The sequence below is a fragment of the Microtus oregoni genome, unplaced genomic scaffold (assembly GCF_018167655.1).
Source record: "Microtus oregoni isolate MIOR12 unplaced genomic scaffold, Mior012 000112F_ref0000385, whole genome shotgun sequence".
Taxonomy (NCBI): Eukaryota; Metazoa; Chordata; class Mammalia; order Rodentia; family Cricetidae; genus Microtus; species Microtus oregoni.
In genome coordinates this window covers 725567-797655 of record NW_024544738.1, presented here as the reverse complement: position 1 = coordinate 797655, position 72089 = coordinate 725567, and the positions used below count along the sequence as shown (strand labels likewise).

At 41.1% G+C, this 72089-nt stretch overlaps 1 protein-coding gene across 1 annotated transcript; it reads left to right on the top strand.

The window, feature by feature from the left end:
* Positions 1-15830: 15830 nt before the first annotated feature.
* Positions 15831-46979, top strand: LOC121443727 (nuclear body protein SP140-like protein). Its single transcript, XM_041645523.1, has 12 exons — positions 15831-15903; positions 17074-17139; positions 19782-19859; positions 21513-21617; positions 23548-23690; positions 25521-25572; positions 41434-41483; positions 43196-43305; positions 44009-44114; positions 44390-44467; positions 44657-44800; positions 46680-46979. The coding sequence occupies exons 1-12, from the start codon at positions 15831-15833 to the stop codon at positions 46776-46778; spliced, it is 1104 nt and encodes a 367-aa protein (XP_041501457.1). The 3' UTR covers positions 46779-46979.
* Positions 46980-72089: the final 25110 nt, after the last annotated feature.

The window sequence follows — 72089 nt, the reverse complement described above, 5'->3', positions numbered from 1 at the left end:
GTGGGGTTCCAAGTTCTTAGTCTGGTGTCTGCGGACCCACACTGTGTCACCAATCTGGTAGTCGTGGGGCACCACCGTTCTGTCCAACTGCTCCCGATAAGCCGCAGCCAGGGGCTTCCAGACCTCTCGTTGTACGATCTGGAGCGCCTGCAAATGAGCTTCCAGAGGGGGACTACTAGCAAAGTCTGAGATGTTGGAGTCAAAGAAATTAATGAAGGGCGGGGGCGCCCCATACAGTATTTCAAAAAGAGTGAGTCCATGGGGTCCTGGAGTGTTTCTGGCCCTATATAGAGCCAGAGGAAGTAGGAGTACCCAGTCCCTAGAGCCTGGAGCAGCTGTTGGCAGTCGTCCCATGTGGGCTGATGGGTAATCAAGATAGACTCAATCAGAGCAGTGTGAGCGGCCATTGGGGATGGACTAGCAGAGGCTGGTGCTGCTTGTTCTGGTTCTTCTTTCCTTCCAGTTGAGTCAGCCTCATTTGGGGGCTGCGGGGCTGGCTCCTGATATGGGGGAGGGTCCTCCGTGAGGAGGTCCATCAGTAGGTCATCACCTGGGGGCAAGACTTTTGGAGGAGCAGGTTTAGGGGTCTTGGTAAGGATTGGGTACAGGGAGGAGCGGGGCAGGGGTCCCGCTGGGGTGGGAAGGAGTGGAGGGGGTAAAGTAGGTGCAGAGGGGGTAAGGACAGGGGGTCTCGGGGTGACGAAAGGCCCAACCCAGGGGGGTGGGTCATAAGCCATCGCCTCCCAAGTCATGATATAAGCGACCTGGTCAGGATGCCCATGAGGGCCAGGATCCATCACTTTAGCCTTCACCTGTAAAATAACATTGATGTCAAAAGTACCATCCCTTGGCCAGCCCACATTGAACGTGGGCCATTCCGAGGAACAGAAAGTTACCCAGCGTCTCTTCCGAACGTCCACTGACTGGTTATTTGCAATGTCTTGGACGTCTCGCCAGTGCTGTAAAGTCAGACTTAGAGGGGTGGTTACCGACTGGCCCATTCTCTCAACCGCGGTGACAGTAACAATAAGACTGATAAACTAAATACAACTTAGACAGACACAGAAACGCGCAGCGCGGCTTCAGCGTAAAACCGAAAGCAAGAATTCAGACGGAGACTCTGAGGACCCGGGCTCCTCGTCTCCCAGAAGAATCACGTATCCCTCAGACAGTGGGGGAGTCCCCAACAGTCCCAGTTCCGCGCGACTCACAGACTGCAGATGGGCCACGAATCGGGCCCCAGACACCACTGGGACGTCTCCCAGGGCTGCGGTCGGGAGTACGAGCTCGTCAGCTCCTCCACGGGTCCGCCAGATACCGATCTGGTTAGCTAACCACTACAGTCGCAGGCGCAAACATAAAAAAAAACAGAAGACAGGAAACAGGAAACAATTGTGCTGGCCAGCTTACCTCCCGGTGGTGAGTCGGTGGTCCCTGGGCAGGGGTCTCCAAATCTCGGTGGGACCTCCAAATGAAAGACCCCAATGCTGGGCAGTCTTTCAGGCTGAGGAATCCCTCCCAGGGAACAGCGAGACCACTCTTCGGATGCAAATAGCAAGAGGCTTTATTTAATACACAGGTACCTGGGGCGGCTTAGTCTCTCGGAAGACAAGCGCGCCTTTAGGCTGGAGAAGTAGGCTTTTTATAGGTTTGGGGAGCAGAAAGCATGACTACAGAAGCGAGATGCATAGTTACAATGTTCTGATTGGATAATTCAAATAAGGCCAGGTTCAACCCAAGGACAATTGCGGGGATTTTCAAGTAATCAGATAAAAATTGGCTAACTATCTAGGGTGTAAATGGTTCCCCTTGCTCAGTTTCCCCTTTTCTAGTTGGTTCCTTACTCAGTTTCCCCCTTTTCTAGTTGGTTCCTCATAACAGGGGCTAGGTAGCCGACCGCAGATATCCTGCCTGGCCCTCCACCCTTGTCTTGTGGTTGAGCTTCCCTGTCCTAGTTTAACTTAAGAATTTTAAGTTCAAGCCTTGCAAAAATTGCGTTACCGCTGCTTAGCTGCTTATATTGAGTGGGGGGTCTTTCAAAACATCTTTGCTTTTCTTCATATCTATATTTGTCCTTATCATGCCTTTCATTGAATATATGCATCTGTATATGTCTATATAAATAATGCTTAAGTTTTCCACAATGAACAATGAGTTTTTCCTGCATTTGAAGTTTCCAGAAAGAAGATGGGGCACCATAACTACTCTGCCTGATGATATGACGTCATGACACTGATAGCACTACTACAAGACCTGTTTTGAGTACCAGCTGCACAAGTCAGGTTGTTGTTGGGAGAGGCTGCTAGTTTGTTTCATGACCATCCTCATTTGAAATAACCACACAGAAACCATATATATTTTTTTTTCTTTTGCAATACGTTTTGGCCAATAGCTTAAGGATATTTCTAGCTAGCTCTTATATCTAAAACTAACCCATCTTCATTAATCTGTGCATCATCACAAGGTCATGACCTACCAGCAAAGTTCCAACTGGCAGCTCACATCATTCTCCTCTAGTGGCTATGTGAGGTTTCCCTGACTCCACCTACTCTCTCTTTATCTCCTTTCCAGCCTGGCTGTATTCTGTTAATCCATATGTTGAAAACAGTTTCTTTATTAACCATTGGTATACAGAGGGGAATCACAAGTACCTGACTTTTTAGAAATAATAATGCAAAAGAAACAAAGCTCTTGACTAATTTCATATGCCTTGGCAAACAATATTCTAGAAACATCAAGTGTCCCACTTAAGGGACCTCTTACTAATCAGTACAAAAGACAGTATAATTAATTATATTTTTTTTGTTTTCTAATTTTATTCTAATTTTTAGACATTTCCAATTAAACATAGAATGTTACTTTGTTTCAGGAAAGATGCATTAGCTGAGATGTTGTTGCTTTATTACACCCTTTCTAAATTAATAATAATTACTTTGTAATACTTGAAATCTGCTCTTAGAACTGCCATGGCAACAGCCATAATATTATCAGAACCTCTTGTAGTATATAAATTACTCATTCATCCATATATTAAACTATGGGAAGTTTCCTCATGCTACACATTATAGAAGGCACAATGATAAAAGAAATACAGTGTTTGTTCTCAATCAATGTATATAGAGATCAATATTTATATATTCCTTTCAAAGATATCTGAGGAGACCCTGAGGTGTACAAAATATTCTGGTACATGTGAAAAAAAATGTTATAACCAGAGTATTTTTATATACTTACGGATGTGTACATAAATTGATCTCCAGGAAACCAAACATGATAAAAAGTCTGCCCTCACAGAACTGCAATTTTTTTTCCATGCTAGTCAGAGACAAGCCTACCAGAGAAAACAGTCTGCCTCAATTTTGATATAAAAGTTAAACCAGAGTCATTCAGTTCTACACATAGTTTCTGTAGTTGTTATAGAGAAGAGAAAATAGGCAATCTTTGGTGTATCTATTATCTTCTCAAAAATTCTTTGTTTAAAATATTTCCCATGTAGGAAATGTGTGCGTGTGCACAGCAATTGCACAGATTTAATAAGCTTGAGTGAGTTGCCATTTAACATAAAAGAAAGTAAACTTGCCAATCCTTGTACTTTATTTTTGTTACCTACCTTGAGAAATATATGTGTTGTAAGTTTTGCTATCACAGCTTCTTTTAGCTATCCAGATTCTTTGCAAGAGTTTGCTCAACAGCAATTACACCCATACACAATCGCACTGTCAAATACAGACTCAAAATCACATTGTGAATCCACAATATGCATTCATTAACATGAACATATATGTATAAAGATACATAGTGTGTGTGTATGTGTGTATGTATGTGTGTGTGTGTGTGCGCATGTGTAAGGAAGAGGCAATTGTTTTTATTTGGATAGGATATTATACCTAATATCATGACACAACTAAAACCAACTAGCAACATTCATGATTTCATAATTGCATAATTCTTTGAGTGTTCATATTTTCCTGAATTTGAATTCAGAAAAATGAATCTCTTGGGTTATGTTACCCAAAATGTCCTAGAAGGAAGCATTCCCTTTGATTGTTCTCTCTGAACTCGATTTTCATTATATGAATATGGTTGCTTTTCATATCTCTTATATGAACATGCTGAGTTAGAAAAGGAGATCAAACATCTTACAATTTAGGGGAATAATATAAGATGATTAAGGATAATCTGGTCCAAGTTTTGTTGCCTTATAAATACATATACTATGGGGTTCCTTTTTCAATTTTATTTTTTATTGTTTGAGAATTTCATACCTAAGTTACTACATATCACCATCACAACTCCCTCTCCCCGTCCTATATACTTTCAAGTCCTTTCACACACATCCCCCTTCCAAATGTGTGACTACTTCTTCTATAATTTTATAATTACTAACTTATAAAATTTAAGATTATACATACAAAAACATACATAGTCCAATTAGTGTTGGCCCATGTATACATGGGCTAAGTCTAACCACCTATGATGTGGGAGTCCCCTCTGTGCACTGTGATTAATGAATAAAGAAACTACCATGGCATGTTGATAGGGTAGAACTTAGGTAGGCAGGGAAGATGAAACTGAATGCTGGGAGAAGAAAGGCGGAAGGGGAGCAAGAGAGATGCCATGGATCTGTTGCCAAAGAAAGACTTGCTGCCAAAACTTAGCCAGTAAACCACTGCCACGTGGCAATGCACAGATTACTATAAATGGGTTAAACTAAGATGTAAGAGTTAGCCAATACGAAGTCAGAGCTAAAGGGCAAAGCAGTGCTTTAATTAACATAGTTTTTATATGATTATTTCAGTTCTGGCAGCTGGGATAAACAAGAATCCCTCTTCTTGGAACACCCCTAAGTTTGGGCAACCTATCATAGGGCTTATCCCTCAAGAAAACTGATTCTCCCTCCCCAGCAACTATGAATTACCTTTAGTTTTTACCGATCCACACTGACATCTCTACAGACCTTGTACAAGCAACCATACTACTGAGCACTGCACATCATCCCTGTTGTCCACTGCCTTGCTGCAATGGCTTGGTCTTCTGGCCTTCCTCATAATGTCTTAACCTCAGGTATAGAGGTCTTGTTACAGATATCCTGCTTGTTGCTGAGCATCCCATGCTCACTTACTCTCCTCACCTGGACCAATTATACGTCTTTATGATAGCCCCTGTCTGCAGCATCAAAGAAACTTCTTTGGTGTGTGGTGACAGCAGTTTTCATCTATGCCATTCTTCTGCTTAGCAAAAAACTAAGAAATACTGACATCGCCCCAAATTACTTACTTTTAGCAAAAAAAAAAATGGTAGGATGATGAAATTCATAAAACACTATCATGAGTTTTTATCAGTTATATACACAAGCAATCATTATTTGTTGGACTATGAAAATGCATAAAATATGTACCTTGATTCTATAAGGTGGCATGTGGTTGATTGTAATGTGACAACGGTAACAATAAGGTCACCGTGAAGTCATATATATATATATATATATATATATATATATATATATATATATGAGCACTCTGTAGGCAACAGCAGAAAAGAGTTAACCACAAAAGTGAGGCTGTAGAACTTTATTTGGTGATGTTTCTGAGTAATTTTGAATGCTTTATGGTGGCCTCTGCCCAATTAGTAATTGTATATCCCAGTTTGAAGGTGGATGGAGAAATTTAAAAAGGAATTTCTTCATTTTTCCATTGAATTTCAATTTCAAACAATACTTAAAAAGTTATTCATTTTAAAAAACTTTTTAAAAAAATTAATTTTTCCAACTAGGGTGTTTGAAGTATCAAAAATTAGAAAAAGTATACTGTTAAAAATAAGACTAAATTACACAAACATCTCTACCTAATCAAAGAAAAAGAAATGCCTGATTATATTTTGCTACAAATGCCCTCCACCTCCACTTCCTCATCAAGTTGCTAGAGAGGTTGTGGTGAACAAGAAACATCTGATTATTTGTGGCACAAATGCTGTATCATAACAGGAGCAGAATTACATGAATGTTTAACCCTATACCTAATTAAAACCATGAATATTTTAAATAAACATTATTTTTAAAATGATGGAGAATTTATTACTTGGTTTCGACAGCATGATACTTTCAAGTGACATCACATAAGTTATTTGTAATTCCAGTCTGTTTCTACTAGAGATTGAATAAAAAACAGTTATTATTGCAAAGAGAACATCTTTGTAGTCCAAATATACAGATCATTTTAAAAGAATTTTAGACAACCACTTAAAAATCCATACTTCAGAAATATACTAATATGCAATTTTAAAATAATCTTATTTGTATTGGCTAAAGGTAAATAATTATGCTTCCTTGTGGCATATATTAGACAGTAAAGCCTTGGTGTGAAGGATAAGAGTATGTAGCTAAAGTCAGAGAAGTTTCTTTTGTGGAAAGTCAGAGTCCTTCTTCTACTTCATAGAATTCCCAAGTACATTTGTCAAGAGGAACCAAAGTTAAAATGTTCTTTTCAGCACTTTTTCTTTCGAGATGTCAGTTATGTAAGCGTATATCATTGCATCTCATTCGGTCCACATGAAGTTTTTCCTTTACAGAGGCCATGTTGCTGTGGAGAGCCTAAATACTATATAGCATTTGACTGCAACTGGTTGTCATATGCATAGTGGCTGTCATATGTGGAGTTACCTTGACCCCACATAATAACATATAAATGTTGATCTAACTCTTATCAGAACATGTACTGTGATGATGATACTTATGATGTAGATAAATGGGAGATTGGCAAGCAAGATATGAAATTGGGGAAATTCATAGAAGGGAGAACTGTGTGACATTTAAACTCTTACAGCTTCCCATTTTCTCAGGGGCTACAATGCCTACTTTTCTGTTCATAATCAAGAGAAAATGTTTGTGAAACACTTGCAGCATTATTAACCATCAATAAACAGGGGGTATGTTATCATTTTATTATTGTTGTTTCTCTCATGTTAAGCTCCATATTCAAGAACACTTTTTCAACAACTAAGACGTTTTAAGAAATTTATGTTTGAGGCCTGAGACAGTGACCTCTGCTGGAACAGGCCTGAGCCAGGGACCTTCACCAAAGCAGGTATGAGGGAGTAACTTCCAAAGGAACGGGCCTGATTCAGGGCCCTCCATGGGTCTGGGCCTGAGCCAGCAACCTCTGCTAGAGCAGGCTCTAGCCAACAACCTCCCCTGCAGCAGGTAAAAGATAGCAATCACTGAGGGAGCAGGCCTGAGCCAGTGTCCTTTGTGGGACCCGGCCTGAGCCAGCAACATCCCTGGGAGCAAGCACAAGCCAGTGACCTCCATGGGAGCAAGTCCAAATAACCACCAGGATTGCAGAGCAACCCCCAGGACCACCAAGGGACCTTCAGAAACGCCGAGTGACCTCTAGAGTGACTGAAACCATGTCCCCAACTGCACTATGAGGGGCAACCATCTGAGCCTTGGATCTACTGGCACCTATCAGACTTCTCAATGGAAACAATGAAAGCCAGAAGGTCCTGGTCAAGTGTTAAACAGACATTAAGAGACTGTGGATGCCAGGCCAGACTACTGTATCCTGAATAACTTTAAATCACCATAGATGGACAAAACAAGATATTCCATGACAAAACCAGATTTAACCAATAACTAGTCACAAACCCAGCCCTACACAAAGTACTAAAAGGAAAACTCCAAACCAAGGAAGTTAGCTACATCCACAAAAACACAGATGGTTTCACCGCAGCAAATCCCAAAGAAGGGAAAAACACCCACAATAAGAATACCAACAATGAAAACTAAAATAACAGCTGTTTGGGAAAAAAATCCTAAGATGAGATGCTCTGCTGTCACAAGGAAATCCAATTAGGTCAGATTAAATCAAATTAAAATTCCCAGGTTTTATTAAGAGCAGCACTCTCGGGTGGCCCCGAATATGTCAAGGGAGACAGAAAACCGGAGAGTACATGCAAATTCGGGACCATGTTTTCCCTCTTTGGGAGCCCACTTAAATATCCTGGCATGCTGGGATTTGGAGTCCAGACCAATGCAACTCCCAGGCCAGTGGTCTTGGGTGGATGCCAGGGGCTGGGGTTACATGCCCAACTTAACATTCCAGACTCTTTGGATATAGGGGTGACAGGAAGTTGAGGTGATAATTATGATCAACATTTTAGGCTCTCTTTGGAAAAAGGGTATACACTCAAGTCTGGCTACTTCCTGGGGGCATGGGTTGACATGGGAGAGGGGAGAGCTGAAAGTTGGCAGGTTCATGCTCAGCAGGAAGTGTGGCTGGAAAGTCATCCTGTTCACTGTCATCCCAGAGACACCAGGCATCTGTTTCTTCAGGGAGGTAAGAAGGCAGGTGTTTAGGAGAAAAAAAATATTGTTATTACTGGGCCTATGAAGTGGGGCTAGGCATGGGATGAGACAGAATAGCAGATGAAACCAGATTTTAGTTGGCAGGTGTCCTTGATCCAGAAGAGTCAGCAGGTGTCCTTGATCCAGAGAGCTGGACCAATGGTGATGTCCCAGGAGCTGGTACAGGAGCTTTTGTTGTCCTGGGAGCACTTTGTAGGCTAGTCTTAGCTCAGGCAGCTGGAGTAATCTGCAAGATATGCTTAGAGAACTGGAACAGGTTTCATATCTTGGTGTCATAGCAAAAGGCTTCTGCTTTAGATTAGAAGGCAATTAAAGGAAATCGGGAACCCAACCTCTAAAGATTGAAACTTGTTAATCCTGGACTATGAAGCCTGTTAAAGAACAGGACCTTGAGTTGTCAAATACCTTTACAGATCTGGGAGGAATAAATGAGCAAAAATGAAACAGCTTTTAGCTAGCAGGCAGTCCCAAATCCTCTCCCTGTCCTTGGAGAACATCAGTCTTAGAAGCAGTGCTTGCCATTAGCTGCTGAGTACGGGAGGCCCAAAGATTTTTTTCTGTGAAGGGGAAGATTTAGTCTCCCTGTCTTGGCAGGATGAGCAGATCATTTCCCCGGGTGAAGCATCCAGAAAGCTGGAGAGGCAAAAGGCCTCTTTTGCTTCTGTATGGGTGGCTTTGCTAAACCCAGAGGCAAGGCAGAAGGTTTCTGTCTTCTTAGAGGACACAAGGTGCTGCCAAAGCTGGCATGTCTCTGTGTTAGAAGCTCTATTATTGTGAAAATGCTATAATCTCAGATCTATAAAGGCACTTGACAACCAGGTACCATTACCTGGTATTTTAAACTGGGCATATAAGGTAAATTTTTAGAGATGTTGTAATTTGGAAGCACACAAGTACACAAAACTTAAATTCACATCACGAAAACACAGTTACACACGTATATAAACCCATTGTGGCCACATTATTTTAACAGACAAATAGCATAGCCTTAGAAACCTGTGTCAGCTGACCAGGCATTGCAAGAAGGAACAGAAACATAATGGCGAAACATTTTAAGAGTTTTGTGGTTCCTCTGTAGACGGCAGAAACCAGGGAAACAGCTATGGAGAATCCCGGTGCAGTTAAGTCTGGCGTTGAAAGGGCAAGCAGCAGGGAAGGAACAGGCAGCAGCTGAACCAGAGTGGACTGACCAGGGACCAGAGATCTGTCTGCCCCAGCCCTCCTTGTTCTTTGTGTGGCCACCACCACGGACAAAGCCGAGTCCCGCCCTGTGGCAGGGCCTAGGCGAGGCCCATCAGAGCCACACAGGAGCCTGAGTGTGCTTACACAGGAGGGGGGGCAAAAGTGGGGGCGGGACAAGACAGCCAATCACGAATGAACACGCAGAGAGACGAAAGACGAAAGTGGGGGCAAGATGAGGGAGCCCTCTGCGAATGAGCAGAAAAAGAAAGGCAGAAATGGGAGTGGGACCAACTGCATGGTTGTGAAAGACCCTCTGGACACCCCCCCCCAGAACCCGAAGCTGGCCTGCTCCCATGAGAACATCCTGTTCGCTTAAGACCCTCAGGACCCTCTCAGGACCTGCAGCTAGCCGGCTCTCATGAGAACATCCCGTTTGCTTAGGGAAACAGGATGCCTATAGTCAGCACATGTGCCCAACTTAGAATATCAGCAATTCACAAAAGAAACAATTCCCCCTATGAAAGATCCCATCTTAGCTGCTGTAACGTCATTTCACAAGGCTTTTGACGAACAAATGTAAGTGCAGAGTGAGGTCAGGGTCCCTGGCTGTAAAGCAGGATATCTGTTCCCATACATCTGTGCTGGGAAAGGAAAAACCAGAAGAGGAACAGGATATCTGTTCCCATACATCTGTGCTGGGAAAGGAAAAACCACCTGTGCCCCTTGCCCCATTCCAACTGACCACTAACAATGCATTTGCTTCTGTAATCTGCTTCTGCTGCCCTCTTTCCTATAAAAAGACCTTCCCCCAGTCTGCAGGCGCGCTTGTCTCCCAAGAGACTAAGTCGCCCCAGGTACCTGTGTACTGAATAAAGCCTCTTGCTATTTGCATCCAAAGAGTGACTCGCTGTTCCTTGGGAGGGTCTCCTCAGCCTGAAAGACTGCCCACCACTGGGGTCTTTCACTAACAACACATTTCTCAGGACGCACCCCATTGGTAAGCAAAGAATGAATTTTCTGGAAGTGAGATGTAGCCCTTACATAGTCATAAATATTCAGAAGTAGTATTGAAGTTAGGCAATGAGGAGAGACGAAAGAATTTGTTTGTCATTTGTCTTTTTTTGACAGGGTTTCACTGTATAGCTCTGGCTGGTCTAGAGCCTGCTGTATAGACAGATCATGTTGGCCTTGAACTCATAGAGATCTGCTTGCCTCTGCCTCCTGAATGTTAATATTAGGGGAAATCCTCACTCAGTTGCTGGGCCCTTGAGGAGTAATTTCAAATTAGAAAAGTCTTAAAATGCCCCAAGCAGTGAATTCAAAGACTCAGGAGGAAGTGACAAGTGCTCTGGAGAAAACCTACATTCATTCAGTTTATATCCTCTTGATATTTGATCACATGGTCATTAACCAGGGCTCAATGTTCTTTGCAGTTCATATTTAAGATAAAATTTATAGTGAAAGGCTCAAATCCTAAGTACACTCTTTGATGAATCCTGCTAACTGCATTATTTTTACAATAAAAGTCTTATGGCAGGGCTGGAGAGATGGCTCAGTGGTTATGAGCACTGGCTGCTCTTCCAAAGCACCTAGATTCAGTTCCAAGCACCCACATGGCAGCTCTCAATTGTCTGTAACTCCAGTTCCAGGGGATCTGACATGTTTGCACCAATGCACATAAAATAAAGTTAAATAAATTATTTTTTAATAGTCTTATGGAGACACAGAGCATAAACAGGAGCCTGCGAAGGTTCTCTGTGTCCTTTCCGCCCACTACCCATCAAGGCAGCCACTTTTTGTTCAAAGATAACTTAATTTAGGTTGATTTGTAAGTACTTTATAAGTAGGATTTTCCCAGCATGCTCTTTGCTGTGAAGTTTCCCTCCCTCCATAGAATGACTTTGCTATTAACTCACAGTGAGGTACGCAGTGCCAGTTGGCTCTTTTTATTGCTAATGAGTATATACATTGTCTGAATAGCTCAAATTTGTTTGTGTGTTCTCTCCGACGTTTCCTGCTTGGGATACTATGATGAGGCTGTTAGGAGCATCCTTGCAGAAGCCTCTCTGAGGCCATGTGCTTTCATATTCTTACAGGGTAGATGTCTTCTTGTCCCTCTGCCAAGATCCACAAGGACTGTGATCCGAAGCAGGCTATGTAGATGCTGCACACATAGGTCTATGTGGGGACAAAGAGCATGGCATGCCCAAAGTCCCTGTCTTATAAGGCAACGGTGGCAAATGTGACCTTTTCCCTGTGGCATCTAACAAAGTTGATAAAGTATAATTTCTGATTGTCTCTGACATCTCTAAAGTTAAACTCTCTGTTTCTGTAAGGGAAATGTATGTGGAATGTTTGGCCTTCACACAGGTCCTAAAAAAAACATGTCCCTAAAAAGACACGTTTATAATAGTTGGGCTCCTCTAAACAAGAAATTCTGAAATTACTGAGTGCGAACGAGAACAGATCATGAGGCACACAACAAAACTCATTTTAAAAGTTTAGAGAGAGAGAGAGAGAGAGAGAGAGAGAGAGAGAGAGAGAGAGGTGCACAGGCCTGAGGAAGTTGGTGCAGGAGAGAGCATGGGGCTGGCATGCCGGGCAGTTAAAGACTGCCTAGCATATGCGCACATGGACTTACGTAGTTGAGGCATGCATAAATCACTTGACCATGCTACACATAGGTCACGTAGGGCTTGAGGGCCTTGGGTGGCTATGTAAGTTGCTTGAGCTCTTGATGGCACATGCACGGCCCAGAACCTGGAAATACCATCACTTGAGGTGGCTAAGCATTTGTCAAAGTGCTACGCGATGGAAATGATGACATTTCACCTTTTTGTTCATTATAAAAATTTGGGAGGGGTTAGGAGTGTGGAAATGGGGTGTCGGATCTTCGAGGCTACTTCCTGCTGGCTGGTGGGTGTCAGAGAGTTGGGGTGCTTGGCCACGTCTTGGGGTAGTTGGTTACTTCCATGTTTTCCAGGCCTTGTGTAACTGTCTGGCTGGCAGCTTGAACCTGACAAGATGCTGGCCAGGTAGAATATTGTGTTTAGAAAAATTTTGATCCTGGTGACTAACGGAGGAGGGTCCCAAGATGGAGGATAGAGTGGGGTTCCCCAGGGTTCCCAAGATGGAGGAGAGAGTTTCCCAGGAGTCCCGTAACCGAGGAAGAGTTAAATGATTCTTATCCTAGGTGATCAGGGAAGAGTTAAATGATACCCTGGGCCAGTCTGGTCTGTTCAAGTGGGTCCTACTCAATGGGTCCTTTTGTATAAAAAGGTACCAGGTATAGGTGGCCTGAAGCAATGTGCCTTCCTGTATGTGTGAGGGGTGGGGCAGTAGTTCCTCTAAGGTTTCCATGCAGGAATGAGACGGGGGAATAGTTAGTATTAGGTTGAGGTAGGAGATTTGAGATAACAAGGGGTGGGCAGCATTGGAAAGTGAGTGCAGCATCTTCCACTAGAGCCACCTGGAGGGAAAGAGCTTGGGAAGCAGGTAAAGTTTGTAAGCCTTGGTAAGTTAAGAGATGGGACAGATTGTAGTGGTAGAAAATAGTGATGGGTGACCCAAAGGTTAGTTTTTTTGACTTATGATTAAGGAGCTCAGCAGCTGCTAAAGCACATTTGCAGGGTGCTCAGCCCCCAGTGGTAAGGTCTAGCTTCTTTGACAGGTACGCTATAGGCACAAAAGAAGGTCCCAACTGATGCCCTAGAACCCCAAGGGCATATCCCTCCTTTTCTGTTACATAGAGGGAGAAAAAAATGAGTTAGGTCTGGGAGATGGAGAGTTGGGACCTGGATAAGGGCTTGTTGAAACCTCTGGAAGGATTTAATAATGGGATCGGGGAGGGGCTCATTCGCAGAACTAAGACCATCTTCATATATGGGGTGGGCAAGAAGAACAAAAGAGGGGATCCAGGAACACAAGAAGCCAGCTGTTCCTAGGAACGATAAAATCTCCTCTTTTGTAGAAGGGACTGCAAGAGACTGGATTAGTTTTTTCCTCTCTAAGGTAATAGCTTTTGGGGTTGGGATAATAGTTAATCCCAAGACTATGACCTGAAAGATAGACAGTTGGACCTTAGAAGGTGAGACTCTCTAGCCCTTTTTGGACAAGAAATTTGAAAGAGCAGAGATATTAGTTTGGCTGATCTCTAGGGACAGACTGCAAAGTAAAATATCATCTACATACTGTATGAGTTTAAAATTGGGGAGAGACAATGAAAGTAGACCAGAAGCTAAAGCTTGATCAAATAGATGTGGGCTGTCCCGAAATTCCTAGGCAGGACAGTTCAGGTGAGTTGTGTGGAGAGGTGAGTGCTAGGGTCAGTCCAGATGAAGGCAAAGTTATCTTGAGATTGAGAGCTAAGAGGAATAGAGAAAAAAGTCATCTTTGAGATCCGGAACTGAAAAATGGGAGGCTCCTGGAGAAATAGTGGAGAGAAGTGTGTAAGGGTTTAGGTACTACAGGATAAAGTGGGACCACTGCAGAGTTAATGAGCACGAAGTCTTGAACAAGGTGATAGGCTCTGTTAGACTCTTTAACAGCAAGTATAGGGGTGTTAAAAGGAGAAGAACCGAGGTGAAGAAGCTTATTTCTTAGAAGGTCAGAGATGATAGGTTTAAGTCTCCTAAGGCTCTGGAGTTAGAGTGGGTACTGAGTTTGGGTAATGTACCTGGTAGGATCCTGTAATTGGATAACAATGGGGGAATGGTGTCTAGCAACAGATGCGTTTTGTGTGTCTCAGACTTGGGGTTTTACCTGAGAGGCTGGTAGAGGAAGAGATACGTTGAAGCTGGGAGGTTGGGAGGCTAGGAGGAGAAGGAGAGGAGCTGCTGGCGAGCCTGGGGTAAGGTGAATGGGAGGAGCAAACAAAATAGAAGCTCCCACTTCAGCTAAAATAATCTCTTCCCATAAGAGGTCCAGGGTAAGTTGGCATGCCTAAAAATGAATGAATGAGAGGAATGCCTTTGAAAATGCAATTGTGTGGTGGGGTCTGATGAGTTAGATAATGCTGTCCTCCTACCTCAATAATAGGGAAAGTAGAAGGAGATGTGGGTACCCCAAACTCTCTAAGTACCAAGTATGGGGCTCTGGTATCCAAGAGAAGGGAGATGGCCCATCCTGATACTGTGATATTTACCCATGGCTCCCTATTACACACGACAGTTGTGGTCGGGTCAAGGGAGCCTGGGCAGCCTCAGTCATCCAGGGCCAGACTGAGAAGGTTGGTTTGGGAGTTGTCTGGGTCTGATGTCTCCATTCCATTATGTGCATGAGGACAGTTGATCACCCAATGTCCTTCCCTATGGCACTTCAGACACAGTCTTGTTGGACCAATATGAGGATTAGGGCATGCCCAGGCCCAATGCCCCATTTTACCACATTTAAAACATGGGCCCGGTGGCTCTTGAGCCCCAGGGTGCAAGGGAGTGGCACAGGCAGGATGGTCAGTTGCCTAAGCCGGTCAAATGGTCTTGGCCAGCATTTGACATTTCTGTCTACGGTTCTTATCATGCCTTCCATGGCATACCTTAAAAGCCAGCCCTAAGACTTCTGCCTGTGGGATATCAAGGGGCCTTTATCCAAATAATTAAGTTTAGACCTAATGTTGAGGAAGCTCTGGGAAAAGAAATGGGTTATGAGGAGCTGTTTGTCCTCTGGGGCCTCTGGATCTAAATTAGTGTACTGCAAGAGAGCCTTTGTGATGTGCTCTAAGAATGCAGATGGATTTTCATTTGGGTCCTGAACAACATCTAAGAGTTTATCATAGTTTACTGGCTTGAGGGAAGCCTTAAGGAGATGCACCAGGAGGCAAGTTGTAAACTAGCCTCTAGCTAAAATAGTACCTGGGGTGTTATAATCCCAGTGTGGAGCCCACTCAGGGATGGCTTCTGTCCCAGGGAGGTGTGCTGCATTAGTCTGGTGAACCTCATCTGCATGTACTCTGGTCTGCTCCCAAACTTGCCTGTGCTTCTCAGGAAGTAGGTTATTAGTTAGGATCATGAAAATATCATGAAAGGTGTGACTATAAGATTGAGTAATGTATTAGAGTTGTTTTATGAAAGAGGTAGAATTAGATGTGTAAGACCACAGTTTTTGTTCTACGTGAGAGAATTCTGAGAGCGAGAAAGGAACGTGTGCCTTGACCATTCCATCCACACTGGCTACCTCTTGCAACAGAACTGCTGCTGGTTGGTTTGGTCAGGGTCGGGTCCCTTAGCAGCACGCGAGCTGTGAGAGGAGGGGTAAAAGTGAGTGCTAGAATCGGGGCAGCTGCCGCAGCATGGCACTGGAGAGGAGGAAGGATCCAGAGGGGCTAACGGAGCAGTTGATGGAGGAAAGAGAGAACTGGAGAGGTAGAAGTAGCTGTCTGCTGAGGTTGGAAAGGTGGGGGTTCATTAGCAGGGTCCAGAGTGGAAATGGGGTATTCCTGCAGCTTAGATGGTATAGTCAGGAACATGTGAGCAGGTGAACAGCTTGTAAGGACAGAGGGCTTAGAACTTAGATAGAAAAAGACTTGGATATGAGATAATTCTTTCCATCTTCCTGTGCGCTGACAAAAGTTAGAAAGTTCCCTCAGAATATTGGGATCTAAGGTACTGTTAGGTGGCCACTTTAGGTTATTATCTTATGTGTACTTAGGGTATTTCTTAGTCCAAAGGCAGATGATCTTGGGAATCTGTGAGTAGAGCATGAAGAATTGAGGTTTTAGGGTCTCTAAAAGACACCCCAGGGAGGAAGGTGGACTGATAGTTTTTGAGGGTTTATTTCCCATGGCTAAGAATGTGAAAAAGGTGAGGACCCAATAGCAATTAACCATGAACATCTTTGGGATAAAGCGAGGGTTAAGGGCTAGGTCAAAGTCAATTTGATACCTGTCCATACAGGAATTAAGGACTGGATAGGACCACTCTGAGTGGCCTGAGAGAGGACAACAGTCAGAGAGATGAGGACAAAATTCAAGTGGTGAGGAGTCAAATCTCAGTCCTTAGCCAAGGGGAATAACCAGGGATGAATGTCAGCGAAGGGCTTAACCATAGCCTTGAAGGTTCCCCCTCGTTTCTTGGAACACCATAAGGTTGCCGGGAGATCAATGGTTAAGTCCTAGGGTTCAGACAAACAGTTAAGCTGACCAGAAGGGAAAAAACTCACCGATCAAAGCCACTGGATACTTGATAATTCCTTATACCATGTTAATGAAGTCTGTTGCCTTCTCCCTCCCCTTTTGGAGTGAAGTGTATAAACATGCAGAAAATAAATAAATTCTTCCTGGTGCTTTTATTTCTTTCATATCTCTGTTCCTTTTGCTCGGTAATTCTAATCCTCATGCTTCTACCTTGGAATGTGTGAAATTCATTGAGGCTGGACCACCATGAACCCTCACATGACTAAACAGGTTGTTAGAGTTTTTCCTCATTTCTAAGATCTGAAATTTGAAAACAGTATCTGAATATGGCTGACATATAAGGCTTAGAGAATTACACTTATATCTTTGAATAATTAATTTTATTATTTTTGTTTCGTAGGAGAAAAGAAAGCTCACAACTTGTCAAGAGTAAAACAAAGAAGGCCACAAACTGTACGGCCAAAAAGTAAGCAAGCAGCTGGACGGAGTTACAGCTGTTGAGTTTTGTAAGGTGTTGCCCATTGCATGCTTGGAGACCTGTGAGTTTCTGAGCCTTAGTAGTGTGTGTGTGTGTGTGTGTGTGTGTGTGTGTGTGTGTGTTGTATTTACACTGGGCATATGGGTACACATACTTGCACCTACAAGTTATAGGCCTGAGGAGGATATTGAATATCCTGCTCTCTCTCTCTCTCTCTCTCTCTCTCTCTCTCCTTTATTCCCTTGATGGTTGTCAGCCAGTAAACCCCACTGAGCTTCTTGTCTCCCGTCCCTTAACACTAGCATCATAGGTGCACACATACATATTTTTTAAGTGGATGCTGGTATCTGAACTCAGGTCCTTATGTTTGAACACTGGTGGCTCTTAGCCCCTGAGTAACCTCCACCCTCCCACAAAAGGTTTATGTAGGTCGTGTTCCAAAGAAGGTTTAATGAAGCAAACAGGTTGCAGGTGTATATGTGCAAATGTGTGTATGTGCCCCACCTATCCATTCTCCTGCCTTGCTATGGGCTGTTCAGCTCTTTATTAGACCAATCAGTTGTTTTAGACAGGCACAGCAACACAGCTTCACAGAGTTAAACAAATGTAACACAAAAAAATGCAATACATCTTTGCATCATTAAAACAAATGTTCCACAGCACAAAGTAATGTAACACATCTGAAAATAATATGCCGCAGCATGAAACCATTCATTTTGTTTATAAATCCAGGCCTTTCAATGTAACTATTGATCTGTCTAGAGAGGGAGATGTACGTAGAGATAGAAAAATAATCGACAGTCCATTTTCACAAATGTTCATTGAAGGGCTGGTGAGACGCTCAGTGGTAAAGTGCTTGCTACACAAGTTTGAGGCCCTGAATTTCGATCCCTAGCACCCACATAAAAAATGACATGATTACACATCTGCAATCCTTCACCATTGAATCCATCAGGTTTGCTGAACAGCAAGCCTAGCCAACCAAACTGATGAGTTCTGGTTTTGGTGTCAGATCTTGTCAACAGTTAAGATGGAGAGCCACTGAGGAAGACGCTTGACTTTGGTATCTGGGCCTCCACACATACATACAGAGGAACACAACGTGTATACATTTGTATGCAAAAATGCATGCACTGGCTATATTTGGCTATTAGAATAGAAGTGATGTCCATATTTTTATTTGTGTTTAAAATATTGAACATGATCAAGTTTTGTCATTAGAGGAGAGAGAGAGAGAGAGAGAGAGAGAGAGAGAGAGAGAGAGAGAACAATCAATCTTAGAAGATTTTTGAACAAGTTAATCATGGTGATGTTTCCTACAATCTTATTCCTATAACTTGTATATATTTACAAACAGTACCCTACCATCCGATTTTAGTAATGGTCTAAGGGATTCCTTCTTGATGGACAAAAGCTAAGTGTCTTTTTCTAAATGATTATCAATTTTGCATCAGATCCATGAAATTGGCTTTGGAATCCCATTCAATATTAATTTCACCAAACTAAGAATCATACACTCTTGACAATGACCCAGCTGTGCTCTAGATTGATATGTGTTGTTCTTAATTTCTGTTTGTCCTCTGGGGGTAAAGACAATTACGCAGGGAAAAGACACAGACACGCGGCGGTACCACGTGGTACACTTTTTAATGGGAGGGGAAAACACACTAGGAAAAAAAAAGTGAAAGGAAGGGACAAAGGGAAGGGTTAAGAAGGGGCGAACTTGTGGCTTGTCCTTGCTTTTAACAGAGGATGCAAAGGCTTCTGGGAAATGTGTCCCGCGCTTGCCGTGCGCTGGAGTCCAGAGGAATGTTGGGAGTTGTAGTGTTGCAAGGGAACAACATTTCACCCTTTTGGTTTGATTAAAAAAAAATTGGGGGACCTTAAAGGGTAGGGAATGGGGGCGTAGTCCAGTCTCTCATGGCTGCTTCCTGCTGACTTTGGGCGTTGAGGGGTCCAGGGAATGTCCGATTATCTTGGCAATGTCCCACTGGCGTTTGCGGTCGCTGGTGCAGTTGGTCACTGATGTCCATGTCCAGGGTTGCTGGCTGGTGTAGTTGGTCAATGATGTCCAGAGTTGCTGACTGGTGTAGTCGGTCGCTGATGTTTGAAGTCCTGGCTGTCGTCTGAGGCGGCTGATTGAAGAAATCTGTGTGGCTTTTCCTGAGTAGCTGGGTCATCATTAAGATGCTGGAAGGCAAAAGTTGCATTAGTAAAAGAAAAAATTAAAAGAGGGGGGGGATTTTTGGAGAGCTGGGGTGAAGAGGGGGGGGGAGAGGGTCTTAGGATGTCCGGGGTTAAGAAATGATAAAAACAACAACAATATGTATATTTTTTTGTTTAGAAAGGAGAAGTGGTGGTTTTGTCTATCTTTTTGAATACATATTTTGTAAACCACATTTTTATTCAAGTCTCTGTGTAGACAGATTACTTTCTAATGTGTTAATACAACAGAATCCTTCACAGGCTTTAACTTTGACTTCTACTTGCTTAGACACAGCTCCTTGTTGTGAGCTCTCATCCACAGTGTGTTCAGAAAGTACTCTGACTTAACAGAGTGGCCTCCCTTGCTACTTCCCAGTTTTCAGCTGTTGCTTTGCTCAATCTGCATTTGTCTGTATCTCTCCTAGATGGCAGCAGAGTTGGTCGCCAGGCTGTCAGGAGAAAGAAAATGAAAAAGAATCCAGGCCGTTCTGCCAAGACCAGGGGTAAGATGGCCTCTGGGGGTCTTTCCCTACACCCATGAGTGCACACAGACTTTGTTAGGATTTGGGGAAAATCTAAAGCCTTAAAAATTTCTACTCAGGCTTATCTATCAACTTGAGAGCAGGAAAATCTCAAAGCAAAGTTGTTTGGAGCAAGACTGTGAACTATATTTATATCATCAATATTATGTGTCCTAATTTCTTCCTTACCTTTGAGTTGGTCTCTTAAAGGCTATTGGCTGAAGGAGTGGAAAAAGCCCCTACAGCACCACACATTGATTATTAAAATGTCTAGACTTGGTGAAGTATAAGCAGAAAGCAAATGTTCTCTCTCATATCCCTTTTCCTCCTCCCTTTGGGTGAGTTCTTTTTAATTTTGAGCAGACCGTGTAACTTCCCAGTTCTTAGAGCTGGAATGGAGGATGGACGGCTGCAGGGAAAAGTTTTCCCAGTGGGCTATGGGTGTGGGCTGTCAGAAGGAGAGAGAGGAAGGAGGTATTCTCAGGCATACTTTACCCTTCCAGAGTCCTGGTGACATCCTGGGTAAGAGGGAGGAGACTCCCTTGGAAAGTTGTTCCTGAGTGGAAGCCCTTCTGTTGCTGGTGCTCCCACCATGTACAGAGAGGAAGCAAGGGCATTAGTTTCCATGACAGCTTTATGTAGCTGAACTAACCACGGAGACACTGCCTGTTACTCACTGTCTCTGAGAAACTAGAATCGTGATGATACAGCTGAAAGAAGACCAAGAGCTCTGGGCCACGGTAATGCTGCCTCCATTCACCGGGAAGAGTGGAGACAATCTCTGCCATACGCGGGGTATCACCCACCAGTGAATGCACATCAAGGTGGCCCAGAGTGGTCGGAGAGACCTGGGTCCAAACCTTTTCTTCTATGACTGCATGGACTTCGGGCTATCCCTGGGCTCTTCTTTCCTCAGTTTCTCCATTACTAAAGAGGAGGGTGATTTATGTCAACCATCAGATGTCCATTGTAGTCTTGATCAGCTACTGCTCAAATAGTATCAGCATCACAGACAGTTCTCCCCTCCCACACCACGGTCTCTGCACTGATGACAGGCAGGGAAAATGTAACTCCTCATCTCTCCGAAATTTGTTTGAGGAATTTTCATCTCTATTTCTATGGAGTTGCAGCTCTGCTCTACATAAGAGCTTTCAGATTATTCTAGAACTTTTGGGGGTTCTCTCTGTTACAGACAGAAAATGCTGTTGTGAGGGAGAGGTGGAGCAGAGCAGACAGAAAAGGAATTCCACCCAACTCTGCTAGGTTGCCCATCATCTCTCCCTTCTAGTCCAGTCAGTGCTCAAATGGGGGAGATTAGAGGACCATCTCTGCCTACCATCGTTAGTACAATAGAAGAGTCAGGAAGTGCCTATTTCATGGCCATGTAGCCATCAGAGTGAGAATAAGGACAGTTTATCAAAGCCAAAAGTCTCCGGTAAAGCTTGTTCTTTTTAAAAATATGTTAGAGGTAAAATATTTGTCATTATGTATCCAATATGCCACTTGCAAAAAGGACTTAGAAGTTAGAGATCTGAGGAGCGAAGTGTTCCTAGTGTTAAAGGAATGACCCTAAGAGAGAAGAGGGAACGTGCACACCTGCAAAGAGACAGAAGAAGAAATCTTCTTTTTTTCCAGTTCCGAAAAGGTGCAGAAATAAAAATGCAGGTTTCAGTGCTGAGCTGCTTCCCGTGACATGTGGTAACGTGAAGGGAACATTACACAAGGATAAATTCAAGCAAGGTAGGTATCGTGGGTTTTTTTTTTCACAACTGCTAAATAAAAACATCACAAGCAATAATGGAATTACTTAAGGAACTAGAAGAATTGGCTTGAAAACAGGAAGGATCCTAATGCTTGAAGAAACCATGCCTAGTAGATGCTCGCAATAACATGTATGGAGCCATGATGCCCAGAGAACCAGAGAAACTTCCATTAAGAAATGGAAGCTATTGCATATTTTCCTCCCAGTCAGACATAAATGGGGAGGGACCCTCAGCCTCTGCCTTCACATCCCTGTGTCAATAGCACCAGGGCAGGGCACTTGTCATGGTGAGAGCATCACAGGATTGAGAATCAGAGAACCCAAGATCTAGACTCAGCTTTGCCAAGAGAGGAGGTCTCTTTGTGTAGTGTGGGAAGGACTTTCTTGGCATGAAATTCCTCATTTTTAAATAGAGTACAATAATATAAAGCCTGACCCATAGTATATCCATGAGGATTAACTTATATTATTGGTATAACATATTCTGGTTTGCAAAAAAAGAAAAAAATACACAGCCGCCGCCCCCCTCCCCAAACCATAACCCACTATGATGGACTTCATCTCAGATCTCTTTTATTATGAGCCTGTGGATGGCAGTAGATATAAATACATTGTCACTATTTTTAACAGCTTTACTGAGTTATAATTCATATACCATATAATTCAGCACTTGGAGTCTATGATCATTAAGGGTTTCTTTTTTGGTACACAGAAGAAAAATTACCGTGCAAACATATTTGTCCCCCTCTGTCTATTAGGAGTTGATACTCATTCCTAGTTCCTTCTACCGAGCATTCACCCAGCTAATTCCTGGCCTATAAATCTGCCTCCTTACACACTTCATACAAGTGACATGCCTTAGCGTATGGCACTTGTGACTGCCTGCTTTCACTTAGCATGATAACATCAAGCCTCATCTGTGTAGTTTATGCAATATATACTTCAAATCACAAATAATGTCATATTCCATTGTATGATTATTTCATGTTTCCCTCATTTATTCAATTTGCCTCATTCTGCCTTGGGTTATAATGAATAATGCTCTTTTGATAATTTGTGTATACCATTTATGTGATATAAACACTGAGTTTGAGGCACATACACAGAAGTGGAATTGCTGGGTCATAGGATGATTATATGTTGAACTCAGTTATGAATTACCAAATGTTTTTGGTATCGGTTACATTGTTTTATATTCATATCATCAGTGTGTGAGACCTTCAACTTCCCTACAGTAAATAGCTACTATTTCTTGTTTTTTGTTATGGTCATCTTGGTGGTATGTAAAATGGTGTTGTGATTTTGCTTGCATTTTCATAACAATGAAGATGCCCAAAACATAACTATTTTTTTTATTAACCATAGTCTGTATTTTCGTCAGACAATATTTACTTTTGTTAATAGTACTTACCTCCAACTGCAGTGATGGCCAAGCACCTGTTCAATAGTCTCATAAATTTGGTTAGACAATGATGCCACAGAACTTCCGAGTTGCAGAATCCAGCTGCAGCCTCAGCTCTAAGATGAGGACTCCACCTCCACCTTGCCGGGGGCCTCCTGGGACGGGTTGTTCTCCAGCCTGAGAGATCAACACCAGGTTGAAATCCACGCACCCTGAGCAGTCAGTCACTACCTTGTCCCTTTCTACATGACCCTGAAACAGTTTTAAAAAGATATCTATTGGTGGCAATTGTCATTTTCTTCATGCATGAAAATCAAAGAAGCATGAAAGGCTTCAACAAAGCCCTTTAGGGAACTCCAGGGCTGAGCTGGGACTCCTGAAGCCAGAAAGAAGGCCAACTCTATTGACTTTGAGCACACTTTGGGTGGTTCCAATTCCAGTGTGGGCCATGAATCTGAGCTCCAGGGACAAAGCAGGCTCATGATCAGTCTACTGCGGTCTTACAGGGATCTTCGTGAAGTCCATACAGAGTGAAGCTGGGGGCTGGTACACACCCACTGAGTTTGAAAACTTGGGAGGCCATGGACGATCAAAGAACTGGAAATTGAGTGTGCGCTGCTACAAGCGGCCCCTGAAATTCCTGATCCAGGTATTGCAGTGGAGGGGGGAGGGGGGTCAGTGCCTCTTCTTCTTACACTGTTTATGGATCAAATAGCTATGAGATATGGGGAATCCCTAATGCCGATAAGGTTTGCCTGTCACTCAGGAGAGAGGCAGCCCATATTCAAAGCCTCATTTCTGGAGGTACACCTTGCTGATGCTGACAAATGATAGATACAGAATCTCTAAGAAGGAAATGGCAATTCTTGGTTGGGGTTCTTGAAGAGAAATTTCTGCATTGAAGCCAAAGGAGGAGTTGACGGCCAGACAAGTGAAAGAGAATCTAGAGAAAGGACTGCTAGCAAAGGCAATTGTATGGATACAGGAGATGAATAATGTGTCATAAATCATCAACTCAGGATGTCTGTGCAGGAACTTAATGCCATCCTAATGACCTCAAATTTGAAACATTGACAAGGAATTAGTGATGTCCTTGAGGTTAGAAATTGCAGATGAAATGTATGATCATCATTGTCACCATTATTTGGTGTGAAGGGGCTGAACTCAGGGCTTCAACTAAGCTAAAAAAGACATCAGCTCTCTGCTAACCTCAACCTCTGGTTCTACTTTGCTTGCTGTGTTACTATGATAAACATTATGACCCAAAGCAACTTGGGGAAGGAAAAAGTTTATTTGGTTATAGGCAGCAGTCCATCATGAAGGGAAGGCAAGGCAGAAACACAGGGCAGAAATATGGAGGCAGAAACTGAAGCAGAAACTACAGAAGAACTGGCTTGCTCCTTGGTTCATGTTCAACTGCTTTTCTTATTCAGCTTAGGCCCACTGATAAGTGATGGCACCACCCACAGTGGGCTTCGATTTTCTGTATGAATCCACAATGAATAAAATGCCCCCACAGACATGCCTAAAGGTTATCTGAGACAGACAGTTCTTCAGTTGACATTTGCTCTTCATAGGTGTGTCAAGTTGACAATCAAACTAACTAGGACACATCTGCAATGCTGTTAGTAATGGACCATCATGGACATGATTTCCTCATCTCCCTATCCTTCAAGCTAGTTTTTTTCCTAGAATTCTTAGCTTAAATATCTCACCTCTCTTGACTGGGCCCTCACCTCCCAGAGACCCTTCTTAAACTGTTGGAGATTAGAGATTGATTCTCTGTGCTGATGGTTGTGGCATACTCTTTAAATCCAAGCACTCCTAAGTCAGAGGCAGCTGGATCTCTGAGTTCAAAGACAGTCTTGTCTGCACTGTGAGTAGGTTGCCAGACCTCCACAGAGAAGCCCTGTCTAAAAAGAAGAGAGAGAGAGAGAGAGAGAGAGAGAGAGAGAGAGAGAAGGAAGAGGAGGAGGAGGAGGAGGAGGAGGAGGAGGAGGAGGAGGAGGAGGAGGAGAGGAGAGGAGAGGAGAGGATGTGTTTCTTCCACAAACTTTCTCCATTATCTCCCATAACCAAATTTCTGTCATGTGCTCCAAATTCATCAGAACATGTGACACCCTATATGCATGAAACACATGTGTGTTAACTGCCTAGTCCTGTGGAACTAGTTCCTAGTGGAACACTAGTTCCTAGTGGAACAAGTTGAATTGTGTCCCGTGGGAACAGAGAATGTGTAATGGTTGAACAAGGGATTGTGAGGGGAAATTCTCAGCACTTGAGGAAGAGGGATATGAGGAGGTCTTTCCAGCTGCCACAGGCCAGCATCTCTAAGTTGTATGCGATGAGAGGGGAATGGAGTTGGACAACGCGGGTCTGTATGGAAGATCCAGGCAGAACTTCTGGAAGGAGACTGACAATTCCCAGTGCACACTGCTGAAATACAGATAACTACATGCTCGATCCTTCTATCTTGCAGAAAAAATTTCTCCCCAATTTTCCACAAACTTATGGCAAGAGAAAAAAGGTGAGTTCTCATCATGTGGTTTTACTCACAAAACTTTTTAATTTTATGGTGTCTTGGTTAGGTTGTCATACTTAAAATCACCTCTCCTTCCTTCCTCTACTACTTCTTTTCTGGTTTTCAGCCTGTGTCTTCACTCAGGATGTGTGTAAGGCCAGGTCTTCCTTTGAGCTGGAGATGATAAAAAATCACCAACATAGGCTTCAATAGGCCATGAAACACTCCACACTGGGCTTCATAGCTCACTGAAAATTTGAACTTCAGGCCTGTATATTATTTGTCATTTGCATTATTGTCTGACTGGTTTGGACTCTGAACCACTGGGACACATCAATCACTCAGTTTCCTTGAAGGAAACTAACTCCTAACCTGGTCAATGACTACTTTAAAGTCCATATTCTCTACCTTCCTCTAAATTCTAAGAGTATCTCTTTTTGAATCACTCAAATGAGCTAGAATTGTCCAACCCACAGAACCATTTTTAGTCCTGGATGCAGTGTTTCATAACAACAGGGGCACTTGCCTCTTCTTTTGAGCCTCAATTTGTAAGAACAGGATTCTCAGAGAAACAGAAGCCACAATCCATTTCCACTTTCATAAGCCTCACAGAGCTTCTTTACCTGCTCAGAGTCATGGGTTCTGGAATCTTCCTTGTTACTCTCGGTATCACATGACAACTTCCCAGCTCTTCCAGGACCATTTATCCTTTCTGGTGGTGGCTGATGTGTGTCAGACAGTCTGGTATGGTTTCCAGAACCATCGTTTCTGTATGCTAACATCTGCATTGAGACACCTGGATTCTCTTTTCCCAAGCGAAGCTATGTTTACTCATCTTTTAATGCACAATTGCTAACTATACACAGAAGACCCATGGACTGGACAAAAGATAGAAACAGTAGCCCTGAGGGACCTCAAGGATTGTGTCCAAGTCATTGTCCACATTACAGAATAACAAACAGTGCGGCCTGGGAGACTCTAGAACAGTGGACAGTAAGAGCGCCCTTCTCAGGTGATTGTAACACAGATCCTGCTTGTTTCCAGCTCTCGGCCCTGGACTGGGGTTAAGGGTTGAGATGGCCTGTGTCACAGAAGGGAAGACTGACAAATCTTTCCAATGAATGTGCAAAACAATGTGAAGTCCTTTTTTTGTGTCTAAATGTGCTGCTGGCCTACCTGCTCTTTGAGTTGTGAATAGAGAGCAGAAGGCCATTAAGAGAAAGCTGCAGCCCTGAGTGCCTTAGGTTCATTTGATTTTCAGGGCTATGGCCCATGGAGAGCTACAGAAGGTGATAGATTTCCTCTCTAGGATCACCCAGACCCCAGAACTCGTTGAGCCTTATGTGTTCTGGGCTATGATTGGTCTATCACAGCTTCAGGCTCACCTCAAGCTGCTCTGAGGTGAGGTGCTGGTGGTCATGGCTGATACATCCTGGATGGTCAAATTGAAGAAAAAAATGGCCGAGAGCCATTAATGTTGGAGGACAGGTAGAATTGTTCAAACCAGCCTATAGAAACCAGACACTGCCTCTTTGCCTGACTCCAAAAAGGCTTCCTGAGGACCAAGAGCCAGGAGGTGGAACTCGCTTTAGGTCCAACAATAGTTTGACATCATCTCTTTCTCTGAAGAGATACACAGGTCCATAAAAATAGGTATGGAAAAGAAGTAGATATATGTAAGAGAAACCCTCTAGACAGAATGAATTATACCAATATTTTCAATCAAAGAATTCAAGAGTGAGAACCCTCTGTCAAGTGGGAGGGACCATGGGAACCCCCTACAGGTGCGTGCGACCATGGCTTCTAAAGGCTGAGGTGAAAGTGAAATTGAGAAATACTTTGGAGTGGTCATGATCAAAAATCCTTAGTGGGAGATTAGGTGCTGGCCTTATGAGGCTGAAGCTGATTTTGCTGTTGGCATTAAGCTTTAATTTGTTAGATGGGAACACTTGAGCTGTTCCTATCAAGTTGATTCTTAGTAATAATACTAATTTTAGCCAGGGATGATGGCACATGCTTGGAATCCCAGCACTCCATGTTCCATATGTAGAAACATGAAGATCAGTAGTTCAAGTCCAGCCTTGGTTATATAGTGAGTCTAAGAGCAGCCTTGGCTACCTAAGACCTATCTCAAAAATAACATCAATAATGCTGGTGGTGATAAAACTAATTTAAACAACTATCATTTAAATCTTACATTTAACATTGTCATTGAAATTTTCTCTTTCTGCAGAGAATCCAGTATTTGTCCAGTGCCCCAGCTAACGCTCATGGAAGTACTGACTCTTAGCTACAATCCCTGGAAAGTCCTAGCCTTCGCCTTGGTACATTGCCTGTGTCTTGGTCGCCTCTTCCCTGAAGGGGGATCCCTGTCAGCTTGGGTGCGCTGCTCTGGGAGATGAACCAAGATTACCAGATTTGCTCCCCACCAAGGCAGGAGGAGCCAGTCTGGGTGTTTGGGCCAGAAGCTTCCTACCATGGGTTTCACCATGTGTTCTCATGTTCCCATCCTACCATGTGATTCACTACGTGTTCTCATGTTCCCATCCTACCATGTGCTAGCGCGTGTTCTCATGTTCCCATCCTACCATGTGATAGCGCGTGTTCTCATGTTCCCATCCTACCATGTGATTCACTACGTGTTCTCATGTTCCCATCCTACCATGTGATTCACTACGTGTTCTCATGTTCCCATCCTACCATGTGTTAGCATGTGTTCTCATGTTCCCATCCAACCATGTGATTCACTACGTGTTCTCATGTTCCCATCCTACCATGTGATTCACTACGTGTTCTCATGTTCCCATCCTACCATGTGCTAGCGCGTGTTCTCATGTTCCTATCCTACCATGTGCTAGTGCGTGTTCTCATGTTCCTATCCTACCATGTGATAGCGCATGTTCTCATGTTCCCATCCTACCATGTGTTCTCATCCTACCATGTGTTAGCATGTGTTCTCATGTTATTATCCTACCATGTGATTCACCATGTGTTCTCATGCTACCATATATTAGCATGTGCTCCCATGTTATCATCCTATCATGTGTTTCACCACGTGTTCCCATGTTCTCATTTACATGAGGGATGGAGACAGAAATCTAGATCTTTGGGGTCCCTGGGACAGAGCCTGGAGTGGCAGTGGGCATGGCTGGCTGTGGATGAAGGGTGAGGAGCTACTATGAGAGGAGACAGCATCTGTAGAAGGCAGTGTGTGTAAAGAACACGTCCCAGCATGCACCCCAAGTGCAGGCAGAGTTCAGGAGAAACAGGCCAGGCTTCATGCATGCTAGGTCTGGATCGTTCCACTACATACAGAAAGTTGCCTGCAGAGTAAGTTGGTCCTCATGCCTCATGAATTCCCTGGGGTCACTCTGAAGTGAGCCATCAGGGACCCATCTGGCTAGGACCAAAACCATCACCACTGAGCAATTCACAGAGTATTTTCCCTCAGTCACCTTAGATGGTTTTCAAGCATAGGTACACCATTTGTATTAATCAGGGTTCTCTAGAGTCACAGAACTTATAGAAGGAATCCATCTCTTCATATATATATATATATATATATATATATATATATATATGTGTGTGTGTGTGTGTGTGTGTGTGTGTGTGTGTGTATGTATATATATGTATATATACATATATAATAAATTTCAAAAATATTTAGTACATTATATGAATAACTTTAATATATATATATAGAATTTATTGGAATAACTTAAGAGCTTCAATCCAACTAACCCAACCAGGGCTTTCTGTGAGTGGAAAGTCCAAGAATCTAGTAGTTGCTTAGTCCCATGAGGCTGGGTGTCTCAGCTGGTCCTCTGTACATGCTGGAATCTCAAAGAAGTAGGCTCCACTCCAGTGCCAAAGAAGGGATGGATGTACTAACAAGACAACAGCAAGCAGGTAAAGAAGAACCAACCCTTCTTTCTTCCATATCCTTATATAGGCTTCCAGAAGAGGGTTTGGACCAGATTAAAGGTGTATCTTCCTGCCTCAAAGTCTGGATTAAAGGTGTGTGTCATTCCACCTCAAGATCTGGATTTAAGGCATTCTGTCTTCCTGCCACAATATCTGGATCAATCAGAGATGTGCCTCCATTTCTGGATTGTTCATTCCAGATACAGTCAACTTGACAACCAATAATAGCCACCACAATCCACCTCTTGTCAATCATATCTCCTTGTGTCATGATTAATTTCCAAATAAAAACAAGAACCATGTCATAATAATGCCTAAACATAATATAATTATGCCATGTACACTCACACGCACATTATATATTAACCTGTGTTGTTAGTGTCCTCTTGTTTGTTCCCAGCTGCTCAGCTCCAAAATAACCACACAGAAACTATTAATTACAGCACTGCTTGGCCTATTAGCTTATGCATATTTCTAGCTCACTTTTATTCTTAAATTAGCCCATTTCTATTATTTTATATTTTACCATGAGGCTTGTGGCCTACCAGCAAGGTTCCAGCGGGCAGCTCACGTCTTTCCCCTCTGGCAGCTCTATGATGCCTCTCTGACCCTGCCTTCTTTCTCACAGCACTGTTTAGTTTTCCCTGCCTACTTCTCTTCTGTCCTGCTATAAGCCCAAAGCAGTTAATGAATGAAATTAATTTTATTCATTAATGAATAAAAGCAAAACATTTCCCCTTTTCTGTTTAAATAAAAAAGAAGGTTTTAACTTTAACAGAGTAAGAGTAAAATTGCATATAGCAAAACAGTTATCAAGCAAGAATTGTAGTTACAATATTTATATCTACTTTATCTCTTATCATAACTAAGGAAAACTATAATCGTAACTATTCTTCAACCCCGTCAAAGACTCCAGAAGGATAGAATATTGGCTAAGTGCACTGTAAGCAACTTATAAAACTCTAAAATTGACAGATATCTTACTGCCTGGATAGTCACCCAAAGTTCTTCTGTACTGTCGGGGAATTCATCTTCAGCCTACATGACCATAGTATCCAGCAGACTTTTCCATGAAGCAGGAAATTTCAAAGACAGATCCACCTATATTGGCAGTTTCACAGTCACTTTCTTCTGTGTCCTGCAGAATGTCTGGCAGACTCTTTCATGAAGCAGGAACCCTAAAGGACCATCTCACCATCTTTAGGCAACTTCAGCAGTCATTTCTCTGTGGGTCCTGCATGCCCAGTTCATACAGCATAACACCAAGCCGTGCAGGCAAGAGCATTTTCTTGCCCAAATGGCTAACAAACTCCATAAGGAGCCTCTTTGATGCCCATCTTCCTCTTGAAGTAGATTGGTGCTGCCAGGAGCAGATGAGTCTCATTGTCATGAAAAGTCTTAATTTAATAATTTAAACATTTTAAATGCCATATTCTGAAAGTCTCTAAAAGATTTGAAGAATACCTATCTAGCTGAAATATATCTCTATTTGTCTAGAAAACCTAACATGACTATAAGCTTGTCTATTATAGATGATTATCTATTAATCTATATTTCTTAATTATGCATTAAATTTTCAAATGAACTGCACAAACACAATACTTTAACCAAGAACACACACACACACACACACACACACACATATATATATATGTGTGTGTGTGTGTATGTATATGTATAAAACAAAATTGATCTTAAATTTGTATGAATATACATCTCTATTGCAAACCAGGTCATACTTATACCTAACATGACATAACTATCCTTCATACAACCACAAACAAATTTTAAATTTAGAATAGGTGGCAATGTCCCTTAGAGGACATCCTACTACTAGCATTCTCTTAGTTGTTATAACATATGATAAGGATATTGAAAGAACAAATACCTGCACAAACACATTCTTACCAAAATACAACAGAAGCACTCATGTTGGTTATAATCCTCATTTCTGCAACTGATCATGTGGTCTTAGATGGTCTTTAGATTGGCTTTCTTCTACTACCTATTCTGTATTTCCTCTACCTGAGGAAAGCCTGTCAACAGATCTTTGCTCTTTTACCAGAAAAAATGACCCATACCTTCATTTCTGATGGGTCTGTGCCCTCTATCATCCTGCCTGGATTAGGTTGCTGTAATTTTCCATTGACTTTAATCATGGGGCATGGTAGCATTAAGAGACACCCTACAGGATCTCCTGCACTCCAGACATCTTCCTTCTTACTGCCTCTGTGGAGAAGCAATCCAATCTTCCCATGGTAATCTGGATCTATCACTTCTCCTAACAGTGTTCTTTCTTTCTTAGCCTGTTGGTTTTAGGGCGATAGAAGCCCAGAGTGGCCAGGGGGAAATTCTGAGATCCAGTTCAATGGAATGTTTGTTGTGGCTTTTGGTAGGAGCACTCCCTTCTCTGGAACCAAAACTTCAAGGCCAGCAGAACTTAGGGATGTGGGAAAAAGAAACAAAAGCTTTCCTAATGGGTCACCAAAGATGATAGTGAGCAAAATTATTTCCTTTTCCACCCCTGTGGATCCTGGCTATGGGAGAAACGGTACCATATATTGGACACTGATTCAAAACATATACTGCCTTCTGGAGACCCCTATGCCAACCCTCCATCCTGCTGCCACCTACTTTTCACTTAACTGTGACTTCAAAAGGCCAATCTGTCTTTGTCTCAGATCAGCTTCTTCAGGATGGTGAGGAAGATGGTAAGATCCGTGGGTTCCATGGTTGCAGGCCCACTTCATATTTCTCTGGCTGTGAAGTGACTTCCCTGGTCAGAAGCAATACTGTTAACCAAGTTAGTGGATTAGGCATTCTTTGAGCACAGATGGTGGTTTTGGCAGAAGTATTAACCAGAATAAGTATCAACTTCAGTAAGAAAAAAGTATTGTCACTTCCATGGAGGAAATTGTTTAATATAGGCAACCTGCCACCACTTGCTCGCTGGTCACCCCATGTTGTAATAGGGAGCTGCGGGTTGCATCCCTGGCACCTGGCTGCCCACATGGCTAGCTTATGCCCCAAAATAATTACACAGAAACTGTATTCTTTTAAACACTGCCTGGCTCATTAGTTCCAGCCTCTTATTGGCTAGCTCTTACATATTGATCTAACCCATTTCTAATAATCTGTGTAGCCCATGAGATGGCTTACCAGGGAAGATCTTAACCTGCATCTGTCTGGAGTGGGAGAACCATGGCGACTCACTGACTCAGCTTCTTTCTCCTAGCATTCTGTTCTGTTTACTCCGCCTACCTAATTTTCTGTCCTATTAAAGGGCCAGGGCAGTCTCTTTATTTAACCAATAAAATTAACACAAAACAGAAGACTCTCCCCCATCATTTCCCCCTTTTCTGTTTAAACAAAAAAGAAAGACTTTCACTTTAACATAGTAAGATTACATATAACAAAACAGTTATCAAGTAAGAATTACAGTTACAATAATTATATCTATTTTATCTTTTATCATAACTAAGGAAAACTATAACTATAGCTAACCATTCTTCAACTCCATCAAAAACTCCAGAAGGATATAATATTACCTAAGCAAACAAGAAATCCAAAGCTCTAGAAATGACAGAGACATCTCTCTGCCTGGACAGTCACCCAAAGTTCCTTGGTACCATTGGGGCATCTATCTTCATCCAGCAGACATTTCCATGAAGCAGGAAAATTCAAAGACAGTTCAGTCACTTCCTGCTGTGTCCTGCAGAATGTCTTGTGAATTCTTTTATGAAGCAGGAACCTGAAAGACCATCTCACCTTTAGGCAAGTTCAGCAGTCCTCTCTCTGCGGGTTCTTTGTGTCCAGTTTATGCAACAGTCCAGGCCAGAGCAGTTTCTTGCCCAAATGACTATCCAACTCCATAAGGATCCTCTTCGATGCCCATATTCCTCTTTAAGTAGATTGGCATTGTCAGGAGCAGATGTGTCTCATTGTCATAAAAAGCCCTAAGTTATTAAAACATTAAATAGCATATTCCATAGTCGTTGAAAGATATGAAGAATGCCGATCTAACTGAAATATATATCTATATATCTAGAAAATCTAACATGACTACAAACTTGACTATTATTAATGATTATCCATTAACAACCTATATACATTACATTTTTAAATGAACTACACAATCACAATACCTTAATCAAGATCAGAAACACATATACATATAACAAAATTGACCTTAAATTTAAATCACTAAAGCAAAATCCATATCAATGCAAATTATTCATATCTATATCACTTCCCCTTTTAAATGTAAAAGAACATTTATAGACAATATTTTGGGAACATGGGCACAGTTTTTTCTCTCCAAACTGCTTCCTGCTGAATGGGGGCGTTGTTAATTAGGTCTTTCATGGTATAACCTGTGTGCTAGTTTCATCTCAGTTGGCAGTTGAGCGAAGCAATTTTCTGAAGGTATTCACAGCAACCCTTCAGAAAGACGTGGTCCATCATACCAAATTGGGATAGAAGCAATCCACAGACTTTCACCCTCTGTGAAAACAAAATAAGAAACTCCTTTCCAAAGCATCATGTCATTAGATCCAAATTTCAAAGTCAAGGCATTTTCAAGATATCTATGTTGGATTAGTTCAGCAGCATTTATAAACAAATATCTTTTAGCAGCTGTTGCTCCTTCCTCAGCATTCAAACAATTCAAAGAGAGCATAATAGCATACAGTATCAAAATTCTCTGTGCATTTTCCATCTTTGTGCATTTTATTTTAACCTCTATTTTGTTTATTTTTATTTTTTGCTTTTTGAGATAGGTTCTCTGTATCTTTGACCTGGAATAACTCTGTAGACCAGGCTGTCCTTGAACTCTCAGAGATCCACCTGTCTCTGCCTCCCAGGCATTGGGATTAAAGGTGTGCACTACCACACCTTAAACGCACAGAGATCTGTTTGTCTCTGCCTACTGGGCACTGGGATTAAAGGCATGTGCTATCACACCTTGAAGTCACAGAGGTCAATCTCCCTCTGCCTCCCAAGTGTTGGGATTAAAGGTGTGTACTACCACACCCAACTACTCTCTTTCTTCCCTTTTTAATTTGTTTTTTACTTTAAGAACTTTAATGTTTAGCATGCATATATTTTTAACACACTGTAAACCATTTAAACATTTTCTTTGACTTTGAATCTTTCTTTTACTCTATATGTCTCTTTTTAGACCACATGAGTCCTTAATTTAGCAAGCAATTTCAGTAGGATTAAAGCCATGGCTTTGCCAGCTAGATCCAGTCCATTCCTTAGCTTTCCATCCTCATGGCTGAGGTACTGGCTGTAGCCATGTTTACTGCCACAACTCTATGGCATTTCAAGGTCCCTGCCAGCAAGTAAGTTGCAGCATTATGTCCACAGACAACACATAAGTCCTCTCTCTGTAGTCAGCCCTCCTGCCTCAAACAGTCAGAGTTTGTCCTGGCAGGATGACCCAGAAAGCCAGCATTTTTAAATGGTGCAGCTTTTTTCCTACTATGGCTGAAAACCGAAAAGCATGCGTTCAGATTTTTGTCAACACCGTTTAAGTGTTTCGTGGCAGGACCTCTTAAAAGAGCTGCAAGCTTTGCAGCTAAAGCTGAGTCAGGAAGCCTCTCTTAGATGAGAGTGCTTGTTTGCCTCTGGCAAGCAGAGTAGACCCGAGAAACTGTTGCCCCACATTGGGTGCCACTCTGTTGTAATAGGGAGCTGTGGGATGCGTCCCTGGCACCCAGCCGCCCGCATGGCTAGCTTATGCCCCAAAATAATTACACGGAAACTGTATTCTTTTAAACACTGCCTGGCTCATTAGTTCCAGCCTCTTATTGGCTAGCTCTTACATATTGATCTAACCCATTTCTAATAATCTGTGTAGCCCACGAGGTGGCTTACCAGGGAAGATCTTAACCTGCATCTGTCTGGAGTGGGAGAACCATGGCGACTCACTGACTCAGCTTCTTTCTCCCAGCACTCTTTTTTTGTTTACTCTGCCTACATAATTTTCTGTCCTATTAAAGGGCCAGGGCAGTCTCTTTATTTAACCAATGAAATTAACACAAAACAGAAGACTCTCCCCCATCAACTCCAGAGAATTGTGCCATAGCTGGGACTCAACGTTGGTGTGCTGTTGGCAGACCTGACTCTCAGCAGCAGCTGTAGCAAAGTCAGCCTTGGTGAACAGAAGCCCATGTTGTTGAGCCCAGCCATAACGCCATCTCAGTTATCATGGCCTCTTTGTTCAAGGGCCCATTGGGCAATGACAGGAATATCTGGGGAAAGAGGCTGACCACTACCTGATAATTGAACTCCTCCTTAGCTAAAGTCACTTTTTGATGGGCATTTACATGGGACACAAGTGTCTTTGCATCCTTTGCCCATTGGATAGCTCTATCCAAATACTTCTTCCCCAGATGTCTTTCTCACCAGTTTTCCAATCATGCACATTCCAAGTCCCTGACTATTCATTGGCTACAGCCCATGCATGAATCAGTGAACAATTGCACATCTGGCCATCTCTCCAAACAAATTGTAATACCACATTTACTGCCTGAAGTTCTGCCCACTGTGAAGATTTTCCTTCACCAATATCTTTCAGGGTTTGTTGCAAGGAGGGCCCGCTTGTTCATTTCAGCTGCCCAAAACCGAAAAAACTACACAGAAATTGTAGTAATTAAATCACTGCTTGGCCCATTAATTCTAGCTTTTTATTAGCTAATTCTTACATCTTAATTTAACCCATTTCTAGTATTCTGTGTAACACCACAAGGTCATGGCCGACCAGCAAAGTTTCAGCTTGTCTGTCTCCAACAGAGACTCCGTGACTTCTCTATTGACTCCTCTTTCTTTCTCCCAGCATTCAGTTCAGTTTTCCTTGCCTACCTAACTTCTGCCCTGCTATAGGTCCAAAGAAGTTTCTTTATTCATTAATGATAATCACAGCATACAGAAAGTAATCTCACATCACTGGCCAGGATTGCCTTTTGCCATGACCAAATGTAGCCTTCCTTTTCTATGTTTGAGGATTTTTCAACTTATACAGGTCAAACAGAACTGCAGTAGGTTGTTTTAACTGTGTGATATTCCATATTAAACCTAGAATCTCCACTTAGTGGGCCCCTACCAATAAACTCAGCTGAATCCAGTTTTATGCTCCTTCCACTATTATCCCACACTTTTAAGATCTATATCTATGTATATTCCCCAGATTTCTGCTTGAATGAATTAGCAAAATCCTTAAGCTCCTTAGTAGTGTAGCACATTTTTTCACAGACTACATTTTCTACATCTGCTCTAGGAGCCTGCTTTGCCTTGAGTCTGGTTATAGGTCTAGAGGCAATTACTGGTAGGCCTTGAGGGATATCAGTATTGTCTTGCTTGGCATTTCTTTTAGAGAAAGTCACTGCTTGTTTAGCAGACACTGAAGGATTGATTACCTCAGTAAAAGGTGAAAGGGTGGGGTTGAGAGTACTACTCCTTCAGGTGAGATAAACCCTTTAGAATCTGAGGGTTCAAAGTTCTCAACTTCAGTAGGTTCTCCCCACACAACTGATGGAGGAAGGTCATTGGTTAAATAAAAAGAAACTGCTTGGCTCTCATTGGTTAGAGATAGGTGGGAGGAGTAAACAGAACAGAACGCTGGGAGGAAGAGGAAGTGATCTCAGACTCCACAGCTCTCCTCTCAGGAGCAGACGCCTCAGAGAGATGCCATGCTCCGCTCCCGGGCAGACGCACGCGATGAAGCAAGCCGCCAGGTTAGAAATGCTGAACCTTTCCCGGTAAGACCGGTGCTCACAGATTATTAGAGATGGGTTGATTAGGATATCAGAATTAGCCAGTAAGGGCTAGAGCTAAAGGGCCAAGCAGTGTCTAAAAGAATACAGTTTGTGTGTTGTTATTTCGGGCATAAGCTAGCCGGGCAGGTGGCCGGGGTGCTGGGAATGCAGCCCCGTCGCCCCATATTACTACACACAACCCCACCCCAAGATATAGGATCCCATTATTTACCAATTGACATCCTTACTTCCTCTTGTGACCCCCTGAGACTAAAAATTGGATTCAGACTCTAATTCAGGCAACCTTATAAGAGATTCAGTTTGCCCCCAACTTGAGCTCTGTGGCTACTGGCGGGAAGATTCTCTTCCAAGGCACACATAGAAACTTTTAGACTGTTTGTCCACATCTGGAGCAGGTCAGCTTTAAGTTCATCGTCCTTCACTGCATTCTGAAATTGATTAATTTTATTGTAGAGCTCATTTCTATCCTTTTATCAGTTTATCCAGGGATGCAAAGAGCAACCGGCTAACAACACCATATATTTTTCCCCAAACTGTAAAAAGTTTCATATATAGGGTCACCAAATCCTTTGCCACTCACAATTGCTTAATCTAGATAATCAAGGGCATTTATATTCTTAAGTTTGTAACACAGTTCACAAACTGTGAACTTATTGGCTTTCAGTACTTTTTGAGCTCCCAGGAGATGGAGTGCCTCTGGAGAGGCTTCAGTACCTGAAGGGGCTGGTGAATTAACAAAACCTATTCTAGATACTTAAGAGATTCATCCTTCTATTTCTGTTTTGTAGAACCACTCTGGCACCAAAATCTGTATTAGTCAGAGTGCTCTAGAGTCATAGAATTCATGGGAAGAATCTATCTATCTGTCTATCTATCTATCTATCTATTTACATAAAAAGGGACTTTATTGGAATGACTTACTGACTGCAGTCTAAGTAATTCAACAAGGACTAGTTGTAAATGGAAAGTCCTGAATCTAGTAGTTGCACAGTCCCATGAGGCTGGGTGTCTCAGCTGGTCCTCTGTATATGCTGGAACCCCAAAGAAGTAGGTTCCAGTGCCAGTGAAGGAATGGATGTGCAGGCAAGGCAGGAAGAGAAGAATGGATGATCTCTTCCTTCTTCCATTGTCCTTATATAGGCTCCCAGCAGAAGCTGTGGTCCAGATTAAAGATGTATCCTCCCACCTCATGATCTGGATTAAATGTCTGTGTCTTTCTGGCTCAAAATCCTGATCAAAGGCATGTTGTCTTCCTGCCTCAAGATTCGAATCACAGATGTGTCCTCCATTTCTGGACTGTAGTTCATCTCAGATATAGTTAAGTTGACAACCAAGAAAAGTCATCCTAATCCTTCCAGTCCTGTCAATGTTTTGCACTCACCAGCATCCTTGTATTTTGTGGATCTTGGTAAACAAAGCAAAATTTGAAATAAACTTAATAATTAGCGTTCTTGAGGACAAGAAACTGGATAGATTTGGGAAATGGGAGATGGCATAGAAGCAGGATGGACTCCTAAGTTTGAGGTGTATGAAGCATGTTTTCTAAAATGGAAATGTCGAAGAAAGAGAAGGGTGCAGCAGGATGATGGCTAAAGTTTAGCTGATGAGTTTGAGGTGCATCTAGGGGGTTTTGGAGGAGACATTGCTGAGCATTAGGACATGTAGGGGTACAGAGGAGAGATGAGACACTCTGAAGCCGAGGACACCAAGGGAAGCCTGCAGCTGGAGAGTGCCTCTGATCATATGGACAGAATGTGGCCAAGGATGGAAATCTAAGGAACTTCAATCTTTGTGTCTTGAGGAGGAAGAGGAGAAGGACCCAGGAAGGAAAGTGGTCCAGCAGTTTAGGTGATAGAGCATAACCAACAATACTGATACCTCAGGTCAGGCTTCTCCTAAAGGCAGAGATGGTGGCGGGCATAGATTGGTTGACACTCTCACCTTGCCTACTTCTCTTCTTCCCACCATTCACTCAGTGATGGACCAGTACTCAGGTTAGTCTCATGTTTGTCCCTCAGACGGCGACAAGAAGGTAGAATTTTCCCAATAACCCATGGACTACAATGGGTGGTTTTTCTTTCACATCATCCCTCCTCCTTTCCCTCTCTTTCATCTTTTTTGATTTTTTTTTTAGATAGAATCTTATGTAGGCTCAAATGACTTCAAAGTCACTATGTAGACAAGGTTGTCTCAACTTTCCAGTGCCTAAATTCCTGGAATGCTCCACCATGTCTGACATGGGAGTTATCTATATGGGCATAGAGTTACCACCCAGTTCTCCAACTGTCACCATTCTTTCTGAAGGTGGCACCAGTAACCCATGTGCTCCTGTCCATGAGAACTCAGACACTTTCTGGTTCCTGTGTCAAAACTGACCATAGGAAAGGTCCACCAGCTTCCCAAGGGAGGTTGTGAGGTACCTGTTTGAATACTTTTCTGGGTGACAGTGAACAGTAACCTGTCAATCATGAATGATAGTGATTGCTAGTTAAGGGGCTTCACCCATAGAAGGAGAGTGCTGCGGAGAACTTATAGATTGTTTTAGACTGTTTCCGTTATGTGTTTTTGGTACAGAGGTTTCAACTTATCTTCAAACTCATGATTTTTCTGCCTTAATGTCCCGAGTGGGTGCCTTAATCCACACACTCCACTTAAAACATCTAAGTTTCCTTGCTATCCAGGCAGTGTCTAACACTGAGCCTTAATGTTGGTGTTGTGCCACACTTTCTGCACAGCAGTGGTTCAGACATAAACCACTTAAACACCTTGAGCACACATGTATTTATGTACCATATGGTGGATATGCATTGCTCTCTTCAAAATTGCTCTATCCAGCCTATTGGTTTTAATAAACAGACCTTAGTTTGTAGTAACCAGTTACAAATACTGTCAAAATTGAACTTCTCTAGATGAAAACTGAATTTGTGCCGGAGGCCATCCCTGGTGGTAGACAGGTCCCAGCAGAGGATGTTAGGAGTTGGCTAGGGAAGAAGGTAAGCCAGGCCATGGTGGTCAGGAGAATCTTGCAGCCTGACTGACTCTCAGTCAAAGTGCGTCTTTGTTTATGCAGAATTTAGTAATCAGGCATATATTCATGTTGTTCCAAAACATAGAGCATATCAAATTTTTTGGGACATGTGTGTTAGTTCCTTTTGCTCATCTTTTAGTCATCATTCATAAACAATGACAGAACAGAGATATCATTTCCATTCATTATCTCTCATGATTTGACATCATTAAAAAAAAGAGTTATTTTTACTCATTAACCCTATAACTCAATTTTTAAGAACCTAGAGGCATCCCAAGAAAAGTCTTCAGGGCAAAACTGCTGCAGTTATTATTCAAATTCTGGTATAATACAATGTTTATATTTTATATTTCTATATTTTTCTATATATCTAATCCTGACATTCTGTTGTTCCTTGGTCACACTACACCACAGTGACACTGTATTGCTAACTTTTCTAAGAAAGGAGATCCTGACATCTCATTCTTTTTATCATCACTTCAGTCCATACTTTGACAATCAGTATAACTTCAGATAATCTAACTTTGTTGTTGTATGTGCCACGTAATTATCAGAGTGTACAGTGGGAAGAGGCTTGCAATCTGATCTGTGGTCAACTCCTCTAACCCACCGAATTTTGTTGACCTTATTAAGGTTACTTTGTTTTTATTATTTTGGTCCTGAGTAACTACAGGAACAGGTGCTTTAACAATATCCCATAGCCTCATAAAGAGACCTCTGGTTTTTTATGTATGTCACAACCTCAAGGAAGACCTTGGAGGTAGATAAGGATATTTCCCTATAAGCAGAGGGGTAGTATGTTCAAGATTTTCCTGGGGAAGTTTAGAAGCAGTACTCCTGGGAGAAGGCATAAATAATTCATAAAATATTTAACATCAATTTAATATTCCCAATATGTGTTGTCTAAGGTTTTCTGACCTGCCCAGTTCCCGCAGTCATTAAGTCCCAAAGAAATAACATAGAAATCTACATTAGTTATAAACTGATTGGCCTAGTAGCTCAGACTTCTTATTTACTTATTCTTATAACTTATGTTAGCCCATTGTTCATGTCTGTGTTAGCCAAGTAGCTTGGTACCTTATTCAGCAAGGCACTCACATCTTGCTTCTTCTGTGGCTGGGTCATGACTACAGACTAGGACTTCTTTCTTCCCAGAATTCTGTTCTCATTGACCCACCTGTACTTCCTGTCTGGTTGTCCCACCTATACTTCCTGCCTGGCTACTGGCCAATCAGCATTTATTTAAAATATAATTGAAAGAATACAGACCATATGTACAAATATTAAAAGTCCCCAAATACACAACAAGTGGAGATAAAAATCAAATGTGCAGCCTGGTCTACAAGAGCTAGTTCCAGGACAGGCTCCAAAACCACAAAGAAACCCTGTCTCGAAAAACTTAAAAAAAAAAAATCAAATGTGGCTTGGCTTTTGTCGTTCCCATCAGTTGTGACCATGCCAAATTTGACAAAAGGCTCTCTGTGTTAGACCTGGAAAAAAGTCCAAACTCCATTGATTTGGGAAGGTTTTTCTCTTTCATAGAACAGAGATCTCTTTTGTGTTTTGATGTGGGAGTGTCTTTATCTATCTGTTGCTTTCATTGGTTAATTAATAAAGAAAACTGCTTGGACTGATAGGGCAGAATTTAGATAGGTGGAGTAGACCGAGCAGAATGCTGGGAAGAAGGGAAATGAGGCAGTCGCCATAGCTCTCCTCTCCAAGATGGATGCAGGTTAAGATCTTCCTGGTAAGCTACCACCTTGTGGTGGTACACTCATTAATAGAAATGGGTTAATCAAGATGTGAGAATTAACCAATAAGAGGCTAGAGCTAATGGGCCAAGTAGTGTTTAAAAGAATACAGTTTACATGTAATTATTTTGGGTAAAGCTAGCCATGCAGGAGCCGGGTGGCGGGAAGTGACCCACCGCTCCACACTACAATGTTTCAAGAACATGATGGCAGAGCCATCCTTGCAGGGGAGTCAAGGTGGGAGAAACATAAAATAACTGCTCCCATCACATCCACCAGCAGGAGCACAGAGCACAGAGTTAATGTGTGTTTATGATCACTACACTTTCTCCACGCAACGCTCCAGGAACCCACAGTAGGCAGGTCTAACTGTAATTAATATAATCTCTATTAGACATGCTCAAAGGTTCACAAATAAAACCATTCTAGTCTCCACCCTGGGTGGTTGCCATGACTACAGACTTTGGATTTTAGAGATGGTGACTCCAGGCCTTACATGTGCATTTTCTTGGGTCATGTGGAATCTTCTATAAGATTCCAACAGCCATAGAGTCCTTTGCTTTGTACCCAATTGGCTGGTCATTTGCACTCATATCTTGTCTTCTCAGAGTCCCCACCACTAGCTCAGTGCTCTCTAGTTATAGAACCCACTGTCAAAAACACTCTTCTACAGACCCTTTCTTCAATTCATTGCATGTTCATGCTCAATTACAGGATGTGATATTCTCTTAGATTATTCTCCATCTAATTAGATTCCTAGTACATCTCCTTTTGATGAGTTGATGCCATTGCTGTATGGAAAAATGGACTTAATATTTTATTTCAGAAACTCATTTTCTGTGTGTGATAGAAAAATTAGTCATATTATGTAAAAATCTTGTTTTGTTGCTAGTCTTTCTGTGTCAGGATCTTTGGTTTTCCAAGAAAGATTGTTTTGGGATTGGTTCATGGCTCCCTTCCGTCAAACATTACTGAAGAGCAGCAAGTCTTGTTCTGCAATTTACATTCCAAGCTGTTCCTTAGTGTTCCAGGAAGAAGCATCCATGCCCTTGCAGGTTCATGTAAAGGCCACACGTCGAGGATTGCCACAGTAGTGGCTCTGAGGGTCTCATCTCTCAATGATGTAAATGTTCTACTCTCTACATGCAGAACTCAGATGAATGCGAGGTGTGCCAGAATGTAGGGTTGCTCTTCTGCTGTGACACTTGCCCCAGAGCCTTCCATGAGGAGTGTCACATCCCTGCGGTGGAGGCTGAGAAGTAAGTGAGTTGTGATCCCTCTCTGTCTTCTCCTAGACACCCTTTCCTTGTCACACATATTACCCTTCTAGATTGTGAGCTTGTGCCTCAATAGAGGGTAAGCAAGAGCTCTTACTAACAGACACCAAACAGGAAGATGCAGAGAACTGTTTCTAGATGCTGTCAGCAAAAGATTGATATTATCTGTGTTAGGGGAAGCTTCTCTTCTGATACAAAGGCTGGACCCTTTGTCTACAGACTAACTACTGCCTTTTCCTCAAAGGTATTCACCAGAGCCCCTTGTGCAAGGATTGAGAGTGGCATATGCCAAGTTCTTTTGTTTTGTATTTATTCATACAAGAAGGAAATATGACCACTACCCACATTTACCCAGGTTGTAATGGACCAATCAAGGTCTAAAGTTCCCAGAATTTGTGGAAGACCATCTTCTATGTACAGACCGAATAGCCTAGCCTCTCTGCTCCCAGAAACCAGAAATGTGGTTTCCCCCACTGACCATAAATCCCACTTTTTCCAAGGACTGGCTCCTACCACAACTCTGATGGGAGTAATGGCAGTTTAAGATCCTACTTGGGGTCGCTCAGAGCCCAGGGACCTCTCCCCGAGATGACACCATCAGCCATTCTGAAAGCACAATGGCAGGCATACAACAGTCGCTGTTTTCAGGTCTTGTCCCCTACTCACTTCATGTTCAACGTTTCAGGACACCATGGAGTTGCATCTTCTGCAGGATGCAGTCCTTAGGAAGCCAACAGACTCATCCGGAATCTGAGGTACTACAGAGGCAGATGGCGCCCCAGGAGCAGTTGGTGAGTCCCTGTGAACCCCACACTTTCTCCTTTCCCCTGGAAGAGCACAGAAGAACAGCAGCAATGGAGCCTGCTTCCCCAATCCACATTCCATCACGCTGCTGTCACAGCACAACCCATTGGCTGAAGAACTAACTCAGCCTTTATAAGTCTGTAACTAAGAGACACTCGTGTTGGGGCACATTCCAGATATGTCTGAGTGGTGCCTTTCTCCTGGGTATGTGTATGGATTCTGTCTTAATAAGTCACTTTGACTAAGTGTTCTTTTCTCGCAGAAGTGTGAATTTGTCCTCTTGAGAGTCTACTGCTGTTCTGAGAGTTCCTTTTTCTCCAAGATGCCATATTATTATTATGTAAGTAATGGTGGTGAGCCTCCCATCACTGGCTACTATGATGTTTCATGAATGTGAGGGACATTTGTGGGATTGGGATCACAATCTCCCAGGACCACAGACTCTGTTGTTTCTGTGGCCTTTCTGGAGCCCTGTGGAAGGTAAGCTGAGCCATGTCCATCACTCTCCTATTGTTATTTCTGTCACCAGTTTAGAGAGACATCTGTGGGTATAATGGAACCTATGTGGTTGAACTTGATCAAGAAAAAGCTTAAAGGGAGAAAATACTCGCACGTGAAAGAGTTTGTGCAAGACATGAGGCTCATCTTCCAGAACCACAGGACCACGTTCAAGGTCAGCACCCTCTCTGCCTGCATCTCATTTTCTTTCCACTGGGTTGGTTACTCTTTCCTTAATTTCTGGTACCTGTAATGAGGTTGCATAAGCAAGAAGTCAGAGAGTGCCAGACACAGTGGGGCATGCCTGTGATTACAGCCTTCAAAGGCTGAGGGAGGAGAATTGTCTTATGTTCAAAGCCTGCCTTGTCTATAGTGGGAGACCCTATCTCAAAGGGAAAAAAAGTCTGGAGGTGAACAATATTTCTCTTTTTGATTTAACATGAATACTATGTTTCACTAACAGAAAGGTCGCCAGCACCACAGAGCTCTTTTCCTTCCCAGTCTATAAGGCTAGAGGACCAGAAAGAGGACAATTAAGCTGCAATGTCCCCCGACAAGGGCATTTATTTCTATTAATTGATTGATTTTTTTTAAAATATATGTATTTCTTTTTTGTTTCTTTGAAAATATATGTATTTTAAAATACATGTGGCCAGGCTTTTGTGGCCCACCAGCTCTCAAATAATGACATGGAGACTTATTATTAATTATGAAAGGTTGACATTAGCTTAGGGTTTTTTTTTCCCACTTGCTCTTAAGGCTTAAATTATTAAAGATTAAATTATTAATTTATGTTCTGCCATATGGTTTATTACCTCTCACCAGTAATGTGAATATGACTTCCTCTGCATCTGGCTGAAGAATCCCTCGCCCTTCTTCTCATTCCCATGTCTTCCCAGAAGTCCCCTCTTATCCTCTCCTGACTAGTTGTTGGCCATCCAGCTCTTTAGTAAACCAATCAGAAGACACCTTAGGTAGCTGAACTAGTACAGAATTACATCTTCAGAGTGGAAAAAAAGATTATTTCACAACACTAAGTGTGATGGCACAAGTTTTTAATCTCACGTGTGTGTGTGTGTGTGTGTTGTGTGTGTGCATTTGGCAGAAATGTCACAGTGTATGTGCATGTGAGTGTAGTTACCTGTGGAGGTCAGAGACCTCAGATCCCCCAAAGCTAATGTTACAGCAGCTTTCATGATCACCAAGCTATTTCTCTAGATCCTAGTTGTCTTAGTTAAGGTTTCTATCATTGTGAATAGACAGCATGAGCATGCAATTCTTCTAAAAGAAAACTTATTTAGAGCTAGCTAACAGTTGCAGAGGTTTAGTTCATTAACATCATGGTGTATGATACACAGGCAGACATGGTGTTAGAAAAGGTGCTGAGAGTTTTACATGTTGATTCACAGCAGCAGAAGGAATCTGTGTCTAACTGGATGTAGCTTGAACATAGGAGAGCTCAAAATGGGCCCACAGTGACACACTTTCTCCAACAAGGCCACACCTACTCTAATAAAGCCACAACTCCTAATAGTGCCACTCCCTGTGGTGACCATTTTTTGGAAACCTTCACACTAGTTTAAATATATATGTGTGTGTATGGACATGTGTGATATATATGTATACATGGGTGTGTGTGTTCATGTGTAAATGCAGATGCATTTGTGTCATACTACACATGAGGATCAAGTTAGAGGGCAACCGTGGGTGTTTTTCACATGTCATCATGTTGAGACAATCCTTTTGTCACCACTGTGGTGGTGGAATTACTGATGTGTGTTACCACATGAACTTTTCCATGGGTTTTGGGGATCTGAACTCAGGTACTCACACTTGTGTGGCAAGCATTTGCCCACTGAGTCAACTCCCCAATCTGAAATTGTTTCTGCTTGTTACTTTATAGAGACATGATTCTCAGAAATAGCAAAGTCTGAGTTAACTTACATGTGACTAGACCATGAAGTTAACAGATTCCATCAGAGGGTAGACGTGCTGAGGAAATGGTTCTCTCACTGATAACGAGCACCATCATTCTTGCCTTTGTTGTTTTCTAGGACCATAACTTTGGCCAAATGGGACTTAGACTGGAGTCTGAGTTTGAGAAGAATTTCAAGGAAGTGTTTGCTATTCAGGACACAAATGAAAACAGTTGACTGATGTCACAGATGTTGCTGGTGTCCTGGCACCATGTCCTTTTCCTGCCAGGTCTTCCTATCTGTAGCAGTGAACATTCTTTTCCGATGCCATCATCTCCAGGGGATTCTCTGGGTCACATGGGGTCAGCTGCAAATGGGAGTCACACCTCCTGGTCTTGTGGTCCACCCCCCCTGCCTCCAGCGGGAACAAAGGGTATGATACATTGCTGTTCTTTGCTCCCTAAGGGTCTAGGCTAGAGGCAGTCTCCAGATGGCCTGGCCCAATCCTCTAGATAGCTAGAGGATTATGCTATTATAGAAAGGCAATCTCTATATGATGTTCACACCCTGGTTTTATGCCATGCAGCTTTAAATGCTTGGGGCAGAATTGAAGAAGTGGAAAAAATGATTAAATCATTTACTAAAGCCATATAGGGCCCAAAAGAAATCTTCACAGATTTTCTTACAAAGGATGACATCAACAATAAATAAATGATACCAAATTCAGAAGTTAGACAAATGATAATTGAACCTCTGGCTTTTGAAAATGCTAATTGTCTGTGTGAAAGGATAATTAGGCTACTAAAAGCAAGGTCAGCACCTTTGGAGGAATGGGTTCAAGATACAATTAATATTGTGTCCCATGACCATGTTGATGCATGGTAGGAGAGAGGTAATTTCCAGAAATTTGAGGAAAACTTGAAATGTCAAATGTTATAATTGTGGCAAACAAGGTCACCTTAAATAGGATTGGAGAAATGATGTTACTAGAAACGATTTTTTCAAAGCATAATCCACTCACAATGTCCCTCCCTTCTGGTTTATGCAGAAGATATGGCAAATGCAGGCATTGGAGTAATAAATGTAGGTCAACAAGGGATAGTCAAGGTAATCCTTTGCCATTGGGAAAATCCATGAGGGGCCTCTTGCTGGCCCCTATGTCAAAGTGGGTTAGTCATTTCCTGCCATTGCAGAGGAGCCTCCTTCTCAGAGCAGTTAAAGAAACTAATGTCTATTATAAGAAATCATACTGCTCTGGATGATAGACTAGCTATAGAAGAAAGAACAAAAAATTCAGGAGAAACCATAAAATGAGTATTTTGGCAAACTTCTATAAAGAAAAAAAAAGACCAAAGTTTAAAATTACAAATAAATGACATCGCCATTGAAGGTCTGTACACAGGTACAGATGCAACAATAATTTCTTCAGAATCTTGGCATCCAAATTGGCCTCTTCAGGAAGTAAATGTTCAGTTTTTAGGGATCAAAACTTATCTCAGGTAAACAAGAGCATAAGATAGGTTGAATGTATAAGGCCAGAAGAACGAAGAAGAATATTAAAACCGTATGTGGCTAACATAGCAATGAATTTGTGGGGATGTGATTTGCTACAGCAATGAAATGCTCAAATTAATATTCCCCCAATCTTAGAAACAAACCAAAAATTAACATATGGTTCTGGGAAAATATTACAAGATACTATAAAAAAACAGTCACTACTCAGGTTGTACAAAATCAGGGCACAACCAGTTGCTAATCTTCTAAAGGTACCAACAGCTCTACCTTTAAAATGGTTATCAGAGAATTATTAAAGAGACCACAGTTGCCAGCCCAGAATACTACACCCAGCCAAACTTTCTATCTCCATAGAAGGACAAAACAAGACATTCCATGACAGAAACAGACTTAACCAATACCTAGCCACAAACCCAGTACTACACAAAGTGCTACAAGGAAAACTCCAATCCAAGAAATTGTCCTCATCAACATAAACACAGACAATAGATGATCTCACAGCAGCAAATCACAAAGAATGGGAAAACAAACAAAATAACATCACCAACAATGAAAACTAAAATAACATGAGATAGCTATCCTCGTCATTAATATCTCTTAATATAAATGGGCTCAACTCATCTATAAAGAGACACGAGCTAGCAGATTGGATATGAAAACAGAATCCATCCTTCTTCTGCATACAAGAAACACACTGCAACATTAAAGGCAGGCATATCCTCAGAGTAAAGGGTTGGGAAAAAATTTTCCAATTAAATGGACCTAGGAAACAAGCTGGCATAGATATCTTAATATCTAACAAAATAGACTTCAAACTAAAACCAATCAAAAGAGACAACAAAGAACATTTCATATTAGTCACACGAAAAATCCATCAAGAGGAAATCTCAATACTGAACATCTATGCCCTGAATACAAGGACACCCTCATATGTAAAAGAAACACTACTAAAGCTTAAGTCACACATTAAACCACACACACTAATAGGATGAGATGTCAACATTCTACTCTCACCTCTAGACATGTCTGTCATATAAAAAATTAACAGAGAAATAAGGGAACTAACAGATGTTATGACTCAAATGGACTTAACAGATATTTATAGAACATTTCATCCAAACATAAAATAATATACCTTCCTTTAAGCATCTCATCAAACCTTTATAAAAAACTGACCACATACTAGGTAACAAAACAAACCTCAAGAGATATAAAAAAAAATGGAATAACCTCAAGTATCTTGTTGGATCACCATGGCTTAAAATTAGAATTCAATAGCAATACTAATTCCAGGAAGCCCACAAACACATGGAAATTAAACAATACTCACTTGAATCATCAAGGAAGAAATGGAGAAATTTAAGACTTCCTAAAATTTAATGAAAGTGACCACAGAACATACCCAAATTTATGGGACACAATGAAAGCAGTGTAAAGAGGAAAGTTCATAACACTAAATAAAGAAGCTGGAAAAATCCCACATTAGTGAATTAACAAAACATTTGAAAACTTTAGAACAAAAAGCAAACTCACCCAGAACTAGATGGCAGGAAATAATCAAATTGAGAGCTAAAATCAACAAAATAGAAACAAAAAAAAAACAATACAAAGACTCAAAGAGACAAAGAGTTGGTTCTTCAAGAAAATCAACAAAATAGACAAGCTTTTATCCATTCTAACCAAAATGCAGAGAGAGAGAGAATATCCAGTTAACAAAATCAGAAATGAAAAGGTAGACAAAACAACACACATGGAGGAAATTGAGAGGATCATCAGGTCATATTTTGAAAACCTGTACTCCCTAAAACTGGAAAACTTAAAGGAACTGGACAGCTTTCTGGATAAATATCACTTACCAAAATTAAATCAAGACAAGATAATCAAATTAAATAAACCTATAACTGCTAAAGTAATAGAAACAGTCATCAACAGTCTCCCAACCAAAAACAGCCCAGGACCATTTTAAAGTCTAGTTTCTTGAGTTCTCTATATATTTTGGAGATCAGACCTTTGTCAGTTGAGGGGTTGGTGAAGATCTTCTCCCAGACAGTAGGTTGCCTTTGTGTCTTAGTGACAGTGTCCTTTGCTTTGCAGAAGCTTCTCAGTTTTAGTAGGTCCCATTTATTCAATGTTGCTCTTAATGTCTGTGCTTCTGGGGTTATACATAGGAAGCGATCTCCTGTGCCCATCTGTTGTAGGGTATTTCCCACTTTCTCTTCTATCCTTTTCAGTGTGTTCGGGCTGATATTGACGTCTTTAATCCATTTGGACTTGAGTTTTGTGCACGGTGAAAGATGTGGGTCTATTTTCATTCTTCTACAGGTTGACATCCAGTTGTGCCAGCACCATTTGTTGAAGATGCTTTCTTTCTTCCATTGTATACTGTTAGCTCCTTTATCAAAAATAAGGTGTTCATAGGTTTGTGGGTTAAAATCCGGGTCTTCTATACGATTCCATTGGTCGACTTCTCTGTTTTTATGCCAGTACCACACTGTTTTCATTACTGTAGCTCTGTAATAGAGATTGAAGTCAGGGATGGTAATGCCTCCAGAAGATCCTTTATTGTATAGGATTGTTTTGGCTATCCTGGGTTTTTTGTTTTTCCATATAAAGTTGATTATTGTCCTCTCCAGATCTGTGAAGAATTTTGATGGGATCTTGATGGGGATTGCATTGAATCTATAAATTGCCTTAGGTAGAATTGCCATTTTTACTATGTTGATCCTCCCAATCCAAGAGCAAGGGAGGTCCATCCATTTTTTGGTATCCTCTTCAATTTCTTTCTTCAATGCCTTAAAGTTCTTGTCAAATAGATCTTTCACTTCCTTGGTTAGAGTTACCCCAAGATATTTAATGCTTTTTGTGGCTATTGTGAATGATGAAGCTTCTCTGATTTCCCTCTCTGCTTTCCTATCCTTTGTGTATAAGAGGGCGACTGGTTTTTTGGAGTTGATCTTGTATCCTGCCACATTACTAAAGCTGTTTATCAGCTGTAAAAGTTCTTTGGTGGAGTTTTGGGGGTCGCTTAAGTACACTATCATATATATCATCTGCGAATATCGAAAGTTTCACTTCTTCCTTTCCAATTCGAATCCCCTTGATCCCATTATGTTGTCTTATTGCTATTGCTAGAACTTCAAGTACTATATTGAAGAGGTATGGAGAGAGTGGACATCCTTGTCGTGTTCCTGAGTTAAGCGGGATGGCTTTGAGTTTCTCTCCGTTTAATTTGATGTTAGCTGTCGGCTTGCTGTATATAGCTTTTATTATATTTACGCATGACCCTTGTATCCCTAATCTCTCCAAGACTTTTAACATAAATGGATGTTGAATTTTGTCGAATGCTTTTTCAGCATCTAATGAGATGATCGTATGGTTATTTTCTTTCAGTTTATTTATATGCTGGATTACATTGATAGATTTTCGTATGTTGAACCAGCCCTGCATCTCAGGAATGAAGCCTACTTGATCATAATGGATAATTTTCCTAATGTGTTCTTGGATTCGGTTTGCCAGTATTTTGTTGAGGATTTTTGTGTCGATGTTCATGAGTGAGATTGGCTTGTAATTCTCTTTCCTGGTTGAGTCTTTGTGTGGTTTTGGTATCAGAGTAACTGTAGCTTCATAAAAGGAATTAGGTAATGACCCTTCTGTTTCTATATTGTGGAATACATTAAGGAGTATGGGTATTAGCTCTTCTTGGAAGTTCTGGTAGAATTCTGCATTGAAACCATCTGGTCCTGGGCTTTTTTTGGTTTGGAGGTTTTTGATAACAGCTTCTAATTCTTCGCGACCAACAGGTCTGTTTAGATTGTTCACCTGGTCCTGGTGTAACTTTGGTATATGGTATTTATCTAAAAAAGTGTCCATTTCTTTTACATTTTCCAGTTTTGTGTTATACAGGCTTTTGTAATATGATCTGATGATTCTCTGAATTTCCTCTGTATCTGTGGTTATGTCCCCCTTTTCATTTCTGATCTTATTAATTTGCGTATTCTCTCTCTGCCGTTTGATTAGTTTGGATAGGGGTTTATCAATCTTGTTGATTTTCTCCGGGAACCAGCTTTTTGTTTCATTGATTCTTTGGATTGTTTTCTGTGTTTCTATTTTGTTGATTTCAGTCCTCAGTTTGATTATTTCCAATCTTCTACTCCTCCTAGGTGAGTCTGCTTCTTTTTTTTCTAGAGCTTTCAGGTGGGCTGTTAAGTCTTCAATATGTGCTTTCTCTGTTTTCTTTAAGTGGGCACTTAGTGCGATGAACTTTCCTCTTAGCACTGCTTTCATAGTGTCCCATAAGTTCGAGTATGTTGTTTCTTTATTTTCATTGAATTCCAGGAAGACTTTAATTTCTTTCTTTATTTCTTCCTTAATCCAGGTATGGTTCAGAAGTTGACTGTTCAGTTTCCATGAGTTTGTAGGCTTTCTGGGGGTAGCATTGTTGTTGAATTCTAACTTTAATCCATGGTGATCTGATAAGACACAGGTGGTTACTAATATTTTTTTTTGTAACTGTGTAAGTTAGCTTTGTTACCGAGTATGTGGTCAATTTTCGAGAAGGTTCCATGAGCTGCAGAGAAGAAGGTATATTCTTTCCTCTTCGGGCGGAATAATCTATAGATGTCTGTTAAGTCCATTTGCTTCATTACCTCCATTAATTCTCTAATTTCTCTTTTAGGTTTCTGTTTGATTGACCTGTCTATTGGTGAGAGAGGAGTGTTGAAGTCTCCTACTATTAGTGTGTGTGGTTTGATGGCTGCCTTGAATTTATTAGTGTTTCTTTTACATACGTGGGCGCTTTTATATTAGGGGCATAGATATTCAGGATTGAGACGTCATCCTGATGAATTGTTCCTGTTATGAGTATAAAATGTCCCTCTCCATCTCTTCTGATTGATTTAAGTTTGAAGTCAACTTTGTTAGAAATTAGTATGGCCACACCTGCTTGTTTCTTAGGTCCATTTGCTTGATAAGCCTTTTCCCAGTCCTTTACTCTGAGTAAGTGCCTGTCTTTGTGGTTGAGGTGTGTTTCTTGTAGACAGCAGAACGTTGGATCCTGTTTTCGTATCCAATCCCTTAGCCTGTGCCTTTTTATAGGTGAGTTGAGCCCATTGACATTAAGTGATATTAATGACCAGTGGTTGTTAACTCCGGTCACTTTTTTAGTAGTAGGGTTTGTGTGTTTCCCTTCTTTGAGTTGCGCTGGTGAAAGGTCTCTAGATGACTGAGTTATTGTGGGCATTGTTGGACTCCTTGGTTAGTGATTTTCCTTCTATAATTTTCTGTAAGGTTGGATTTGTGGCTACGTATTGTTTGAATTTGTTTTTATCCTGGAAAATTTTGTTTTCTCCATTTATAGTGAACGAAAGCTTGGCTGGATATAGTAGTCTGGGCTTGCATCCAAGATCTCTTAGTTTTTGCAGTACATCTATTGAGGACCTTCTGGCTTTCATGGTTTCCATAGAGAAGTCAGGTGTAAATCTGATAGGTTTACCTTTATAAGTAACTTGGCCTTTTTCCTTTGTGGCTCTTAATATTCTTTCTTTATTCTGTATATTTTGTGTTTTGATTATTATATGGCGAGGGGATTTTTTTTTTGATCCAGCCTATTTGGTGTTCTGTATGCTTCTTGAACCTTCATAGGTACCTCTTTCTTCAGGTTGGGAAAGTTTTCTTCTATAATTTTATTAAGTATATTTTCTGGACCATTGAGCTGCACTTCTTCTCCTTCTTCTACTCCAATTATTCTTAGGTTTGGTCTTTTTATTGTGTCCCAAATTTCCTGAATGTTTTGTGATGAGAATTTGTTGGTTTTGCTGTTTTCTTTGATCAGTGTGTTTATTTTTTCTATGGTATCTTCAGTGTCTGATATTCTCTCTTCTATCTCTTGTAATCTGTTGTTAGTACTTGTTTCTGTCATTCCTGTTCGTTTACCCAGATTTTCCATCTCCATTCTTCCCTCGGTTTGTGCTTTCTTCATTGCTTCCATTTCATTCTTCATGTCTTGAACCGCTTCCCTAACCTGTTTGATTGCTTTTTCTTGTTTCTCTTGGTTTTCTTGCGTGTCTTTGAGCGATTTATTCATTTCCTCTACCTTTTTGTTTGTAATCTCTAATTGTTTATGGCAATTTTTCACCTCCTGTTTAAGGTCCTCTATTATTTTCATATAGTTCACTTTTGAGTCGATTTTTTCTATTTCTTCAGGAGTAGGGTGTACAATTCTTCTTATTCCGGGATCCCTGGTTTCTGGTGGTGTCATGTTGCCTTTCAGATTGTTGGAGGAATTCTTGTATTGGCGCCTTCCCATCTCTTCCTTCAAATGGAGCCAGGAGAGGCCTGGTCTCTTGGTCCAGTCTTTGCTGTGATTGACTCTCAGGGTATATCTCTTCAGTGTAGAAGCAGGAACCGTACCCGTCCAGCTGGGATTCCTCAGCAACCGTCCTGATGTGATTCCTCCGCAACTAAACAGGGCCGCCGGTAGCCCAATGATCCAGGGCCAACAGGATGAATGGAGCAGGGGAGGGGTGGTATCCAGGAGCGCGCAGGAAGCCTGGCGCCGGAGCTGAAGGTGCCTGGCTCCCTTACAGGGGACCCTGAGGCCTGCCAGGCTAGCAGACACTCACAGCTCTGGGTGGGTCGCCTTAGTTTAGGAGCTTAAGACTGTAGTTGAGCACTGGTCCTAGCATACAGCAGGGCAGGGTTGGGGAGGGGTGCTGGGGGTGCTGGGTCGTGCGAAAGAAAGACAGCCCTGCAGAAGGAGCTGGGGGAGGGGGTTTGTGCTCTCTTCCGGGACAGTCCGCCCCTGGATAGCACACACTCACCCATCCTGATGGGATTCCTCAGCAACTCTCTGCTGCCATTCTGACCACAAAATTCATGTTCATTTGTCCTACGATGGGAAGTTAGGCTTAAAGGAATTTAACAGTCTAAACTGCTCCCATTACGTTTAATACATGCTGTCCAATGTGAGTAAAAGACATGATTGGACCTAGAATTAGAATTAATAAATTCTAATGTTGATTTTTTAAAATTCTCATTGGAGAAATCCAGCTTTACAACCCTTTGCAGTTCTAAGATGCTACTCTTGATATCTTACCATCTGGCCATTAAGATATACCACTTGGATCATCTTTCACAGAGTGAACTTTCACCACTCAGAAGCTGAGGTGAGGATGACTCCAGGCATTCTCAGATTGCCTGCTAAGAATAGACAAGAGATAAAATAAGTTCAAATTGAAGATAAAGTCTAAGAATCTCCATTCAACTGGGTGGGTTTTTTCCTAGACAAAGCAACAAGCTCACTTCTCAGTACATCTTCTGCCTCTATGAGCTCTATCTATGGTACTTTCAGAACATAGCTTCCTCAATCTATAGATTCAATGCAATCCCACATCAAAATCCCAACACAGTTCTTCACAGACCTAGAAAGAGCAATACCCAACTTCAAATAAAAAAAAAGGAGGATAGTCAAAACAATTCTGCACAATAAAGGAACTTCTGGAGGAATCACCATACCTGACTTCAAGCTCTATTAGAAATTTATAGTAATAAAAACAGCTTGGTATTGGCATAAAAGCAGGCATGTAGTATAGATAGCCAAATATTAATCCACACACCCATGAATACCTGATTTTTGACAAAGAAGCCAATATTGTACAGTGGAAAATAGAATGCATCTTCAACAAATGGTGCTGGCATAACTGGATGTAAACATGTAGAAGAATGAAAATAGATCCATATCTAACACATGCACAAAGCTCAAGCCAAATAGATCAAATACCCTAGCATAAATCCAGTCAAACTGAACCTCACAGAAAAGAAAGTGAGAAGTAGCTTTGAATACATTGGCACGGGAAACCACTTCATAAATATAGCACCAGTAGCAAGACACTGAGAGCAACAATCAATAATGGGACCTACTGAAACTGAGAAGCTTCTATAAGGCAAAGGACACTGTCAATAAGACACAACAGCAGACTACAGAATGGGAAAAGACCTTCACCAAGCTCATATCTGACAGAGGGCTGATATCCAAAATATATAAAGAACTCAAGAAACTAGACATCAAAATTCCAAAGAATTCAAAGTGTGGTGCAGATTTAAACAGAGAATTCTGAAAAGAAGAAACTCAAATATCCGAAAGACATTTAAGGAATTGCTCTACATCCATAGCTGTCAGGGAAATTCAGATCAAAATGCCATCTTACACCTGTCAGAAAAGCTAAGATTGAAAGTACTGATAATAGCTTATGCTGGAGAGGATATGGAATAAAGGAAAAACTCCTCCATTGCTGGTGGGAGTATGTCACGTCCACCCTCGACCAGCAAGGACAAACGCAACACCCGGAGCTCTTCTTGCAGCAGTTTTCAGGACTTTATTCACAGCAATTTATCTCCTTCTCCTTCTCTTTTCTCTCTCTCCCCTCTTTCCTTGACCTCTCTCCTTTTTTCCTCTCTCTCTCTCTCGCTCTCTCTCTCTCTTCTCTCTTTGACCTCTCTCCTTTTTTCCTCTCTCTTTGGGCAAACCTCTCCCAGCCCTTAAGTAGGCATGGGCTGCCAATCCCGAACTGCCAGGTGGGCACTGCCCATAGGGTCACGCATATGCAGGCAGCTGATAATCATTGTGTGATCATAGTATAGGTCAGGCCTTAGCCATCTCAGGAGTTGATTATACATCTCCATCAGGTGTGACACCACGCAGCTCGCTACAGGAGTACAAACTTATACAGTCACTTTGGAAATCAGTATGGCATTTTCTCAGAAAACTGGAAATCAATCAACCTCAAGATACAGCAATACCATTCTTGGTCAAATACCTAAAGGTGCACAATCATACCACATGGACATTTGTTCAACTAGGCTATTAGAGCTCAACTTCTAATAGCTAGAACCAGGAAATAACCTAGATACTCCTCAAAGGAGGAATGTATTAAAAAAATCAGGTAAATTTACCCAAATAAAGCATATCTGCATTAAGAAATTAAGCATGAGCATATCACACACACACACACACACACACACACACACACACAGTGCTGCAAAGAGCAGGAATGAAAATTAATTTCAAATGCACACTTGATTTTTTTTTAAAAAGTCATAAAATTATATAAATCTAATATTAAAACATGATGTGTTTTGAGCTTTGCCTGGTTTCTCAGCTTTGCATTGTATAATATTAACCTCAAATAACTGAGAACACTCTCAATGTTTTAAAAATAAATTATAAATCAACCACAGTTACTCATAGCCATCATGGATATTGGAGTTGTTAGATACACACATAAACCACACACACATATTTTCATATGCAGTTTGTAACATGCACAGCAGGGGTAGGTGAAAACTTTACAAAATATATATACTTTAGTCTACCTTCACAAAGAAGTGTGGAATTGGGTTAAATGGTCAGTTAGTTCAAGGCATTGTTTAGACCAGACAAAACAGACACTTACAGAGCAACAATAAAAATCCTGATATGTCAGATAACAAAAACTGATATTGTAAAGAGGCATCTATCTGCATTTTACACATAGTTGAATTATTGTGTCTTGATTCCATATATGTCAAACAGTGATGATGATGATCACAATACTATCAGTAATATTGATTGTCACTAAATATTTATTCTAGCCCAAATATTATTCTTAATATTTAACTTGTGGTAAATTTATGGTTCACAGCATTCTAAGGTGCTTACTTGCCAATCATTACTCCAGTTAAGAGGTGTGAGAGCTGGAACTGTGACACAGCAAAAGGAATACTTGCCTGGATTTAATCACCAGCACCTCATAAACTAGGCATGGTTGTGTACAAATATAACCCCAGAACTTGGGAGGCACAGATAGAAATATTAGAAGTTCAAGGTCATTCCCCGGTAAATATAAAATTTAAATATAGCTTGGGCTACATAAGTCCCTGCCTTAATAATAATAATAATAATAATAATAATAATGATGATGATAATGATAATAATATAAATTTATAGATGAAGCACCGAGAAATTGAGTAATTTAACTCAGGATTATGCAGTGAGTGCTTTCCATCAGGATTGCTGATCCACACACATTTCTTAATTCAAAGGGTGCCTGCTGGATGCCTACTTTGGCAGAGGATGTATGGGGTTGGTGAAATGGGATGGGTGGGGGTTGGGAGATGGACAAAATCTGAGGGTGAATCAAGTTAGGTGCCACCATTCCTTTATCAAAATAAAAGGTGTTTTAAGATGCAAAGTTATACTGAAGTCAGACAGTGGTGGCACATGACTTTAATCCCAGCAGTCAGGAGGTGGAGGCAGGTAGATCTCTGTGAGCTCAAGGCCAGCCTGGTCTACAAGAGCTAGTTCCAGAACAGGCTCCAAAGCTACAGAGAAACCCTGTCTCAAAAAACAAACAAACAAAAACAACAACAGCTGAAAAAAGAAGTTATACTGAAATCTGTTTTGTGAGTTTATCTCTTTTCTGAGTCTGGTAGCAAGGTGAACTGTATCTAGACTCAGTATTGGTTCTGGAAGAGTGAGGTTTGTGACCTGAATTTTACACCGAGAACTGAGAAGGCAGTTGAAGCCTTGATTCCTCCTGTTAAGCAGGCAAAGCTATCAGACATCATTGAGAAAAATAAATTTTATCTTAGGTGATGATTAAAGATGGCAGAGACTTACTCATTGGCCACCCAGATAGCCACTCCCCAGGGTTCTCCATGGTGACTGAGGGCAACATCAGTCTTCTGTTGTTAGGTCTAGGCCTGACAGGCTTCAGAATATCCTAGGAATTAGGAGCTCATAGGAAGCCCTGCCTACCTGTTGTCTAGGCCATGTGAGGCAGTTGATTCCAGTGTCCCATGGTCCACAGTCTGAAGATTATAAAAGCAGCCTGTGCCTCTATCCATTCTTCCCTAAGTCACTGGTATAGACTTAGAATCTCCCCTACCTCAGATATTGCAAAAGGAAATTTTTTGTTACTGCTTTTTCTTTCTCAAGCATAAATCTAACCTGCTAAGTAAGATAAAACCAGTTACAGTCAAGTTGGAGGACTCTGGGTAAAACATTCTTTCACAACCTCTGAGCTTTGATCCAGCTCTCCAGATTATAGGCTTAGAATCTCCCCTACCTCAGATATTATTATTATTATTATTATTATTATTATTACTTCAATCAGCAGTTGAAGTAAAAAGCAGTCTCAGTGCCTAGTGCTTTCACTTGTGAAGCAAGCTCTGGGCAGAGATTCTTCTGTTCCTTCCATCTTCTTTGGAGAAAATGTAGGCACTACCAGGAGTTGACTAGTCTTTCTATTACAAAATCCTTTTAATTAAACATCTTAAATGTCATATTCTCCAGATCTCTGAGAATTTGAGGGCTGTCTATGGATGTGCCTGAGTTATGACTACAAAGGCATTAGCACAGGATCTGTCTGGAGAGCTGGATCAAGGCTCAGAGGTTGTGAAAGAATGTTTTACCCAGAGTCCTCCAACTTGACTGTAACTGGTTTTATCTTACTTAGCAGGTTAGATTTATGCTTGAGAAAGAAAAAGGAGTAACAAAAAATTTCCTTTTGCAATATCTGAGGTAGGGGAGATTCTAAGCCTATAATCTCCAGCATACCAGAGACTAAGGGAAGAGTGGATAGAGGCACAGGCTGCTTTTATAATCCATCAAACACACAAAGGCAGGGGTCAGAGCTACCCAGTCCTGGGTCTTTCGAGCAAAGCCAAAAGGCATGAAACCACAGCCAAGAAACAAATCCTTAGTCAAGGAAACATTGCTAGAGGTGGGGGAGGGGGCATACCGTTACTGCTGATTCTGTCAGTGTTAGATGGAGAACTCTGGAGATCCTTGAGTTTGATGAGTGACCAGGTTGAAGGTTATGGAATTTTGGCTGTTCTCAAACTGCCAACAGGCAGGAGGAACTGCCAGGAGTGCTTGCTTAGTACCACAGAACCAATGATAGGATTCTGCATGAGAGGGAATTGGTCAGGTTGAACAAAATTACGGTGAGGGACAGACATGCCATGCAGGCGGTGCTTAGGTGAGGAGTTTATTGAAAGAAAAGGGAAGGGGAGAGAAGAAAAGCAGCCCCTGACCCCTGGAGACAGAAATTGTGGGAGAGAGAGAGAGAGAGAGAGAGAGAGAGAGAGAGAGAGAAACTTCATCACCTCTTCAGTAGAACAGTGGGAAAAGAGCAGAAATGGGCTGAACTTGTCTCTTAAATGTATAGTCGGAGGCTGCTTCTTCATTTCCTGACCACCCAAACCCAAATAATAATACTAAAGCTATATTAATTACAACACTGTTTGGCCAATAGCTTATGAGTATTTCTAGGTAACTCTTACATCTCAAATTAACCCATTTCTATTAATCTGTGTATCTCCATATGGCTGTGGTATACCAGTAAGATTCTGTCTGGCATCTGTCTCTTTTGGCAGTTACATAGTGTCTCTTTGACTCTGCCTACTTTCCTTCTGTATCTCTGTTTGTGTTTCCTGCCTGGCTTTACTCTACAAAGTCATTGACCCAAAAAGCTTCTTGAATAACCAATGGTAATGAAACATATTCATAGCATACAGAGGGGAATCCCATATCATCTCCCCCTTTCTTTCTAAATAAAAAGGAAGGTTTTAACTTGAACATAGTAAAATTAAATATAACAAAACAGATATTAAGCAATAATTATAGTTACAATATTTATATCTACTTTATCTTTTATTATAGCTATCTATTCTCCAACTCCATCAAAGACCCTAGAAGGATATAATATTACCTAAATAAACAGGAAGGGCATTGTAGCAGCTTCACATCATCAGGAATATTTTGCATCTATGTACAGACAACATAGTGACAAAGCAATCTTAAGACCCAGGGCTGGCTCGGGTACTACCTGAGTGCCTCCTACCAGGTAACAGGGGTGAGCAAAATGCCTGAATTCTAACAGCTATTGTACACATTTTTATCCCTTTATTAAAGCCCACACAAAATTTCACAAAGAAAAAGTCATTGATATTGAGAATCATTAAAAATGAAAATAAAATGTGCTGGTGAAGTGTGGTCCTCAGTGTTGAAATGCTGAAACCATGTCAAACAGCAATGTCACCATGTAGTCCATACCAAGCTCCTTTGGTTCAAATTGCTGTGTCTGTTCACCATCCTTATAAAATCATTCTCTGGTCCTCATAATGCACAGCTCAGGCCGCACAGACCTGAAGGGAAAGATAACAATAACAGTGTCAAAATCAATGCCAGGGGTTAAATAAAATTGTTAGTAATTTATTTTTCAAAACAAAAGTGAAACAGTCAGTGATTTATTTAAGGAGAAAAGTGACAACAGCAGTATAAAAATGTAGTAATATGGGGCGGCAGGGCTGCGTCCCCCACACCCGGCCGCCCACATGGCTAGCTTATGCTCCGAAATAATAACACACAAACTGTATTCTTTTAATCACTGCTTGGCCCATTCTCTTCTAGGCTAATTCTCACATATTAATTTAGCCCATTCCTAATCATCTGTGTGTAGCACCCCAAGGTGCGCTTACCGGGGAGATTCTAGCCTAGTCCATCCTGGGTCCGAGCTTCATCCCGGGAGCAGGGCATGGCGTCTCTCTCAGGCGTCTGCTCCCGCGAGGAAAGCGGTCGAGTCTCCGAGCTCACTTCCTCTTCCTCCCAGCATTTTGTTCTGTTTACTCCTCCCACCTATCCTCTAACCAATAAAATGGGCCAGGGCAGTGCCTTTATTAGCCAATGACCTTCCTCCATCATAAAAATGAAAGCAATTTTATGATAATAATATATTCATATTCATTCAGATGAATGAATTAGTCAAAGGGAACAAAGCTATGAACAGAGGGAGAAACAGATAAGTATATGGTCACGATGTTTAAGAATATTCATGTTGAGACATATAATAAGGATTCAAAAGGAGAAAAGCCTAAGCTGTCTATAATGATATAAACTTCCTACATAGAAAATCGGATGCAACAGAAAGGAAAAGCTCACTTAAACTATGGGCTTTGTCAGACATATGTCCACATGAAATGTTACATAGCAGTGTTTCTCAATTATGTAGACATTCCAGATTGTTTGAATTTATACATAATGTCAGTAGTCAAACCAAATCAAGCATGTATGCATTGGGATGATTGAGCAGAGTTAGATTCATGGACTAGTTAAAATGATGGGAAATGTACACCGTAGGTGTTCTTGAATGGCTTCAGTAAGGTTTAGAAAGGAATTTGTAAGATTTTAAGTTTTGGATAGTTTGAGGCAGGGTTCAGAAAAGACAGATTTTGCTTGGATGGAATGATGTCAGTCAATCGGGGTAACTATAGGGTTGATCACCATAGAAATTTTCATCTAGAATGTGAGAAGAATGGGGAAAACCTAATACTCATGCTGGTTCTTCAGCATGAGTCGGGATATGAGAAGTGAGAATGTCAGATATTAGATCTGTATGTTATTCACATCGTTTATTATGTGTGTATTGAATGTGACCTTATTTTGTCTTAATTTATTGTGATTACAGAATATTTCTAATATTAATATTCTGGAAAATTGGTTTTGAGGCCAGTCTCCTGCATGGGGAGACAAACTCCCATTAAAAAAAAAACATCAGAATGGATAGAAAGACAGGAGAAATTATTGAGACACAGAAAGAAAAGGAGTCCCCCACTTCGTTCTGAGATTGAGCTTCATACCAGTTGAGAATAAAGAATTCCAACACAATTAACATTTACTTAATGCTTTTATACTTCCCAAGCTGCAGCCCTGAGTTTTCTAGGGATCTCATCACAAATTCCCTTAATGGTAAAATGAGGTATCCTAATTCCCTATGCAACCCCAGTGGCCCTGGCTTTGCCTTACGAACTTAAGATTTTACCTGAGGCAGCCCAGAGTCATCCTACGATCTCACTTATCAGAAATAGAGGAAAGAAAAGATTTTAAGGAACTATTTTAGATCCAACTTAAGAGCCAAAATAAAAAGGAAACATAACAAAACAGTGTGTTTGAGTATTGCTAGGTCACTTATTAATAATTGCTACTCTCCCTTGAGAAGCAGGTATCCACACTTCAGAGTATGTTTTAATCTTTCCCAAAAGGTCTCTGTTTCCTAACCCTGTACTGAAAATATAGGTTAAAAATGTCCTGTAATAAACTGCAACCCCATCCCCTACCTTAAGAAGCCTATTTTCACAGCTGGGAGTATCCTCATCTTTCCCTGGAGACCCTTTCTCTTACTTCCATCCTTATAGTCTGTTTTAAAGGATGTCTTTAATAAGTTGCAGGTCTCTCTTAGGAATGCCCACACATGCTCTTGGGTGCACTCACTCTTTCCTAGTATGTCCACTAACCCTGAAATTCTTTCCTTCATTGAAGCCACAAATCCTGGTTTTGCCTGGATTAAGATCTCTGAAGGCACTGCCTTAGGCCAATGTCATTGACAGTTTGGTGTGAAGTTGTGTTTCTGTCCTAGTCCCATCTGACACAGGATTCACTGATAGCTTAAATTCAGTTGCCAACCTTGATCTTCTGTTCTTGTTGCTTTTCTGTTTCTTAAAGAAAATTTTTACCCCTCTGTGCTAATACAACAAAAAACATGGGACTAGGTAATTTATAAATAATACAAAATCATTTCCCACATTTCCGGATGTTAGGAAATAGAAGTTTAAGCTGTAAGGCTCAAGGCTGCTTGGCTATATTGCTACCATGACAGGCTCGATAGAAGTCAGTCAAAGAGTAGGTCTAAATTTCAATTTACTCTAAGGCAATATCTGGTGCCAGGAAAGACCAAAACTGATATCATCCAGGGACCATCCAGTGGGGTAAACTCCTTCAGCCAATGTCCTTTGAGGTTGGGCATGGCCTTGAGTCATTCTTCAGGCAGAGACCTGATGGTATCAGGTTGCCTTGTCTGTCTTTTGCTGATCTGCATTCATTGGTCAAATGTTGTCCTTTGCCACACTTCCTACATAATACAGAAGTTTAATACCTTTTATTTTGCCATTCCCAGAAGAGACATTATTTCTAGGAATTCCTTGTCTACAATCCCTTCTAAGATGTCCTATTCTACCACAATTAAAACATTTTGGCATCTTGATGTCTCCTCATACCTTTGGAAATTGCTTCTCTTACCAAAACTGAGTATCATAGTCAAATGTCTCAATGTTCATTGTATGCAGGATTCATTCATTGATTGTCACTGATCTAATCTTTAAAGGCCCAAGTATCATTTTGCATTCTAAGCTGGCATTTTCAAAAGCCAGAGATTCAATAAGTACTTTTCTAGACTTTCAATATGGCAGAAGTACCTTACTGAGAGCTCTGGGATAGCCAGGTAGGAGCCATACACACCACCTCAATTCAGGGTAGCACCGTGCAGCATATAAACCCTTTGAATCTGATTAAAAGCTAAATATGCCAGGCAGCACAGTGCATAGTCTGGAAATATCTCTGTGTGTGGTGGTAGGAATCTACCATGCTCTCCTGCTTGTGTACTCCTAGCAGACTTGATCCCTTCACCTGCCCAGGGAAGGAGCGCTGATCAGTGGACATAGTACCAGCTACTTTCCTCTTGACAGCAAGTGGACACACAAGCACCCAGACCCAAAGTGGGTGGCAGCCATCAGTCCCAAAAGATTGGGTGCCATTCTGTAGGTGGAGACCTGCTTGTTTGTTTCCCAGATGCCCAGACCTGAAATAATCACACAGAAACTATATTAATTACAACACTGCTTGGCCAATGACTCTTGTGTATTCCTAGCTAGCTCTTACATCTTGAATTAGCCATTTCTATTATTTTATATTTTACCTCAAGGCTTGTGGTTTATTGGCAGGATTCCAGGGCATCTGTCTCCTTTGGTGGCTACATGGTGTCTCTTTGACTTCACCTACTGTCTCTCTACATCTCTGTTCAGATTTTCTGCCTGGCTTTACTCTGTTAAGCCATAGGCAAAAAGCAGCTTCTTATTAAGCAATGCCAATAAATCATATTTTTGAGGAATCCCACATCACCACTCACTAGCAGACAAATCAGCATCCAAGAAAAAAAATACCTATCATTCCAACAGTTGTAGAGAGAATCGTCAGATGCCTTCGCCCAGCATGTACCTATCCCCTTTCACCAGAAGATCTCTAGACACATGTCAGCCCACTGGGGATCCTAAAACCTTGAAAATCTCCTCACCCTTCAAGTTCTAGTATGATTAAAAACCCTACCCCGCCTAGGATTGGCATTCTCTGATTGTACTGCTGTATCATGAACATGGAGGGTCCTAGCTCAAGCTTGGTTAAAGGTCCTTTGCTTTTGTATACGAGTTCAGACTCCATGTCAGTTTTGGGGGGACCCTATGATGGTGTAGGAGTTCCTTCTGTTTATGTGTTGTTTTCATTGGTTAATCAATAAAGAAGTTGCTTGACCTGATAGGGCAGAACTTACGTAGGAGGAGAAGACAGAGCTGAATTCTGGGAGGAAGAAAGCAGAAAGAGTCAGAGAGTCACCATGCAGATGCCAGGTCAGACATGCTAAATCTTTCCCGGTAAGCCATGATCTCATGGTGAGCACAGATTAATAGAAATGTGTTAAATCAAGATGTGAGAGTTAGCTAATAGGAGACTAGAGCTAATGGCCAAGCAGTGTTTTAATTAAGACAGTTTCTGTGTGATTATTTTAGGTATAAGCTAGCTGGGCAGCTGGAACAAGGGGCCCCAGTCCCTGTAACAATTGGTGCCTTCAACGTGGTCAAGTAACTCCATGTAAAACCTGAGAGGGCTTGAAAAGGAATTATAGACAAATATAGAGTTTAACACAGCTTTTTGCTGTTTGCTGACTCAGCAATAGTAGCAGGAAAAAAAGCGGTACCATTTTAAAACTAGGCTTCCTGGGCCCTGCCGCCGGTGCAAACTCCAGCTACGGATCATTTGTGGGCCTGGGTGTTTGTGTGCCCACTCGGGGTCAGGAGGAAAGTAGCTGAGACCATGCCTGTGGCTAGGTTCTTTTTGCCTGGGCAGGTGGCAGGATCAGGTCTACTAGACTTGGGCAGGCAGGAGAGTATGGCAGATTCCCACCACCATACAGAGAGATGTTTCTAGGCTGCACAGTTCTCTGCGTGGCAGATTTGGCTATAACGCTATGATCTGGCCATAACATTTGTGGGCTCATCCTGGATCCCTCAAGATCACCAGGAACACCGATTTTAAAGTCTTGAGTCAGTCAGAAAGTTTTCTGTGTTTACTTTCATTCTGTATCTTTCTGCTTTAGAAATCCTTCTGTAAGTAAGGTCAGAATCTGTAAGAGCCTTTACACAGTCTAAGCAGACATGCAGGAGGACCACAGGTGGGGTACCTGAGAAGACATGCAGGCCTTTCTGCATGGGATTGGATTCCTCTGGGTGTTTTGGGTGCCAGGGCCCTTCTGAATGAGATTGGATTCGTCTGATTTCTGTAGAAAGATAGAAAGGGTTGCTTCTGCGTTCCATCATGAAGCTAGCATCTTCGGTTCAGTTTTGCCTCTAGGCACCAGAAGGACTACGTATTGTTCTGTGTAGTGTTTTATGTTTGTTTGTTTGTTTGCTTTGGTCTCTTTTTTGTCTTCTTTCCAATTTAGGAGACTGGCATAATGTGACAGACTCAAAGCATGACTCCTTGATTTTGATATATTGGATCATTTTCAGGACTTTAGAGACAGAGCCGTAACTGTAGGGTTTGACATTTTAAAGGCTATATTTTCCTGGAAGGGATGATGCAAACAACCTCTACCCACCTTGAGTATTTCATTGAGAAGTGGCAGCCTCCCTCTATTGCTCTTGGTTGGTAGCATGCAGGCAATGCAGGCAGGCAGAGCTGGGCTTGCCTTGGCATGCCATACAAGCTTCAGCAGGGCTAACGGGCAGCTTGCTCCTGAGGGTGGTGTGGCTGGGCTTTAAAGATTTAAAGTAGACTTAAAAATCATAAAACATTATTGAAATGGCAAGAGCCTGAGTATTTTACATAAAACAGGAAAGTACTGGTGACTCTGGCCCTTAGGAAGTGTCTCCATAATGTGGCAAACATTGGCAAAATGTCTCTAGCCAACTTCTTTTGAAGTCAAAATTTCCCCCATTTAATACATGAATATATTTGACACTACACTTTATTCCTCACTAAACTTGGAACATCTAAAGTAAGGTAAAACACATTGCTCAAAATGATGATGATTCTTTATTAGCACGGAACTGTCTGAATTGTCATAAATCCAAATTATTTCTAAATAAATTTATTAAATTTTTCTTTTTATATTTGATTTGCTTAAAATTAATTATTCAATTATAGGCATGATAATTATATTTTTAAAAATGAGAACACTGATTTAGTATTCTATTTATCAGACATACTAAATGATATAAAATAATTACTAAATAGCATTTCAAAATTTACAAATCTAGACCTTTATAATCAAGGTTTCAAAAATAGAGAATAATTTTCATTTGGTGAATTACAAATACAAAAATGCATATCCTTCCCTCTGAGAGTGAATTTGTTCTACATTAATTTTCATTTCATATTTCAAGGGAAAGTGCTCTGGAAAGGATATCCAGTTTTGAGAGTAGATGTTTGAGCACATTCCTGACAAGCCACACTTAGTTGAGATGCCACAGCAGCTGACAGTTTCTTTGATAGAAATATTTCTGTCATGATCCATTTTAGGGTGGCAATATTTAGCCACTAGCTTACAACATGATTAAAATTTTAGCAATCTGTCTCACACAGCAGCATGAGCTAATACTCGTGCATCACAGTTATTTCTGATAGCCTGAAGAATCACCAGAGGGGAGAACCATAGATGCAATAGAGGAATGTTGTCACAAGGAAAGCAAATGTGTTAGAACATGATTTGAAATATGGAAGAATACTTGTTAATTCTGGAGTCTATCCCACTTCTTTTAGTCCCAGCTGTAGAAACTGAGAGCAGCATAAAACCTAAACAAAACCTCTCTCTCACGCAATTCAGTTACCACGTCCATTGAGGAAGAACCTGGCTGTCCATTGTGTTCTATCCAATACTGGGACTAGGGAAGCCCCAAAGCATCAGAAAGATGTTCTGTGGATATGAAAGTGGCTTCACAAACCAAACCAACGCTTTAATTCACAGGGAGAATTACGTTGACTGGGAGAAAATGTCCGGGATATGTAAGTTGTAATGCTTGCTCAATCAAACCAACTATTAATTATCTTTACTGCCCCTTGACCAGTTGGTCTAAGATGAAACATGACTGAGTCCTTTATAGCAGTCTTTTGATTTGATTTCTTCTGTTCCCCTAGAAGTAACAAGAGAATTCAGGCCTCTTTGTTCAACAAAGACAAGTTTAAAATGTATTTTCCTCATTTGGGATGGAGTGACTTACATCAATACAATGTCCTCATTTAAACAGTTGTTTTGTCTTTTCTGTTCTTGTTGACAGTGGCATTTCCATTTCTTTCTCCACAGGTCATGGAAAATGAGGCAAATAGTGACTTGTTTACTCTTTCACAGTTATCCCTATGCAGTGGCAAATAATTTGGAACCTTCTTTGTACCAGAACAATGAAGAAGTAGCTATATTTATGACTGGGAAGTTGCTTCTCTTGAGAGGCTCAAGGTTTTCTTAGTCTTACTAACAATAGTCACCCATGGGAAATTAAATATTCTTTAACTTGTTTTGTTTGATTTAAACACTCTTTTTCAAATAAGTTCAATGACTGCAGTGCTATCTGCTGTACAAAAGTCTAATGAGATTGGCAGCAAAGAGACTTAAGGAATAGAATACAGTGGCTGGAAAATGTGCATTTTCATAAACACTGTAAGCTCAAAATACTGGAGTTGAGAACTTTTTTCTGTGTTTATTCAGAAATCACTGTTGTCACAATGCTGTAAAAAATTTCTGAAACCTGCCTTTTCATGTTTTATTGAATTTTCCAAATAAGCAGCTTACTACCGCCTCTGTCAAGTGCACATATAACAAAGTCTTCACCGTCTTTCACATCCTACACTATCTAGGATAAGAAAGAGTCAGGAAACACAGCACTGTGGTTTTTTTCCAATTGTATAGTCAGAACTCTATATACTGGCAAAGATACATTATAATAAAGATTTACACACATAAGGAAACCTGTAACATAAAATACATGAAGGGTGCATACGGCAGGTCATCCTTATCGAAAAATATTGATGTATGTTAGTTAAACCTGGTCTGCTGCTTTTAAAGACTGAGCACTGGATTTTTACCATGGTGAGTTATAAGTGGGAATAGGTTAAACTTTCGTAGGGTTAGTATCAGGGATTTATTCTTATCCTAATCCTTAATCACTTAAATACTCTTTACTCTTTCGAAATTTTGCGCTTCAATTCAACTAATTTTTATGTTAATTCTCATTTTGTTTATCGAGCTCTTAGTAACATCTAGCTTATATTACCTTTTATTCAGTTTCCAGAAAATTAGACCTACATTGACTGTTTCTTCTCTTTTTATTAGTTTCTTAACTCTGTAGTATTTTCAATAGTTAGAATATGCATTATCTTTTCAATTAAGGTATGTCTACTTGTCCTAATGGCCAAAATCTGTTTCTGATCGTGGTATTGTGGTATTATAAATCTAATGTAGAGTTTCAAAATAGGGCGGACACCAGTCAACCCATCCATCAGTTCTATTGCTCCCACTCCTTTTTTGTGCCTTTTTCATTCCTTGGTTTAGACTCACATCTAGTGTCTTTGCAGAGAACTGGTGTCTTTACAAAATGAAACAGCAGGGGTGAGTCAAAAGCAAAGTGTTCAAGTGAAAATGTGGGCAATCCTTGGCCAGACTAGAAAGAGAAACCATCATGACCTTGGATTTCCAGCCTCTAACATGAAGAGAAATTTTATTTCTGTTGTCTTGCCCACAAGTTCTATACAGTAATCAAGACTTAAATATGAGTTCTCTTTATCTAAAGAAGTCCATAGGAACACAGATAAGATTACTATGGATACTACAAGAGTGGTCAGAGATGCAGCCAGTCTACTGCATTTCTGAGGTCTTTATTCCCACCTGCATTATGAAGTGGATGCTGGAATGGACGTCATGTCCCTGGAGCAGGAGACAGAAAGAAGACAATATATGAGCATCCCATCAATTAAGAAAATTCCATGAACTTAAAACATTGCTTATCTCATTAGCCAGAATATAACACAGAAATGTCCTTATTTGCAAAAGCATGAAATGTAGCATAGTAGCTAATGCCAAATGATTTCAGCTAAAATTTAAGGTTATTTTTCCCAAAGAATTCATGAAAGACTTTTTAAAATTGTATCTATAACATCCTTTATTATAAAAAATGATGCCATTAAAAACAAATTAACAAATGACTTCTATGAATTACATGAAGTGCTAAGCTAAGACTGATCACAACACTTGAGTTGGGTCTGTGATACAGACAGTGAACACTCTGATCTGGACATTGAGTGCAGCCAGAGCTATTTCATAAGCCAGGAAACAACATCAGACCTGGAGCAGTGTGAGTAGGATGAGAGTAACTGCAGTTTAGTTGTGTTTGACAAAGCTTCAGCGCTCCAAAATAAATCACTGAAAACACTTCATGCTGTTGTAGTTTAATATTATGTAAGAGAAACACAGAAGCATGAAAAAAAAACAGTGCAAGATTTTCTGTTGCAAAAGACAGTCTGGATATATTTTTATACAGTCTTTATGTAAAAATTGTCAGTGTTTTAATCACCATCTGTCAGATCTTTAATAAAGACACCATCTCAACAAAAAATATAACATATTTTTTAAAGAAATATTTAAACCTATGATAAAAAAGTATGCCCATATATATTGCCATCTAATTAATTGATTAATCAAAAATTTAGTGTTTGGGTATTTAGCTTTTCAAAATAAATTTATCATGCATAAATTATTTATTTTTATATAAAAATAACACACAACAAGCCACTGCAGACTTAGTGACATTTAACAAAAAATTGTGTGTGTGTGTGTGTGTGTGTGTGTGTGTGTGTGTGTGTATGCGAAGCGTGGTGCCCTAGAGGAGTTGGAGAGGGAGAGAGAGGGCTGAAAATGATGTAAATTTGGTACTCATGTATGAAATTCTCAAAAAGAATCAATAAAAATAAGAGAAAAAACACAAAAGACCTGGCTTGGACTGTGGTCCTCCATGGATTCTTCTCAGATGTTATGATATTATATGTTAATATATTATATTATATTAGCTAACCCAAAGTTCTCACTGACAAGCTACTGATACTTGCTAAGCAATCATGCAATGTGTGAGTTTATTCTTTATTGGAAACCTCAAATGAAATAATTGGAAGTTGAAAATAAAACAAACTAGAGCTCACTCCATTTGTAGAAGTAAAACAAAGTCATTTGAAAGTTTCTACTTTCCTTTAACTGCTGTGGGAGAATGCTCTTGTACCCTATAAAACTTTTGTCACTTGATTTGGTTTAATAAAATGCTGATTGGCCAGTAGCCAGACAGGAAGTATAGGCAGGGTGACCAGACTAGAAGAATTCTGGGAAGAGGAAAGGCTCAGTCTGCACTCATCACCCAGATGCAGAGGAAGCAAGATAAGAATGCCTCACTGATAAAAGGTATCAAGCCATGTCCTAAACATAGATAAGAATTATAGATTAATATAAATTGTAAAAGATAAATAATAATCCTGAGTTAATAGGCTAAACAATTTATAATTAATATAACCCTCTGCAAGATTATTTGGGTCTGGGCAGCTGGAAAATGGAAGTGCAGTCTCTGACTACATTTAACTGAAATACAATTCTCAAGTAGCCACTTGGCCTTTCTAATCACTATTTCCTCATGAATGAAAAGGATGGATTTGATTGAGAATCCCATAGAGTTTGTTCTGGATATTTTTAATGACATGACTTGGCAACTAAGTCATTCAGCTAAGAATTAGAAGTTGGACCTGACACATAACAAACACCTACTGTTGAGACTGAAGAACTGTAGGCATTAGTATGACCTGTATCTGTCTTGAGAAAGCTAGCTTGAAACACTTCAAAATCACACATTTATATACTTACATCA

What these genes read in the sequence shown, in the direction of transcription:
- LOC121443727 (XM_041645523.1), top strand. Translation starts at nt 15,831, where the DNA reads ATGGCACTGGAGAGGAGGAAGGATCCAGAGGGGCTAACGGAGCAGTTG. An exon ending in CCGTTCTGCCAAGACCAGGG is followed by an intron (nt 19,860 to 21,512) that starts GTAAGATGGCCT and finishes CTTTTTTTCCAG; the next exon opens with TTCCGAAAAGGTGCAGAAAT. An exon ending in ACCACAGGACCACGTTCAAG is followed by an intron (nt 44,801 to 46,679) that starts GTCAGCACCCTC and finishes GTTGTTTTCTAG; the next exon opens with GACCATAACTTTGGCCAAAT.